Genomic DNA, 72,089 nt, shown 5'->3' on the forward strand with positions numbered 1-72,089 from the left:
TGTGGCAATCTTTTTATAGGATTAGGAGAAAAATAAATAAGAGAACAACAACACTTTACAGGGTAATACGGTAAATACCCAATTCAGGGCCGGCTCCAGGTTTTTGAGGGCCCCGGGCGAAAGAGTCTCCGTGGGCCCCCCTCTTAAACACATACCATGCTTCATGATGCTCAGATACAGCAGAGAAATATACCACAGCCCACGTAGCATATAACACAGCCCACGTAGCATATAATACAGCCCACGTAGCATATAGCACTGGCCACGTAGCATATAGCACAGGCAGCCCACGTAGCATATAGCACAGGCAGCCCACGTAGCATATAGCACAGGCAGCCCACGTAGTATATAGCACAGGCAGCCCACGTAGTATATAGCACAGGCAGCCCACGTAGTATATAGCACAGGCAGCCCAGCTCACCCACCACCACGCCATCGCCCCCGACCGTTGTGGATACAGGATCTGAGCACATGCACTGATGAATGCTGCTCGTCTTCTGCTGCTCGCTGCGCTGGAACTGGACCGGGTCCCAGACCATGTCGCGACGTGATCTGTGTGTCAGCAACAGCGCTGCTCTTCTTAGTGATGAGCTCCTCACTCTCACCCGGAAGTGACGACCACCGGCCCGGAAGTTACTCTTCTATCCCCATGGACGGTGATTGGTGAGTATTCCTGCTGCAGTGAGTCCCAGTCAGTGAGTCCCACCTCCTGTTGCTGGGAATCATATATCCGCTCCAGCTCCGCCTCCAAGTCCTGGCTGCAATCAGACACAGCCCACAGCACACTAACACAGGGAGGGAGAGTTGAACTCGGGAATGTAGTCCAGCTTCGGGGGCCCCCAGGAGCGCATGATGCGCTGCGCATCAGTGTCGGCAATACCGGCATAATAAGTGTCTTACTGTTATGGGCCCCCCAGTCTCGCCAGGGCCCCGGCATTTGCCCGGGTGCGCCAGGTGCTGACGCCGGCCCTGACCCAATTGGTTGCTCATTATATATGATAGGACTCGCAGATGATGAGGTTATGCTGGGAGCAGAACATCCATAAACTCTTAGGAAATGATACCTGGTGGTGGGTGGTCGCTGGACTCATCTCTGACCTCCCTGTTAGGTTGTGTGCACACGTTGCGGATTTTTTGTGTTTTTTCGCTATAAAAACGCACACATTATGCATCCCATCATTTAGAATGCATTCCGCAATTTTTGTGCACATGATGCGTTTGTTTTGGTTTTTTTCGCAAAAAAAAACGCATTGCGGTAAAAAACGCAGCATGTTCATTATTTTGCGGATTTCCCACTATATCATTGTATTGGGAAATCTTCGGAAAAAAAACGCCAAAAATCTGCATGCAGATTTCTTGCACAAAATGTCCGGTTTTGCTCAGGAAATTTCTGCAAGAAATCCTGAACGTGTGCACATAGCCTTAGGGTTTGCTAAACAGTGCTACAATGGCAATTAGAAAGCCAAGGAAGAAGGTGAATGGCACCTAATCCCATAAAGATTCTGAAATGTATTAGTGATTATATACTTACCGTATTTGGAGGTGCAGACAGACAACGCGCTTTGAGGCCAACTTCACACATTCATTTTTTAAGGACCGTAAACATGGACATACGCACACCCATTGTATTGAATGTTGGTGCGCACGTCAGATTTGTCACACGGACCCTGTGTCCGTGTGAAAAACTTGCAGACATCCTTTTTTTTTCAAGGCAGTACGGAGGAATTGCGTGCCGTACGTACAAGTGCACGCTAATGACATCTGTGTGACTGTCAAGCACAGTGTGGGAAGACTAAGTGCAACACGAAGGGATGAGGGGAAGGGGGATACCCAACACTAGGGAAGGGGAGACCCCTAGGCAGTTCAAAAGTCACCCTGTCTGCCCTAAACGTCCCTATATAGGTTCTGCACCTATATGATGACAATTGTAGTCAGCACCCTCCAAATGGGAATGTTGCTCACAACAACTGTCATCGTCCTCAGCTGGTCTCCGTGCAGTCAGCGATACCAGGTGGCGATGATGATAGTAGTAGTAGTCAGCACATTAAATATATAAAACACGGCAAGATAAAGCAGACAGCTACAGGCTTCTTTTACCAAGCTGGGACGGTCTATAGTTACCTAAGTAAATAGGGCAGCACACTGCAGCGCCAAAACATGCAAACTTGAAAACACGAAATTTGAACTGCATTACTGCACTAGAAATATGAAAAATGAGAGCTTTTAGCGCATAAAAATGGCCAATTTTATGTGTACCTCGTAGCCACTTTACGGCATCTCTCTTATACGAGGTCCTACGCTTGACCTACCTCATTGAGAATAAACGTCTCCATCTGAATGGGTACATGTGAAACCTCTTCTTGGACTCAAATTCTCTCTCTCTGTGGAGGGGTATTGGACCTACTATGATTAAAACACCTGAAGCTAGGAGGCGGGGAGTGCACGATTAGAAGGCTAGAGAATACATTTCAAAAACCTGACCTGCACATCCAAACATAGACACAGTGTGAACAGGTGCTGAACCCAGAGTCGCCAACTCGTATATAGTTAAGTAAATAGGGCAGCACACTGCAGCGCTACGAGGTACACATAAAATTGGCTATTTTTATGTGCTAAAAGCTCTCATTTTTCATATTTCTAGTGCAGTAATGCAGTTCAAATTTCGTGTTTTCAAGTTTGCATGTTTTGGCGCTGCAGTGTGCTGCCCTATTTACTTAACTATATACGAGTTGGCGACTCTGGGTTCAGCACCTGTTCATACTGTGTTTATGTTTGGATGTGCAGGTCAGGTTTTTGAAATGTATTCTCTAGCCTTCTGATCGTGCACTCCGCCTTCTAGCCACAGGTGTTTTAATTACAGCAGGTCCAATACCCCTCCATAGAGAGAGAGAATTTGAGTCCAAGAAGAGGTTTCACATGTACCCATTCAGATGGAGACGTTTATTCTCAATGAGGTAGGTCAAGCGTAGGACCTCGTATAAGAGAGATGCCGTAAAGTGGCTACGAGGTACACATAAAATTGGCCATATTTATGCGCTAAAAGCTCTCATTTTTCATATTTCTAGTGCAGTAATGCAGTTCAAATTTCGTGTTTTCAAGTTTGCATGTTTTGGCGCTGCAGTGTGCTGCCCTATTTACTTAACTATATACGAGTTGGCGACTCTGGGTTCAGCACCTGTTCACACTGTGTCTATGTTTGGATGTGCAGGTCAGGTTTTTGAAATGTATTCTCTAGCCTTCTGATCGTGCACTCCCCGCCTCCTAGCTTCAGGTGTTTTAATTATAGTAGGTCCAATACCCCTCCACAGAGAGAGAGAATTTGAGTCCAAGAAGAGGTTTCACATGTACCCATTCAGATGGAGACGTTTATTCTCAATGAGGTAGGTCAAGCGTAGGACCTCGTATAAGAGAGATGCCGTAAAGTGGCTACGAGGTACACATAAAATTGGCCATTTTTATGCGCTAAAAGCTCTCATTTTTCATATTTCTAGTGCAGTAATGCAGTTCAAATTTCGTGTTTTCAAGTTTGCATGTTTTGGCGCTGCAGTGTGCTGCCCTATTTACTTAACTATATACGAGTTGGCGACTCTGGGTTCAGCACCTGTTCACACTGTGTCTATGTTTGGATGTGCAGGTCAGGTTTTTGAAATGTATTCTCTAGCCTTCTGATCGTGCACTCCCCGCCTCCTAGCTTCAGGTGTTTTAATTATAGTAGGTCCAATACCCCTCCACAGAGAGAGAGAATTTGAGTCCAAGAAGAGGTTTCACATGTACCCATTCAGATGGAGACGTTTATTCTCAATGAGGTAGGTCAAGCGTAGGACCTCGTATAAGAGAGATGCCGTAAAGTGGCTACGAGGTACACATAAAATTGGCCATTTTTATGCGCTAAAAGCTCTCATTTTTCATATTTCTAGTGCAGTAATGCAGTTCAAATTTCGTGTTTTCAAGTTTGCATGTTTTGGCGCTGCAGTGTGCTGCCCTATTTACTTAACTATATACGAGTTGGCGACTCTGGGTTCAGCACCTGTTCACACTGTGTCTATGTTTGGATGTGCAGGTCAGGTTTTTGAAAGGTCTATAGTTACCGACCCACCCCGAGCCAAAAAAAATGGAAGCCTGCAGACCCAAAAATTGACACATCTATTAGATGCACCAATTCTGGCGCTTTATCCGGTGACTGGTCACATTACTAATGTCACCGCTCTTCACTGCCTCCAGATGAAGCAAAGACAGGGAATCGTCGTGGGACCTCCTTATTATGGATTTACAGCACACCCCTTTGGATAACTTTTTTTATCGTAATAAGTCGCTAAATTTAGGTGACTGTCGAGGAGTGATTTTTTACAATTAAAACACTTTTCTGTGTTTGTGTGTTAATTATTTTTGACTACGGTGTTAGTAATGGGAGTGTCTGATAAACGCTTCTTTATTACTAATCCCTGGACTTCATGTCAGCGGACATTACACAGCTGATATCAACCCCAAAACCATTACCCCGATTGCCACCGCACTAGGGCAATAGGGAAGAGCTGAGACTAGGAGCCAGGAAGGTCTCACTTAGTACAGTAGATGCACCATTTCTGGGGCGGCTAAGGATTGGCGTTAGTAGTCTGGGAGGGGGACAAAATCCATGGCCCCTTCCCAGCCTATTAAGATCAGCCCACTGCTGTCTGTTTAGCTTTTGCTGGTTTTTAAAAAGTAGGGTGAACTCCATGTCATTTTTTATTTAGGTCCCCCCTTTTTAATGACCAGTAAAAGCTACATAAATAGCAGTGAGCTGTTATTAATAGGCTGAAGACCTCCATGGATATTGGCCTTGTCCTAAAATAATAGCACCAGCTCCTAGCTGTCTGCTTTCCCTCAGGTGGTTATTAAAAAACGAGGAAACCACACCTTTTTTTCAATTGTTTATTTAATTATTAGCTTAATACAGGTACAAAAAGCTACACAAGCAAAGCACTAATTATATATCTCACAGACATATTTCTATCATCTATTTTCTATCTTTGCACATTTAACACCTAAAGATCTGTCGTTTGTATTCTTCATTATATTCCAGCACTCGCCATACTGATGGCACACGGATTGTACACACGGACATACATATGCCACATGGATGGTGTCACACGGACCTCACCAGTACTGGTTTCTCCAGTACCAGAATCACCAGTACGTGTGAAGGGGGCCTGAAAATGAATTGATTCCTTCCTAAAGGTAGTTAACACCAACAGAGAAATAAGACTTCACAAACTATTTCTTGGTGATTTGGAAATTGCTGTCTTATAAGTTCCAAGATTGGAAACAGGCGTTGCGGGATCATTTATCATAAAGAGGCTTGGTTGTTGGAAGACTATTCCCACAATATAGTACGATCAATAAATCACTAGAGAAAATGTAAATTAATAAGTAGATAATGCACCATAAGTAATACTACAGGATAATCAGCAGATGCTGTGCCACAAACAACGCTGCAGGATAATCAGCAGATACAGTGCCACAAACAACGCTGCAGGATAATCAGCACATGCTGGGCCACAAACAACGCTGCAGGATAATCGGCAGATGCTGTGCCATAAACAACACTACAGGATAATCAGCAGATGCAGTGCCATAAACAACGCTGCAGGATAATCAGCAGATACAGTGCCACAAACAACGCTGCAGGATAATCGGCAGATGCTGTGCCATAAACAACACTACAGGATAATCAGCAGATACAGTGCCACAAACAACACTACAGGATAATTAGCAGTTACAGTGCCACAAACAACTCTGCAGGACAATCAGCAGATGCTGTGACATAAACAACGCTGCAGGATAATCAGCAGATGGTGTGCCATTAACAACGCTGCAGGATAATCAGCACATGCTGGGCCACAAACAACGCTGCAGGATAATCAGCAGAGGCTGTGCTACACACAACGCTGCAGGATAATCAGCAGATGCAGTGCCATAAACAACGCTGCAGGATAATCAGCAGATACAGTGCCACAAACAACACTGCAGGATAATCGGCAGATGCTGTGCCATAAACAACACTACAGGATAATCAGCAGATACAGTGCCACAGACAACACTACAGGATAATCAGCAGATACAATGCCACAAACAACACTGCAGGATAATCAGCAGATGCAGTGCCACAAACAACTCTGCAGGACAATCAGCAGATGCTGTGACATAAACAACGCTGCAGGATAATCAGCAGATGGTGTGCCATTAACAACGCTGCAGGATTGTCAGCAGATGCAGTGCACCAAACAACGCTGCAGGATAATCAGCAGATGCTGTGCCACACACAACTGCAGGATAATCAGCAGATGCTGTGCCACAAACAACGCTGCAGGATAATCAGCAGAGGCTGTGCCATAAACAACGCTGCAGGATAATCAGCAGATGCAGTGCCATAAACAACACTGCAGGATAATCAGCAGATACAGTGCAACAAACAACGCTGCAGGATAATCAGCAGATGCTGTGCCACACACAACTCTGCAGGATAATCAGCAGATGCTGTGCCATAAACAACACTGCAGGATAATCAGGAGATGCAGTGTCACAAACAGCGCTGCAGGATAATCAGCAGATACAGTGCCATAAACAATGCTGCAGGATAATCAGCAGATGCTGTGCCATAAACAACGCTGCAGGATAATCAGCAGATGCAGTGCCACAAACAACACTGCAGGATAATCAGCAGATGCAGTGCGATAAACAACGCTGCAGGATAATCAGCGGATGCTGTGCCACAAACAACGCTGCAGGATATTTAGCAGATACAGTGTCACATTCATCGCTGCAGGATTATCAGCAGATGCAGTGCCACAAACAGCATGGCAGGTTAATCAGGTGATGCTGTGCCACAAACAACACTGCAGGATAATTAGCAGATGCTGTGCCATTAACAATGCTGCAGGATTGTCAGCAGATGCAGTGTCACAAACAGCGCTGCAGGATAATCAGCAGATACAGTGCGATAAACAACGCTGCATGATAATCATCAGGAAAGTAAAACAAACATACTAGAAGATAAAAAACAGGATCTTGAGACAGTAAAACCTTACATAAAATGTGAATAAATGTATCAGTATAATAAAAATGAAAAAAGTCACAGATGACTCCCACCTTGGTCATGTTTTTCCATCACCTACAAGGTAAAGTAGGGATTGTAGAACGAGAAACAAAAATGGACAAAGTGATTTCTTATTACTCGAACAAATAAGGGGAACAATGAAGGGTTGTTCTTTGTTCCCTAAAAATTAATTATTCTGGGATGGGGAAATGTGAGACGTCTCTCAATGGACCACCCATCCTAGAGCATGACTGTGCCTAAAAGTTCCATCCAGATGAGCAAAAGGTAGATATTCACATCTGTAAACCATCAACACTGCATCAATGATAAAAGAGTGATATTGGATCCAGTTGGATGAACACGTAGGTGCGCTGCTGCTGGAGTGAATTAATTCTTCAGAAATGATGAGGAGGAAAAGGCTTTTTATTCACAATGCGTTTCAACGCTGTGCCAGCGTCTTTTTCAAGTGAAAAAAAAAAACGGTAAAATTAAAATCCTAAATGGAAGTGAGGTGAATTGTTGTCTGTTATCCAGACTGCGACACAGAGGAATCGGAGGCGATTCACATGGATGGGAACAAGCTACTACACATCTTTGAGGTCAATGGTTACAAGATAATCACCTTCTAGGAGACAGAACAGCTCTGACTTAATCCATATGGAACTTCTTTTTCACAATGAATTGGTTGATAAAATGTAAATTGTTTTTTTCATTTGTTACAATGGTTTGGCACGAACAAAAAAGTTTGGAGTATACTCCCAAGGCTCTCTAGTCAAGGAGGACCTTTGTCTAAGATGTTCATACTGATGACATCTGGAATAGCCCCCTGCAGGAGAAGCTGCTTTGATGAAGACATCTTTAGGATTATGAAATATCTTTGAAGAGGAAGCTCTGAAAGCTCTATATGATAACCATCCTTTATGGAAGCTAGAATCCAAATGTCCTTGTAGATAGGTAGAGTAGGGAGTAGGGGGAAAAAAAAAGTGCACCCAGCACAGAAGGTAGCTACAAAGATTAGATAGAAGACTGCTGGGCAGAAAAACATAAATGCAGCAATAGCAGGAAGGAAAAAACACACAGGAGTCACCTATTCTACAGATGTAGGCAAATACCATTATACAAACAATGCGCCATCTTGAAATAATTTGTTTAACTTCCTGAGAAAGTTAAGAATAATTAAAATTGAAGAGCCACTGATCTCAGGTTCGGTGTTAGTGTCATGACTCTGTTGTTGGGTGTCTCAGGTCCAGGGGCTACTTCCCTGTCCCTAAAGCTAGGAGGTGCCCTAGTTCGCCCTGCTCCCCGGATTACTTCTGATGGTGAAGACGCTGGGGTCACGTAGGTTGCCTTAGCTCCTGAATCCGCCCTCAGTCTGTACCCTTCCCCCACCCAGGTAAGAGGGCAGTAGTAGTGTATGGTAATACACTAACCAGACGAACAAGGTAACACGAACAGGGGAAACGAAAAATACCAAACATACAAATATACACACATAACCAACATTGGTAAACCCCGGGGAGTGGAGGAAGTAAACCAAAGGAGGAGAAGAAGGGGAACTATCACACATTCAAAACCAAGCAACAATCACAGATAAATCCACCAAATGCCTTCTCCAATAATCACCAACAACAGCCTCCAAGCCATGCAGCATAAGTTCACTCTGACAATGTGTGTTAGCCAGAACCCAGATTATATAGGAGATGGGAGTGGCTAACACTGCACAGCTGAGAGCATTAATACAGTAAAGCCTCCAGGAGCTCTCAACTGAGCAGATAACCCCTGCACTGCCCAAAGAAATTTACACCGTTTAATATGAAGGTGAAGTGATTCTAACCAGGGCAGGAGTAGGAGAAATCAGATGCTTCGGTCTTCTGGATCCTCTCTGTCGTGGTAAACCCATGACAGTTAGATTACATTTTTCTACACCATGATATCCCAGTGCTGGGAAGTTATCTAAATTCTTTCGACCACGGCTACATCTAGTACATGCAAACCAACCAGCAGGAAAATATATATAGATTTTTTTTTCTTCCTATAACCACTGCTCCAGCAAAGCAGGCAGGCAGGACTTAACCCCTTTCTGACATCGGGCATAAAAGTACGCCGATGTCGTATTCCCTCCAGTTGATGTGGGCTCCAGCGGTGAGCCCTCATCTTTTCCGGCACATGTCAGCTGTTTTGAACAGCTGACATATGCCGCTAACAGCTGCGGGAGGAATCACGATCCACCTGGTGGTCGGTACTCATAGCAAGTGAGCAATTGTGATACATACAGGCAGCGATCTGATCATGGACTGTATGCAGCAGAGCCCATCAGGTTATGGCAGCTTCTAGTCTCCCATGGAGACTACTGAAGCATGCCAAAAGTAACAAAAAAAGTTTTAAAAATATTTAAAAAAAATTAAAAATATATAAAAGTTTAAATCACCCTTTTTGCCCTATTCAAAATAAAACAATAAAAAAATCAAATGTACACATATTTGGTATCGCCGTGTTCAGAATCCCCCGATCTATCAATATAAAAAAAGAATTAACCCGATCGTTAAATGGCGTAAACAAGAAAAAAAGTCAAAAGGTCAGAATGTTTTTTTTAGTCACCGCAACATTGCATTAAAATGCAAAAACTGGCGATCAAAAGATTGTATCTGCACCAAAATGATATCTTTAAAAGTGACAGCTTGAATAAAATTAATAAGCCCTCACCTACCCGAGATCACGAAAAATGGAGACGCTACAAGTATCAGAAAATGGTGCAATTTTATTTATTTTTAAACAAACTTTGGAATTTTTTTTTACCACTTAGATAAAAAAGAACCTAGACATGTTTGGTGTCGTTGAACTCGAAATGACCGGGAGAATCATAATAGCAGGTCAGTTTTAGCATTTAGCGAACATAGTAAAAAAGCAAAACAATTGTGGAATTGCACTTTTTTGCAATTTCACCGCACTTGGAATTTTTTTCCCGTTTTCCAATACACGATATGTTATGGTGTCATCAAAAGTACAACTTGTTCCGCAAAAAACAAGCCCTCACATGGTCATGTTGACCAAAAAATAAAAAAAACTTATGGCTCTGGGAAAAAGGGGGAGCGAAAAATGGAAATGCAAAAACGAAAATACCTCCAGTCATGAAGGGGTTAAACACTCTTTACTGGCAGATCATAACAATATTTGCAGTTGAGTAACAATTCCCATTAAAACAGTAGCCATTGGGAATGAACCAGATTATCTAGGGTAGTGCATTCCACAGAACAGACATAGGACGAGTAGAGTCTTAGAAACAGGTTTGGATTATTAAGGATGTTAGTCTTAAGGTACCTTCACACATAACGATTTCGTTAACGATATCGTTGCTTTTTGTGACGTAGCAACGATATCGTTAACGAAATCGTTATGCGTGACAGCGACCAACGATCAGGCCCCTGCTGGGAGATCGTTGGTCTCTGGGAAGGATCAGGACCTTTTTTTGTCGCTGATCACCAGCTGTCATCGCTGGATCGGCGTGTGTGACGCCGATCCAGCGATGTGTTCCCGTGTCAGCGCGGGCCGTCCGTAAAGCAGAGCATAGCGGTGACGTCACTGCTGTGCTCTGCTTTACGGCCGGCGCTGACACAGTGCAGGGAAGCTGACGCAGGGGGACAGACACCGGAATGTAAGTATGTAGTGTTTGTTTTTTTTTACTTTTACAATGGTAACCAGGGTAAACATCGGGTTACTAAGCGCGGCCCTGCGCTTAGTAACCTGATGTTTACCCTGGTTACCCGGGGACTTCGGCATCGTTGGTCGCTGGAGAGCTGTCTGTGTGACAGCTCTCCAGCGACCACACAACGACCTAAATAGCAACGCTGCAGTGATCGGCATCGTTGTCTATATCGCTGCAGCGTCGCTAAATGTGACGGTACCTTTAGATCATTAGTAGGATGGAGAGAATGGGTAGGGTGATAGACGGGAGATGAGATGTAGGGCTGTAGACGGAGATGAGGAGATGTTGGGCGGTGAAGAAACATGGAGAGGAGGGTACAGTGGAAACAGATGAAGAGAGGTAGGGTGATGCAGCAGTGTGAATAGGACATGTAGGATGGTAGACAGATTAAGGGTGATACAGCACTGTGAAGAGGATGAGTAGAGTGGTAGACAGAGATGGGGGTGATGCAGCACTGTGGAGAGAACAGGTAGTATGGGAAACAGAGATGAAGAAATGTGGCATGATGCATTAGTGTGGAGAGGACGGGCAAGTTGATAGACAGAGATGAGGAGGAGATGAAGGGCAGTAGAGTACTGCAGAAAGGACGTGTACTGTGGTAGACATAGATGTAGGGTGGTGCAGAACTGTGTGGAGGACAGGTAGTGTGGTGGACAGAGATTAGGAGATATAGGGTGATGAAGCAATGTGGTGAGGACAGATAGGATGGTAGACAAGGATGAGAAGTAAATGTGGGGCAGTGCAGCACTGTTTAGAGGACAAGTAGGGTGGTAGACAGACATTATGAGATGTAGGGTGATGAAACACTGTGGAGAGGACAGGTTGGGTAGTAGACCGAGATAAGGAGGAGATGTAGGGTGGTGCAGCACTGTGGAGAGGACAAATAGGGTGGTAGACAGAGGAGGGATGAGATGTAGGCCGCTGCAGCACTGTGGAGATGACGGGTAGGGTGATAGACTGAGATAAGGAGGAGACTAGGGCGCTGTAGCACTGTGGAGAAGACAAGTAGATGTATGATTATTATTATTATTATTTATTTATATAGCACAATTAATTCCATGGTGCTGTGCATGAGAAGAGGTTACATCAAAATACAAATATTACTTACAGTAAACAAACTAACAATGACAGACTGATACAGAGGGAAGAGGACCCTGCCCTTGTGGGCTTACATTCTACAGGATTATGGGGAAGGAGACAGTAGCTCGGGGGTTGCAGTAGCTCCGATGGTGTTGAGGTGGCCGTGTTGTCATTACTGGTTGTAAGCTTTCTTGAGGAGGTGGGTTTTCAGGTTTCTTTTGAAGGTTCCAAATGTGGTGGATAACCGGACGTGTTGGGGCACAGAATTCCAGAAGATGGGGGATATTCGGGAGAAGTCTTGGAGGAGATTGGGTAAGGAGTGAATAAGCGTGGAGGAGAGAAGGAGGTCTTGGGAGGACTGGAGATTACGTGAGGGAAGATATTGAGAGATTAGTTTGGAAATATACGGAGGAGAAAGGTTATGGATGGCTTTGTAGGTCAGTGTTAGTAGTTTAAACTGGATACGCTGGGAAATTGGGAGCCAGTGAAGGGATTTGCAAAGAGTGTAAGCAGGAGTGTAGCGAGGAGAGAGATTAATTAGTCGGGCAGCAGAGTTAAGGATGGACTGGAGGGGTGCGAGAGTGTTAGAAGGTAGGCCACAGAGGAGTATGTTGCACTAGTCGAGGCGGGAGATGATTAGGGCATGCACATGCATTTTGGTAGAGTGAGGGTTGAGGAAAGGACGGATTCTGGAAATATTTTTGAGCTGGAGGCGACAGGAGGTGGCGAGAGCTTGGATGTGCGGTTTGAAGGACAGGGCAGAGACAAGGGTTACTCCGAGGCAGCGGATTTTGGGGAAAGTGTGATTTCATTTCTTTTGATAGATCAGGTAGGGAAGATATGCGAGATGGAGGAAAGATAATTAGTTCAGATTTGTCCACGTTGAGCTTGAGGAAGCGAGAGGAGAAGAAGCAGGATGTGGCTGATAGACACTCTGGGATTCTGGAGAGCAGAGAGGCGACATCAGGGCCAGAGAGGTAGATCTGGGTGTCATCAGCATATAGATGGTAATGGAAGCCATAGGACTTTATGAGTTGTCCCAGGTCAAGTGTATAGATCGAGAAGAGTAAGGTTCCTAGGACAGAACCTTGAGGGACACCAACGGAGAGGGGGCGGGATGAAGAGGTAGTATTGGAGTAGGAAACGCTAAATGTGCGGTTGGTAAGGTATGAGGAGATCCAAGATAGGGCAAGGTCTTTGACACCAAACGAAGAGAGGATCTGTAGTAGGAGGCAATGGTCAACTGTGTCGAAGGCAGAGGACAGGTCTAGAAGGAGAAGTATAGAGAATTGTCTATTAGCTTTGGCTGTAAGTAAAGGTACCTTCACACTAAACTACTTAACAATGATATCGCTAGTGATCCGTGACGTAGCAGCGTCCTGGATAGCGATATTGTTGTGTTTGACACGCAGCAGCGATCTGGATCCTGCTGTGACATCGTTGGTCGGAGCAGAAAGGCCAGAACTTTATTTCGTCGCTGGATCTCCCGCAGACATCGCTGAATCGGCGTGTGTGACGCCGATTCAGCGATGTCTTCAGTGGTAACCAGGGTAAACATCGGGTTACTAAGCGCAGGGCCGCGCTTAGTAACCCGATGTTTACCCTGGTTACCATTGTCAATGTAAAAAAAAACAAACAGTACATACTTACATTCCGGTGTCTGTCCCCTCGCCGTCAGCTTCCCACACTGACTGTGAGCGCCGGCCGGCCGTAAAGCACTGCGGTGACGTCACCGCTCTGCTTTACGGCCGGCCGGCGCTGACACAGTGCAGGGAAGCTGAGGCCGGGGGACAGACACCGGAATGTAAGTATGTAGTGTTTGTTTTTTTTTACATTCACAATGGTAACCAAGGTAAACATCGGGTTACTAAGCGTGGCCCTGTGCTTAGTAACCCGATGTTTACCCTGGTTACCAGGGGACTTCGGCATCGTTGGTCGCTGGAGAGCTGTCTGTGTGACAGCTCTCCAGCGACCACACAGCGACGCTGCAGCGATCGGCATCGTTGCCTATATCGCTGCAGTGTCGCTTAATGTGACGGTACCTTTAGTCGTTAGTAATTTTGGTCAGGGCAGTCTCAGTGGAATGGTGGGGATGGAAGCCAGATTGTAGGTTGTCGAAGAGAGAGTTAGATGCAAAGTGAGAGGAAAATTCTGTATGGACATGCTGCTCAAGGAGTCTGGAAGCAGATAGGAGCAAAGATATGGGGCGATAGCTGGACATAGGATTCGGGTCAAGGGATTGCTTTTTGAGGATAGGTGTGATTGTGGCCTGTTTGAAAGCAGAGGGGATGATAGCAGAAGTTAGTGATAGGTTGAAGAGGTGGGTTAGGGATGGGATAAGTGTGGTGGTGAGGTTGCGGAGGAGGTGGGATGGGGTCAAGCCCACAAGTGGTGAGGTGTGATTTGGAGAGAAGATGCTCAAGATCCCCTTCAGTGATTTTGGAGATGGAAGTTATGGGGTTACGGCATTGGTCTGGTATACAAAGGAGTTGTGGTGGTTTGTCAACAAAGACTTGCCTTGTTTGGTCTATCTTACTTTTGTAGTGCTTGGCACAGTCCTTTGGAGAGATTAGGGAACTCGGAGGGGGCAGTGGTGGGCTGAGGAGGGAGTTAAAAGTGTTGAACTGTTTGGGATAAAGAAAATAGGAGGGATGTAAAATAGGCCTGTTTAGAAGAGGTGATAGCTGATTTGAATGCGAGTGTTTGTTTGAGTGCAGTGGAATCATCTTGCGAATGCGTTTTCTTCCAACGCCTTACTGCAATTTTGGATACTTGCCAAAGCTTTTTAGTGATGTTATTGTGCCAGGGTTGTCTATTGATTCGTCGCACTCTGATGCGAGAGTGGCATTGTAGAAACTAGTGGCAGTGTCTGTGCCGTGGAGTGAGGATATGGGTGCCAGTGGTAGGATAGAGTCAAAGAGCGTGTGGGTGTCAAGGTGTGCGAGGTTTCTGCGGGGGTGTGCATGTTGCTGGACATGGGTGGTCAGAGAGAGAGAGAGGGGGGAGGCTGTGAAGTTGGATAGGGAGCAGAGACGGGTGAAGACCAGGTATGTCCATCTGTGTGGGTGGCTGAGGAGGACTGTTGTGAATTCTGTGGCAGAGCTCCCTCCTGTGGCCACAAGTGGTATTTCGGCTGGTTCTCTCTGTGAGCTTCCGTTGGTGGAAGGAAGTGGTACTGCGGCTTCTGAGTCTCCTTCCTCAGGTGATGTGGTGATGTCGTTAGACGTTTCCTATTTAACTCCACCTAGTGCTGTGATCCTGGCCTCCTGTCAATGTTCTAGTGTGGGTCTAGCTTCCTCCTGGATCGTTCCTGTGGCCTGCTGCTCTGCATAAGCTAAGTTGTGCTTGTGTTATTTTTGGTTTGCTGTTTTTTCTGTCCAGCGTGCTCTTTTTGTTTTTGTTGCTAGCTGGAAGCTCTGGGACGCAAAGGGTGTACCTCCGTGCCGTTAGTTCGGTACGGAGGGTCTTTTTGCCCCCTCTGCGTGGTTGTTAGTAGGGTTTTGTGTTGACCGCAAAGTTACCTTTCCTATCTTCGGTCTATTCAGAAAGTCGGGCCTCACTTTGCTAAATCTGTTTCATCTCTACGTTTGTCTTTTCATCTCACTCACAGTCATTATATGTGGGGGCTGCCTTTTCCTTTGGGGAATTTCTTTGAGGAAAGTTAGGCTTGTTTTCCTCTTAGGCCTAGCTAGTTTCTCAGGCTGTGCCGAGTTGCATAGGTAGCGTTAGGCGCAATCCACGGCCGCCTTTAGTTGTGGTACGATAGTATAGGGATTGCGGTCAGCAGAGTTCCCACGTCTCAGAGCTCGTCCTATGTTTTTGGGTTATTGTCAGGTCACTATTTGTGCTCTGAACTTCAACATCCATTGTGGTTCTGAATTACCATTTCATGACAGTACAGGAGGCCAAAGTACTAATGATTCTCAATAGAGGGAAAAAAGAAGTTCTGACACCATTTTTTTTTCCTCTGCACTGTGTTCTGCCTTTTTTTTTTTTCCCCTAGACATTTGGGTGGTTCAGGACACAGGTGTTGCAATGGACATTAAAGGTCTGTCTTCATGTGTGGATAATCTCACTGCACGTATTCAAAAGATTCAAGACATTATTGATCAGAAATCTATGTTAGAACCGAGAATCCCTATTCCTGATTTGTTTTTTGGAGATAGAAATAAATTTCTGAGTTTCAAAAATAATTGTAAACTTTTTCTGGCTTTGAAACCTCGTTCTTCTGGTGATCCAGTTCAACAAGTTAGGATCGTTATTTCTTTTTTGCGTGGCGATCCTCAGGACTGGGCATTTTCCCTTGCGCCAGGGGATCCTGCATTAAGTAATATCGATGCATTTTTCCTGGCGCTCGGATTGCTGTACGATGAGCCTAATTCTGTGGATCAGGCAGAGAAGAATTTGCTGGCTCTGTGCCAGGGTCAGGATGAAATAGAAGTATATTGTCAGAAATTTAGAAAGTGGTCCGTACTCACTCAATGGAATGAAGGTGCGCTTGCAGCGATTTTCAGGAAGGGTCTCTCTGAAGCCCTTAAGGATGTCATGGTGGGATTTCCCATGCCTGCTGGTCTGAATGAGTCTATGTCTTTGGCTATTCAGATCGGTCGACGCTTGCGCGAGCGTAAATCTGTGCACCATTTGGCGGTATTACCTGAGCTTAAACCTGAGCCTATGCAGTGCGATAGGACTTTGACTAGAGTGGAACGGCAAGAACACAGACGTCAGAATGGGCTGTGTTTCTACTGTGGTGATTCCACTCATGCTATCTCTGATTGTCCTAAACGCACTAGGCGGTTCGCTAGGTCTGCCACCATTGGTATGGTACAGTCAAAATTTCTTCTGTCTGTTACCTTGATCTGCTCTTTGTCATCATATTCTGTCATGGCATTTGTGGACTCAGGCGCTGCCCTGAATTCGATGGACTTGGAGTATGCTAGGCGTTGTGGGTTTGTCTTGGAGCCCTTGCAGTGTCCTATTCCACTGAGAGGAATTGATGCTACGCCTTTGGCCAAGAATAAGCCTCAGTACTGGACCCAGCTGACCATGTGCATGGCTCCTGCACATCAGGAGGTTATTCGCTTTCTGGTGCTGCATAATCTGCATGATGTGGTCGTGTTGGGGTTGCCATGGCTACAAGTCCATAATCCAGTTTTGGATTGGAAATCCATGTCTGTGTCCAGCTGGGGTTGTCAGGGGATACATGGTGATGTCCCATTTCTGAATATTTCATCATCCACCCCTTCTGAGGTTCCTGAGTTCTTGTCTGATTACCGGGATGTATTTGAGGAGCCCAAGTCCGATGCCCTACCTCCGCATAGGGATTGTGATTGTGCTATCAATTTGATTCCTGGTAGTAAATTCCCAAAAGGTCGACTGTTTAATTTATCTGTGCCTGAGCACGCCGCTATGCGGAGTTATGTGAAGGAGTCTTTGGAGAAGGGGCATATTCGCCCGTCATCGTCGCCATTGGGAGCAGGGTTCTTTTTTGTAGCCAAGAAGGATGGTTCACTAAGACCTTGTATAGATTATCGCCTTCTTAATAACATCACGGTTAAATTTCAGTACCCCTTGCCATTGTTATCTGATTTATTTGCTCGGATTAAGGGGGCTAGTTGGTTTACCAAGATAGATCTCCGTGGTGCGTATTAAGCGAGGCGATGAATGGAAAACTGCATTTAATACGCCCGAGGGTCATTTTGAGTACCTAGTCATGCCATTCGGATTTGCCAATGCTCCATCAGTGTTTCAGTCCTTTATGCATGACATCTTCCGAGAGTACCTGGATAAATTCCTGATTGTATACTTGGATGATATTTTGGTCTTCTCGGATGATTGGGAGTCTCATGTGAAGCAGGTCAGAATGGTGTTCCAGGTCCTGCGTGCTAATTCTTTGTTTGTGAAGGGATCAAAGTGTCTCTTCGGTGTTCAGAAGGTTTCATTTTTGGGGTTCATTTTTTCCCCTTCTACTATCGAGATGGACCCTGTTAAAGTCCAGGCCATCCATGATTGGACTCAGCCGACATCTCTGAAGAGTCTGCAAAAGTTCCTGGGCTTTGCTAATTTTTATCGTCGCTTCATCTGCAACTTTTCTAGTATTGCTAAACCATTGACCGATTTGACCAAGAAGGGTGCTGATGTGGTCAATTGGCCTTCTGCTGCCGTGGAAGCTTTTCAAGAGTTGAAGCGTCGTTTTTCTTCTGCCCCTGTGTTGTGTCAGCCAGATGTCTCGCTTCCGTTCCAGGTCGAGGTTGATGCTTCTGAAATTGGAGCGGGGGCTGTTTTGTCGCAGAGAAGTTCTGATTGCTCGGTGATGAAACCATGCGCCTTCTTTTCCAGGAAGTTTTCGCCTGCTGAGCGAAATTATGATGTTGGCAATCGAGAGTTGCTGGCCATGAAGTGGGCATTCGAGGAGTGGCGTCATTGGCTTGAAGGAGCTAAGCATCGCGTGGTGGTCTTGACTGATCACAAGAATCTGACTTATCTCGAGTCTGCCAAACGATTGAATCCTAGACAGGCTCGTTGGTCGTTGTTTTTCTCTCGTTTTAACTTTGTGGTTTCTTACCTTCCGGGCTCTAAAAATGTGAAGGCGGATGCCCTGTCTAGGAGTTTTGTGCCCGACTCTCCGGGTTTATCTGAGCCGGAGGGTGTTCTCAAAGAGGGAGTAATTGTGTCTGCCGTCTCCCCTGATTTGCGGCGGGTGCTGCAAAAATTTCAGGCTAATAAACCTGATCGTTGCCCAGCGGAGAAACTGTTTGTCCCTGATAGGTGGACGAATAAAGTTATCTCTGAGGTTCATTGTTCGGTGTTGGCTGGTCATCCTGGAATCTTTGGTACCAGAGAGTTAGTGGCTAGATCCTTTTGGTGGCCATCGCTGTCGCGGGATGTGCGTTCTTTTGTGCAGTCCTGTGGGATTTGTGCTCGGGCTAAGCCCTGCTGTTCTCGTGCCAGTGGGTTGCTTTTGCCCTTGCCGGTTCCGAAGAGGCCCTGGACACATATCTCGATGGATTTTATTTCAGATCTTCCCGTCTCTCAAAAAATGTCAGTCATTTGGGTTGTATGTGATCGCTTCTCTAAGATGGTCCATTTGGTACCCTTGCCTAAGTTGCCTTCCTCCTCTGATTTGGTGCCATTGTTCTTCCAGCATGTGGTTCGTTTGCATGGCATTCCAGAGAATATCGTATCTGACAGAGGTTCCCAGTTTGTTTCGAGGTTTTGGAGAGCCTTTTGTGCTAGGATGGGCATTGACTTGTCTTTTTCCTCGGCTTTCCATCCTCAGACTAATGGCCAGACCGAACGAACCAATCAGACCTTGGAGACATATCTGAGATGCTTTGTTTCTGCTGATCAGGATGACTGGGTGTCTTTTTTGCCTTTGGCTGAGTTCGCCCTTAATAATCGGGCCAGTTCGGCTACCTTGGTTTCGCCGTTTTTCTGCAACTCTGGGTTCCATCCTCGGTTCTCGTCTGGGCAGGTTGAGTCTTCGGACTGTCCTGGTGTGGATACTGTGGTGGACAGGTTGCAGCAGATTTGGACTCATGTAGTGGACAATTTGACCTTGTCCCAGGAGAAGGCTCAACGTTTCGCTAATCGCAGACGCTGTGTGGGTCCCCGACTTCGTGTTGGGGATTTGGTTTGGTTGTCATCTCGTCATATTCCTATGAAGGTTTCCTCTCCTAAATTTAAGCCTCGTTTCATTGGTCCGTATAGGATTTCTGAGGTTCTTAATCCTGTGTCTTTTCGTTTGACCCTTCCTGAATATTTTTCCATCCATAACGTGTTCCATAGGTCATTGTTGCGGAGATACGTGGCACCTATGGTTCCATCTGTTGATCCTCCTGCCCCGGTTTTGGTGGAGGGGGAGTTGGAGTATATTGTGGAGAAGATTTTGGATTCTCGGGTTTCAAGGCGGAAACTCCAGTATCTGGTTAAGTGGAAGGGTTATGCTCAGGAAGATAATTCCTGGGTCTTTGCCTCTGATGTCCATGCTCCCGATCTGGTTCGTGCCTTTCATATGGCTCATCCTGGTCGTCCTGGGAGCTCTGGTGAGGGTTCGGTGACCCCTCCTCAAGGGGGGGTACTGTTGTGAATTCTGTGGCAGAGCTCCCTCCTGTGGCCACAAGTGGTATTTCGGCTGGTTCTCTCTGTGAGCTTCCGTTGGTGGAAGGAAGTGGTACTGCGGCTTCTGAGTCTCCTTCCTCAGGTGATGTGGTGATGTCGTTAGACGTTTCCTATTTAACTCCACCTAGTGCTGTGATCCTGGCCTCCTGTCAATGTTCTAGTGTGGGTCTAGCTTCCTCCTGGATCGTTCTTGTGGCCTGCTGCTCTGCATAAGCTAAGTTGTGCTTGTGTTATTTTTGGTTTGCTGTTTTTTCTGTCCAGCGTGCTCTTTTTGTTTTTGTTGCTTGCTGGAAGCTCTGGGACGCAGAGGGTGTACCTCCGTGCCGTTAGTTCGGTACGGAGGGTCTTTTTGCCCCCTCTGCGTGGTTGTTAGTAGGGTTTTGTGTTGACCGCAAAGTTACCTTTCCTATCTTCGGTCTATTCAGAAAGTTGGGCCTCACTTTGCTAAATCTGTTTCATCTCTACGTTTGTCTTTTCATCTCACTCACAGTCATTATATGTGGGGGCTGCCTTTTCCTTTGGGGAATTTCTTTGAGGCAAGTTAGGCTTGTTTTCCTCTTAGGCCTAGCTAGTTTCTCAGGCTGTGCCGAGTTGCATAGGTAGCGTTAGGCGCAATCCACGGCCGCCTTTAGTTGTGGTACGATAGTATAGGGATTGCGGTCAGCAGAGTTCCCACGTCTCAGAGCTCGTCCTATGTTTTTGGGTTATTGTCAGGTCACTATTTGCATTTGCACTACTAAAGCAGGATGGCACCATTGAAGCTCTAAAAAACTATAGGGAGAAAAATACTTTATCTAAAAAACTAATTAAAGCTGCCAAAAAGGAAACAGAGAAGCACATTGCTAAGGAGAGTAAAACTAATCCCAAACTGTTCTTCAACTATATCAATAGTAAAAGAATAAAAACTGAAAATGTAGGCCCCTTAAAAAATAGTGAGGAAAGAATGGTTGTAGATGACGAGGAAAAAGCTAACATATTAAACACCTTCTTCTCCACGGTATTCACGGTGGAAAATGAAATGCTAGGTGAAATCCCAAGAAACAATGAAAACCCTATATTAAGGGTCACCAATCTAACCCAAGAAGAGGTGCGAAACCGGCTAAATAAGATTAAAATAGATAAATCTCCGGGTCCGGATGGCATACACCCACGAGTACTAAGAGAACTAAGTAATGTAATAGATAAACCATTATTTCTTATTTTTAGTGACTCTATAGCGACAGGGTCTGTTCCGCAGGACTGGCGCATAGCAAATGTGGTGCCAATATTCAAAAAGGGCTCTAAAAGTGAACCTGGAAATTTTAGGCCAGTAAGTCTAACCTCTATTGTTGGTAAAATATTTGAAGGGTTTCTGAGGGATGTTATTCTGGATTATCTCAATGAGAATAACTGTTTAACTCCATATCAGCATGGGTTTATGAGAAATCGCTCCTGTCAAACCAATCTAATCAGTTTTTATGAAGAGGTAAGCTATAGGCTGGACCACGGTGAGTCATTGGACGTGGTATATCTCGATTTTTCCAAAGCGTTTGATACCGTGCCGCACAAGAGGTTGGTACACAAAATGAGAATGCTTGGTCTGGGGGAAAATGTGTGTAAATGGGTTAGTAACTGGCTTAGTGATAGAAAGCAGAGGGTGGTTATAAATGGTATAGTCTCTAACTGGGTCGCTGTGACCAGTGGGGTACCGCAGGGGTCAGTATTGGGACCTGTTCTCTTCAACATATTCATTAATGATCTGGTAGAAGGTTTACACAGTAAAATATCGATATTTGCAGATGATACAAAACTATGTAAAGCAGTTAATACAAGAGAAGATAGTATTCTGCTACAGATGGATCTGGATAAGTTGGAAACTTGGGCTGAAAGGTGGCAGATGAGGTTTAACAATGATAAATGTTAGGTTATACACATGGGAAGAGGGAATCAATATCACCATTACACACTGAACGGGAAACCACTGGGTAAATCTGACAGGGAGAAGGACTTGGGGATCCTAGTTAATGATAAACTTACCTGGAGCAGCCAGTGCCAGGCAGCAGCTGCCAAGGCAAACAGGATCATGGGGTGCATTAAAAGAGGTCTGGATACACATGATGAGAGCATTATACTGCCTCTGTACAAATCCCTAGTTAGACCGCACATGGAGTACTGTGTCCAGTTTTGGGCACCGGTGCTCAGGAAGGATATAATGGAACTAGAGAGAGTACAAAGGAGGGCAACAAAATTAATAAAGGGGATGGGAGAACTACAATACCCAGATAGATTAGCGAAATTAGGATTATTTAGTCTAGAAAAAAGACGACTGAGGGGCGATCTAATAACCACGTATAAGTATATAAGGGGACAATACAAATATCTCGCTGAGGATCTGTTTATACCAAGGAAGGTGACGGGCACAAGAGGGCATTCTTTGCGTCTGGAGGAGAGAAGGTTTTTCCACCAACATAGAAGAGGATTCTTTACTGTTAGGGCAGTGAGAATCTGGAATTGCTTGCCTGAGGAGGTGGTGATGGCGAACTCAGTCGAGGGGTTCAAGAGAGGCCTGGATGTCTTCCTGGAGCAGAACAATATTGTATCATACAATTATTAGGTTCTGTAGAAGGACGTAGATCTGGGTATTTATTATAATGGAATATAGGCTGAACTGGATGGACAAATGTCTTTTTTCGGCCTTACTAACTATGTTACTATGTTACTATGTTACTATTTGTGCTCTGAACTTCAACATCCATTGTGGTTCTGAATTACCATTTCATGACAGAGGACCACTGAGTAAGTCCAAACCATGAAGTAAGGGACATGAGTTTGGAGGCTGCTGACTGGTGGGTGTCAATGGGGATTCCCACCATGATGATGGTGGGAATGTCAGCAGACAGAAAATGAAGGAGCCAGGTGGAGAATTCGTCACTAAAGGGAGTGGTCGGGCCCGGAGGTCAGTATATGACGGCCATTTGGAGGTTGTAGGGGGAGTAGATGCAGACAGAGTGGACTTCAAAAGAGGGGAGATGTAGTGTAGATGTAGGGTAGTGCAGCACTGTTGAGAGGATGGTTAGGGTGGTAGACAGTGAAGAGGAGATGTAGGGCAGTACAGCACTGTGGAGATGACGTTAGGGTGATAGACAGATGATGAGATGTAGGATGGTGCAGCACTGTGGAGAGGACAGGTTGGGTGGTAGACAGATGAGGAAGAGATGTAGAGTGGAACAGCACTGTGGAGAGGACGGGTAAGGTGGTTTACAGTTGAGGGATGAGATACAGGGTGGTGCAGCACTGTCTAGAGGTCGAGTAGTGTGGTAGACAGAGATGAGGAGCTTTATCTTTCAATAATATATATTTTTAATATATAATACTCGCTATATAAGTGAGTTAAATAAAGAAAACAATAAATAAATAAAACTGGCAATTTGCAAGATTAATTTCCCATGACATGGCCTATAAGTCTCCCTATGTCAGTTTGGCACTCTACAAGGAGAGATGTTACCCCTTAGATATTATGTAGGATGACATGCATTATCCCTTTTGTAAAGGCCCCACCTCCGCCTCTTAGCACCTCAATAGCGTCTGGTCCAGAGACATCCTTCACAGTCTGAATAGAATTGAAGCTAGAAAGGATAAGTGTAATTTTGAAGCCAGAAAGGGAAATGCCTACAGGGCATCTTTTCAGAATTTGTGGAGTCCTATGCCCAAGAATGTTTAACGGCCTCTACCCCAATTAAAGACAATCACACAGACACTAGATTCCTCTACCATGTCTACATGCTCTACTGACAAAATTGACCTTACATTTTTTTTTTAATCCTGCTCATTTTTTTGTGCTTTTTTGTGTCAAACAATTCTCATTCAAAGACATTATAGACCTGATGTAGACACTTTCAAAGTGTGATTCCACCATAGCGTCTGCAACCCCTGCTGAGAGTGTTAGGACACACATCCAAAGTCACATCTTCTCCCTCATGTCAGCTTACAATCACATTCTCTGTTAAACTAACAAAAAGTTTTGAAAGTGTATTGAACCGATAAGTTTCATTACAAAAAGGATGTCATCATTGAAATCATCCACAGTAAGGCTGCCGTCACACTAGCAGTATTTGGTCAGTATTTTACATCAGTATTTGTAGCCAAAACCAGGAGTGGAACAATTAGAGGAAAAGTATAATAGAAACATCTGCACCATCTGCACGGGGGCCTAGCTATTCCCAATGCTTGGATTTATTATCATTGATGGGTTATACGTTTCCTCACTCTGACATGCAAGGCTTGGCTTGTCACTCTCCACAAGGAGAAACGTTACACCTTAGATCCCCACCTTAGATCCCAGTCCAGAGCCTCTCATCTAGCCAAATCAGATCTCACACTTTGCACTAATGAGAGGCAACAGTCAAAAACATCGTTCCTGTAAATTGGCTTTTATCCCAAGTGATATTGCAAGACTTTTAGGATTGCTGTTTCCTATAGGTGTCTCTAGATTTCTAGTCCTCTTCCTTTCTGAAGAGACAATTTGCATATTTAATTTCCCATAGGAGCATGCATGGCTTAGGGTACCGTCACACAGTGGCACTTTGATCGCTAGGACGGCACGATCCGTGACGTTCCAGCGATATCCTTACGATCTCGCTGTGTCTGACACGCTACTGCGATCAGGGACCCCGCTGAGAATCATACATCGTAGCAGATCGTTTGAAACTTTCTTTCGTCGCTGGATCTCCCGCTGTCATCTCTGAATCGGTGTGTGTGACGCCGATTCAGCGATGTCTTCACTGGTAACCAGGGTAAATATCGGGTTACTAAGCGCAGGGCCGCGCTTAGTAACCCGATGTTTACCCTGGTTACCAGCGTAAACGTAAAAAAAACAAACACTACATACTTACATTCCGTGTCTGTCCTCCGGCGCTGTGCTTCTCTGCACTGGCTGTGAGCACCAGCCAGCCGTGACGTCACCGCTCTGCTTTACGGCTGACCGGCGCTGACAGTGCAGAGGAAAGCAGAGCGCCGGAGGACAGACACGGAATGTAAGTATGTAGTGTTTGTTTTTTTTACGTTTACCCTGGTAACCAGGGTAAACATCGGGTTACTAAGCTCGGCCCTGCGCTTAGTAACCCGATGTTTACCCTGGTTACCAGGGGACCGGGATCGTTGGTCGCTGGAGAGCTGTCTGTGTGACAGCTCTCCAGCGACCAAACAGCGACGCTGCAGCGATCAACATCGTTGTCGTATCGCTACAGCGTCGTTTTAGTGTGACGGTACCCTTAATCTTAAGTGCATTAGATGTGCTTTACCAGATGTTATGTTTTATCGGCTGCTGCAAGATTGCAATAAAATGTAATAAAAGGCGATCAAAACATTGTATCTGCTCCAAAATGGTATCAGTAAAAAAGTCAGCTCAGAGCACACAAAAAAAAAAAGCCAGCACACAGCCCCATATCTTGAAAAATGAAAATGTTACATGTCTAGGAAAATAGCAACAAAAGCTTTAAAAAAAATCCAATTTCTGAATTTTTTTTTCACCATTTGAAAAAAACAAAAACAAAGACAAAGTATAAATGTTTGGTATCTGCGAGAATCATATTTCCAGGTCAGTTTTATCATATAGTGAACCTAGTAAATAAAAAAATTGTGGATGGTGTCATTCAAAACTACAACTTATCCCATTAAAAAACAAGCCCTGATACAGCCATGTGGATGCAAGAATAAAAAAGTTGTGGCTCTTGGAGGAAAGGGAGATGAAAAATTAAGATATTGTGCAAGCATCACTTTTCATGACCTCATCTAAACATTTAATATACCAGACTCTGAATTTTTCAACTTTTTGGAAGATCGGAAATATTAGTATAAAAATTTTAAGTTTCCCCTCACACTTCCTAAGTGTTGAATCTCGTAAACAACCCTTCTAACAATAATAAATGGAGGACAAGTGATCTTTATGCATCCTTTAATGAGGATATTAAATTCTTAAGGAAAGCACGTATCTTGCCTTGGGAAAAAAAATTTGACCAATCATTTTGAGACAGGTAGTTGGGTCATAGCATTTAAGATTAATTATTCCTGTCTTCTCCCGTGCTGCACCAATCCTCTGGAATGCTCTACCCCAAGTTATTAGGACCATCCATAATTTGCATAGTTTTAGGCGCTCGCTCAAAACACATTTGTTCAGAGCGGCCTATCACGTTCACTAATCAAAGTTATGTTATGTGTGTGTGTGTGTGTGTGTGTAGCCCATTCACTATCCCCATCTATTCCCCAACCCCTGAAGATGGCTGGACCATCATTGTAAATACATCATTGTAAATACACACCTGTACTTGTATCTCCCCCACCTCATTGTAGATTGTAAGCTCTCACGAGCAGGGTCGTCTTATTTTGCTTTAATTATTGTACTGTTAACGTTGTTACTTATGACTTTTGTGTTTGAAACTGTTAAACTGTAAAGCGCTGCGGAATATGTTGGCGCTATATAAATAAAGATTATTATTATTATTATTATTCCTGTACTTCTTGTGCCCTGCTATGTGCAACAAAAATGCTCATCAGCTATGAGTGCTGGCCGAGGGGCAATGACCACCACAGAGGGCAAATAACCCTCATTTTGCCCCATTCAAAATAAAACAAATTAAATTAGAAAATACACATATTTGGTATTGTCGCGTTCAGATCTATCAAAATATAAAATTAATTAATTTGATCGGTAAATGGTGTAACGAGAAGAAAAATCAAAACGCCAGAATTACTTTTTGGGGGGATCTGCGCAATATTGCATTAAAATGCAATAACAGGCGATCAAAACATTGTATCTACACAAAAATGGTATCAATGAAAATGTCACCTCGGCACACAAAAAATAAGCCATCGCCCAGCCCCAGGTCCCGAAAAATGGAGATGCTATGGGTCTCAGAAAATGGCGACTACAATGATGCCTGATGAACTGACCTATAGTGCACTCAGACGCCTGAAATGCGACTTTTTTTTTCAATTATCTATTAAAAAGGGATCAGCCATGGATCAATTTTTAGATCTTTCGGGATACCTTAACCTTGCTTAATAATGGAGACCTGAGAAAAGACAAAAGCTCAAGACTAGCCAACCCTGAGATATAGAGGAGACAAGAAATGATGGGAGTAGAGTAAGGGTACCGTCACACAGTGCCATTTCGATCGCTACGACGGTACGATTTGTGACGTTCCAGCGATATCGTTACGATATCGCTGTGTCTGACACGCAGCAGCGATCAGGGATCCTGCTGAGAATCGTACGTCATAGCAGATCGTATGGAACTTTCTTTCGTCGCTGGATCTCCCGCTGTCATCGCTAGATCGGTGTGTGTGACACCGATCTAGCGATGCGATCTAGCGATGCGTTCGCTTGTAACCAGGGTAAACATCGGGTTCCTAAGCGCAGGGCCATGCTTAGTAACCCAATGTTTACCCTGGTTACCAGCGTAAATGTAAAAAAAAAACAAACAGCACATACTTACATTCCGGTGTCCGTCAGGTCCCTTGCCGTCTGCTTCCCGCACTCACTGACTGCCGGCCGTAAAGTGAAAGCAGAGCACAGCGGTGACGTCACCGCTGTGCTGTGCTTTCACTTTACGTCCGGCAGTCACTGAGTGCGGGAAGCAGACGGCAAGGGACAGATACCGGAATGTAAGTATGTGCTGTTTGTTTTTTTTTACGCTGGTAACCAGGGTAAACATCGGGTTACTAAGCGCGGTCCTGCGCTTAGTAACCCGATGTTTACCCTGGTTACCCGGGGACCTCGGCATCCTTGGTCGCTGGAGAGCTGTCTGTGTGACAGCTCCCCAGCGACCACACTACGATTTACCTACGATCACGGCCAGGTCGTATCGCTGGTCGTGATCGTAGGTAAATCGTATAGTGTGATGGTACCCTTAGAGGTGAGGAAGTCTGGGAAATGCAAATTGATAAGAAAGCTCCAAGTCACTGACAAAAGGACTGATAACACGTAGTTCACACCTCGGCACCCAGCAGACTGACTCCAGAGCTCTGAACTCCTAAGGACCCCATGCACATTAGAATAAAGTCTCTTCCAACAGACAATGACAGGAAAAATAAGCTGCAGCCAGATGGACTTCATCCAAGGCTTCCCATAGAAAATACATGAACACTAAAGGACTATTTCAATGAGTCAATTTGGAAGTGGTTTCTGACTATTGGCGGCCCGTATAAACAGGCCAGCAAACATCTAAGGCTGCTTTCACACATCAGGTTTTTTTGTTTCAGGCGAATTCCGGCTCTTCCGCCAAAAAACAGAATTGAAAACCGGAGAATCCGGATCCGGCTTTTCCCCCGTTGAATATTATTGGCGCCGGATGGCCCAGCGTTCCTTCCGGTGTAATGCCGTATCCAGCGTCGAGTCGATTCCGGCGTCTGGAAAAAACGTCTACTGCTAACGTTTTTTGTCTCCAGCGAAAAAGCTGGAAAGGCCGGATCCCGCCTTTCTGGCTTTTTGCAACAATGCATGTCTATGGACACCGGAAAGCGCCGGATCCGGAAAAAGTCGGATTCGGCGGCCGTATCCGGCTTTTTACACTGAGCATGTTCAAAAACCTATGGCCAACCCCCTGGACTATATATAAAGCAGGGCCATGAGGCCTTCATCCATTTCCAGCCAAAAAGCAGAAGAGCCAACACCCTGCCACACCCTGCCAAGACGGAAGGAGCCAGAAACCTGCCAGAGAGCCGAGAGCCTGCCACAAAGCCGAGAGCCTGCCAGACAGCCGAGATCCTGCCACAGAGCCGAAAGCCTGCCAGAGAGCCGAGAGCCTGCTACAGAGCTGAGAGCCTGCCACAGAGCCGAGAGCCTGCCACAGAGCCGAGAGCCTGCCAGAGAGCCAAGAGCCTGCCAGAGAGCCTGAAGTCTGCAGCCATGTCTTCGTGGAGCCCTTCTCCTCGTCAACACACAGAGGTAAATATGAACATAAGTTCTCTTGCTCCATCGTTGTCGAGTGTGTGTGAGTTTGTGTGTGTGAGTGTATCTATAATGTATTTTTTTATCTTTCATCGTAGGAAGCTGATGAGGCTGACTCCCCAGTAGAAGAGGTGCTCCCCGAAGAAGAGGGAAGGGGTGGAGAAACACACGGAGAGGGCTCACAATTGGTATGTATCTGTCATGTATTGCGGAAACACACCCTACACTACACACAAAACATAACACGAGATACTTACAACAAAACACATAAAAACTGATACTTTCAAACCTCACACAACACATACAAAACATATATATCACATGGCACACAACACAGAATCACTGCCAACAAGCACATAATTTTTTTTATTTTTCTTCTAGAGTTCGGAATCTGGTGCCCAAGCAAGAGGTCCTTCCAGTGGCTCCCAGGGTCGTCGGCGTGATTCACGTGGCGGCCGTCGTCGTGTAGGTTTTTTTTTTATTTTTTGGGGGGAGGTTAGCAATGTTTCAAATTTGGTGTTACATTTTTTTTCCCCCTTTTCAAACAGGTTTCACAGCGTGCTCCAGATTCGGACGGTGAGGAGGTCGGCCTTGATAGTGACCTCCTCATCGATCTTGTCAGAGACAGGGAGCCGTTGTGGAATATGGCTGACCACCACCATGCTAATCTCTCAGTGACCCGTCGACTCTGGGAGCAAATCTGCTGTGAACTGATACCGAGGTGGGAGGACCTTGATGTTCAGGCCCAGATTCAAGAATGCAAGTATCCTTAGTTCAGTTTTGGTGATGCATTCTAAAATGCTGTTTCTAACCAAGATGTCTTTCTCCTTTTTTAACAGGTGAGCGGATTGTGAAAAGGTGGCGGTCGATCAGGGATCGCTTTTAGAATGAGTTCAACAAAGAGATGCGGGCCCCGAGTGGATCTGCAGGACGCAGGAGCTGGTACAAATATGCAAGGGCCCTGTCATTCCTCAGGTCAACGATGGTTACCCGAAGGTAAATATTACCCACCACATGCACTAATGTTTTACATGTCTAAACCTCTTTTGCTCTTTCAGCCAGGGCCATGCAATGACAGTATATTAATTGTTTGTTTTTCTCTTTTTCCACAGTACCGTCGGGAGCACTCTGGAGCCTGCAGCACAGTTGAACCCTTCTGGGGCGATCCCTCAGGAGGCCGCCACCAAGGGACACTTTGACAGTGAGGAACCCTCTGCACCTTCCCACTCTACTGATCCCTCTTTCCCATCCACGAGCGCTGGAGCATCCTGGCCGGTTCCATTGCATGTAGCTGCTGGTGAGGACATAGCGTTTCCTGTACCCCACACCTCTGCTGCAGCCACTTCTAGTGCACCTGTAGCATCGGGGTGGTTTCGGCACAGGGGTCAGGTACATAGTTATGCTCCCGAGTTCTTGCACCTGAACGCATCGTTCCAGAACTGTCTGAAAGTTTTGTCCGAGCAAATGGCTGCAGGCTTCAATTTCATAAATAAAAGTATGCTCGAGATGCATACACTTCTGGTAACGATGCGTTCAGAGGCAAGACAGTCACCGAACAACACTTTTTTTCAGTCGGTGCTTGAGCAAATGGAGACGCTATCTACTTCTCAGCAGATGCAAGTAATGGAATCCTGCCAGTCTACTCTAGTGTTCATTGCCTCTAGAGCAGATAGTCTTTCCAACCATCCTCCAACTGCCCCCCCTTCCTCCACTGTCCATCACTACAGCCAGTACCATCCTCCTGACCCGTACCGCCAAACTGACCGTGCCCCATCCCGCCCACCTCACCATCATCCACATCGTGCCCCGTCCCAACAGCCACAACACTTTCAGCGTTCCTGTGCCCCTTCCCACCAGCCACACTACCAGCCTCCCGCACGTGACCCTTCCCACCAGCCACACTACCAGCCTCCCGCCCGTGCCCCTTCCCACCCATATGATGATCCCGACCCATACAACTTCCCATCTACTTCATCCTCGCCTCCTCTCCCTGCCCACTTCCAACAGCCTCTATCACCTTCTTCCCAAACATCTTCTACACACATCATTCCTTCTGCCTCCCAATCCTCACAAAACATTACCTACACCCCTCCATCCTACCAAATTCCTAACCCCAATCCCACTTTCTTGTCCACCCGCTCAATAGCTTTCTCCACTCCTTCACCCCTAACTATAGAACATTCCTCACCACCACCACATTCCTCTCTCCACACTCCCACTGTCGAAGTGTCCCTATCCGACAGTCCCTCCGACAGTATCTCCACCCCGACGTATGAAAACCTTTTGTTACCTGTATGTTTTTTTGGTTGTTTAATAATGTTAATAAAACTTTTTGGTTGAAAACTCTCTTGTATTTATTCATTAGGGACAAATAACACTTTTGTTAAACAAGGTTTATTGGTAACAGCTAAAGTACCTTGGGTACAACCCAAACAGATGCACATCTTGGTTAAAAATTAAAATCAAACAGGTACACAACATGGGTAAAAGGTAAAAACCAAACTGGTACACAACATGGGTAAAGGTAAAAACAACAGGTACACAACATGGGTAAAGGTTACAGTTATTACTAGGTACATACAAAGTGTTTAAACTCTCTCATCCTGCCAGTGTATTCTTCCTTGGGGTGAAATAAAATATTCTACAAAGTGATCCCGTATTCTGGAAACTGTGGCAGAACTTCTGTATGTCTGGTTGCTATAATCCGTCAAGGTGGTTTCAGAAGAGTGGTCCTCAATGGAAAGCTGTTCCTTGGATATAACATAATTGTGTAGAACACACGCTTTCACCACCTCATCCACAGTGTCTGCCTTCAAGTTAATGGATGTCAGGAGAACTCTCCATTTGGCGGTTAGGATCCCAAACGCACACTCCACCATTCTCCTTGCACGTGTGAGTCTGTAGTTGAAAATTCTTTTAGTATTGGTTAAACCACGGCTGGAGTAGGGTTTCAAAAGATACTCGGAAAGCTGAAAAGCTTCATCCCCAACACATACAAATGGCATTGGTGGCTCAGAGGTTTGAGGCAGTGGTCTTGGGGGGGGATAATTGAAAGGTTTGTCCATATAAATGCCGCCCCATAGAAGACAGTTTGAAAACTTGCGAATCATTAGAACAGCCATACGCCCCAATGTCCACCGCTACAAATTTGTAATCCGCATCGGCGATGGCCATCAGCACGATGGAAAAGTACTTCTTGTAGTTGAAATACTGAGATCCAGAACCAGCCGGTTTCATGATACGGATGTGTTTCCCGTCCACCGCACCCAAGCAATTGGGAAACTGGCACACTTCCAGGAATCTGTCAGCTACTTCCAACCATGTCTGCATTGTGGGATGTGGAATGTATTCTTCATGCAGAGAGTCCCACAGTGCACGGCAAGTGTGCCTCACTATTCCAGATATGGTTGAAATTCCCAGTCTGAACTGAAAATGTAGTGAAGACAGGGATTCACCAGTTGCTAGGAATCTGTGGACAAAAGCAAGGCTGAAATTAGTGTAAATTCAAAATATCAAAGAAAGTGCCCTACAAGAGTTGATTAAAAAAGAATGCTTACCGAAGAGTGACCATCAGACGCTCAGCCGGGGTAATGGAGAATCGGCAATAGGTATCACTCCTTATCAGATGTTCAACCCGCTCCACCAATATATCAAACTTCTCCGCTTTCATCCGAACATAGCTGAAAAACTTGTCAGGGTCACCTCGAAGCTCCATATACAAAGTGGAAAAGACTCCCCGGGTCATTCTCTGTGCCGTGATGGGGTGGATCCACAAACGGCGTCGGCGCAGACGCATGACGCGCTGTCTCTCTTGCTCTTTCTCAATAACAATTGCTTTCAATCGATTCGCCTCTGTGATGAAATCCACGTTGTTCTGCAGAATCATTGCAATAATGCCATCCATCTTGCTCTGTATCTTGCTCCTCTCCAACCCGTCACAGATGCTATGAACACTGTATATATAGTTTTCAGCCGGCCAATCACCTTTTTAGCCTTTCAGGGGGCGTTTTTAAAAGCCGGATCCGTAAAACGGAAAGAAAACCAGATGAAACGGATGGCAACCGGATGAGACGGATCTGGTTTTTCGCCGGATCTGGACACCTGATCCGTCTGAAAAACTGATCCGTCTCATCTGGTTCCCATCCGGTTTCTTTTTTTAAAAAAACGGATCCAGTGATGCGGCGCGACGCCGGAACCGGCATCCGGCGAAAAACCTGATGTGTGAAAGCAGCCTTACATATGAGCAAAGCACTTGTTCATTAGCTGCTCTGATTTTTCAGCAGGCTTAAAAATCAAACAGGAGAAGAGCCGCCATTACGGACGATATTCACATTACAGACTGTTCTGGGTCTGAAGAACTTTCCTCGTCCGGTGTATATAGGTCCGTAAACTGCTGTTCCACTTATATATGGCGGACTGACGGTCCTTTATCATAGGATCAAGAGTTTTCTACCCGAAACGAGTAAGCATTATGGGTTTCCTTTTTTTTCTCAATATGTGCACATTCTCCCAACTTTTATATCCTATATGAGTAATGGATAAGTTTTAATTACTTTCATTTGGTGCTGGAGAACATCCCATTTTGGGCCAAGGAGAGCGCTAAAAAAGTGACAAGTGACACAAAAAAGTGCACAAGGATGCAGCCCTCAACAACCGGTTGAAAGGCCCCCATTAAACCAATCCTGACCCTCCAGACCAGAAGGCCACAACAAGAGTCAGGGATTAGTGGCCCCCCATAGCAGAAGCCATTCTTGCTGCCTTGCCAGTGGAAATAAGATCTGTTCACCTCCGACAGAGGAAAGCCTTGGGTTTGCAGGGGGGTGCGAACCCTGAATGCCGCACAGTCCCCCCTAGACTGACACAAGGACACACTGTAAAAGGGTGATACACAATTATAACAAAGTCCTTGTGTGGGACTAGCACTGTGGCACATTGTTCTCACAGCCCTGTCAAAAAAAAACTATCATATCAAACTAACACACAAGAATTTTTTTTCCCACTGATTTCAATTGAAAATTTTTTGGTTTTGCCTTATCTAAAGAATGATGCAATTGTAAAGACAACTCCTATAATACTACAGTTCCATCCCAGTGTGCATTGTCCAGGTAGGATACTGACCACACCTGAAGCGCAGGGTCCGACACTGCCCACAAGCAGCTGTTACTCGCCGTTTTCATTGCGCTTTATTCCAGTCACTTAGGGTACATTCCCACGGTCAGTAAACGCTGCTGGATGGACGCTGCATACATCAGCAGCATCCAGATGTTAAAGCATAATGGATGGGATTTCAAGAAATCCCATGTCCACTATGCGTCCAGAGACGCCAGCTGCTTCCCTGCGGAGACGGACATGTGGCACATCTTTCCAGACCGCAGCATGTTTATTTATCTTGCAGAGACGTGAGTCTCCACAAGATAAATGTCACTCGTACAATGTATTGGGATGAGGTGATTCTGCACGGTACAGTGAACACATGGAATAACCTGCGTTCAAAAGCCGGCAGCGCTTTGGATACAGCGGACACGTGCTGTGTCCAAAGTGCTGCTGATTACTGACCATGGGTACATACCCTTACGAGTTTTACCATTTCTCTACTAGTCATTTGTACAAGAAACCCACGATTTATTGCTTATAAAATCTGCAACTCATCATGAAACTTGTTCAAAGACTTAATTAATAAGAAAAGATTTTCAGTGTGGAAATAGGGAATAATATAAATCTTGGCCTTAAACACAACATGCCCTACCTGTCGCGGTTGTCACCAAGTTTGTCAGATAATTAGGACACGGTGCTATAAAACTGTAGCTTTTACTTGAGCTCCTATGATTGCATTGTTTCCTATACACCATATGGAGAAAAGTATTGGGCAGTTCATCTTAATCACTCAATTGTTTTCTCATTCAGTCCCATTGGTACAAGGGTTTAACACCCGGCCCCTCGCCATAGAGTCTAACGTGTGACATAACAAGTTGTTTACAACAAGCCCATGATACCAGCGCGGTCCTGTAATAGGAACCTCAAGTCCATCTATGGCATTTCTTCCCCCATCACCTGTAAGTGATATTATTGAGAAATGTAAGGAACCGCAAGAACTCACCACGAAGTGGAGACCCTGTAATGTTACAGAGAAGGGGCCTAGTGATGAGGAGCAGAAAAGTCACCAATGCTCTGCTGACCCCTTAACTACAGAGTCCACACCTCCTCTGGTATAACATCAGCACAAACACTGCACCCCCTCCGGAAGCTTCAAGGCCGAGCAGCTGAATGCAGCCATACATCCCCAAGGACAATGCCGAGCGTTGGATGGAGTGGTGTAAAGCCGCCACCACTGGGCTCTGGAGGAGACGTGTTCTGTGCAGTGACGGATCGCACTTCTCTATCTAATGACTGATGGAGGATTCTGGGTTTGGTGATTCCAGGAGAACGTTACCCCCGGACTGCATTGTGCCCCTGTGCAGATGGTGGAGGAGGATAATGCTATGGACTTGTCATCAGGGCTCGGCCCCTTAGTTTCAGTGAAGGGAATTCTTAATCTTCAGCGCAAGACATTGTGGACAATTGTATTTTCAGCTTTGTGGGAGCAGTTTGGGGAAGACCCTAATCTGTTCCTCATGACTGTACAAAAATACAGACATGGAGCGAAGAACACGGGCGGCCGCACAGAGCCCGGACCACAGCCCAAACCAGCACCTATAATGGAGATTGTGTGTCCGGCCGCCCCCATTATAAATAATGATAAATAATAAGTAACCATCGAATACAATACTCACACTTCCAGGGACCCCTTACTGACCTCAGTATCCTGGGCTACATTGATGTTGTTTCCACATGGATCTCCATCTCAGTTGGATGAAAAGGGGACTATGACTGTTTAGCATTTACAAATAGGCACTTTCTTGGTGAATACGCAGAGCGCGTTCACCCAACATAACGTGAGCACAACCATACATGTGTGTTCATCAACACTGGTTATGTATAGGGATAAGCGGACCTGAGGAAGTTCGGGTTCATCAGGTTGGACCAAAGTTTAGTCCTGAACTCTACCGGAACTTTTACCAGAACCCCATAGAAGTCAATGTGGACCCCAACTTTGATCCCTCTTTCCTCCTGAAATTCACCCGTAACTCCAAACACTAAAATGGACATCCGGGAGAAGTCTGTGTTCAGAGTGTAATCTTAAAGTTAAGGTTCACTCATCTTTAGTTATGTACACCAACCTCAGTCAAAAGCCCACTAGGGTGTGGTAAAATCATTAAAACACCTTTTTAGTCTTTCTGTGCAGTAAAGCCAAAAATATTTTCTAGTTAATAAAATCTCTCCGGGTTAGTGGTTAAGGGATTAAAATTATTGCACACATCGTTAGTTTCAGGCCGGCGAAACGGCAACTTTTTCAAGAGGAACAAATTTCAGGAGATGTTGTTCCTGACCTCTTTTGATCATTTTTCAGGCGTGTTTTTACATTTTTATTTTATTTTTTTTATTTGTAAAAAAACCTTAAACTCCAGACCACAATTAAAATACAACTAGCGTTTTTTCAAGCAAAAATGCTTCTCACTGACTTGTTTTGTAAGTATAGAGCTACATCTAAGCAGAAAACACCCGTACAATGGACTGGTCACATTTGTTTTTAAAGGGAACCCGTCACCCCCAAAATCGAAGGTGAGCTAAGCCCACCAGCATCAGGGGCTTATCTACAGCATTCTGTAATCACCCAGGGGCGGTCCCTGTTCTGTTCCGATGGGTGTCGCGGTCCGTTCCGGGGCCTCCCATCTTCTTATGATGACGTCCTCTTCTTGTCTGCACGCTGCGGCTCCGGTGCAGGCGTACTTATATGCCCTGTTGAGGGCAAAGTACTGCAGTGCGCAGGTGCGGGGCTTCTCTGACCTTTCCCGGCGCCTGCGCACTGCAGTACTTTGCTCTGCCCTCAACAGGACAGATAAAGTACGCCTGTGCTGGAGCGTGAAGACAAGAAGAGGACGTCATCCCATGAAGATGGGAGGCCCCGGACCGGACAGCGACGCACATCGGACCAGAACAGAACCGGGACCGCCCCTGGGTGAGTATAATCTAACCTCTTTTTCTCATCTTTCAGGATACATCGGGGGCTTATCTACAGCATTACAGAATACATTACAGAATGCTGCAGATAAGCCCCTGATGCCAGTGGGCTTAGATCATCTTAGATTTTGGGGGTGACAGGTTCCCTTTAAGTATTTTGCGTTTTTGAAAACCTGAACTTGAATGTGAAGGGTGAACAGCAAATTACTTTTACATAGCGATTCATATGTCCATAGCACTTTTTCAGGCAGGTTTTGGAGCGCCACCAGCTACAGTTGCGGCAAAGCGGATGGGATTTATAGAAATCTTGTCCCTTCTGTGTGTTTGTATTTTGCGTAATGGGGCAGGTAACGGCACCCACCAGAGGTAATTTCTGCTCCATCTTGATTTTCCGTGTAGCCCTCCATGCTTCTTTAAGAGAAAGTTTTTTCCACTAGGATTTGTTGGCCTTTTTTGGATGTATTATCCTGTGAAGTGTGTTAGTTCATTAATTTCTATGTACAACCTCTTAATAATATGTGGTGGGTTCCTGATGCCAAATTTTTGGGTACCCACTTTTTAATACCTTTGTCTTTTTGGTCCTTTTTTGTCAATAAAATATTGTATATTTTTATTATGATTGATTCTTGTGTACATTTTTTTTTCTGATTTTGTTATATTGTACTGAACCCTGTTTATGTACATTTTTGTTTGGCATTTTATTATTATTTCTTGTATTTTATGTTTTGATTTTAATGCCATAATTTTTTGACCCAACCCCTTTATAGCTCACTTTTATATGCAGATTTTCTCCATAAAATTGCATTAGATGCTGAAAATCTGCAAGTAAAGCTGTATGTGTGATTTTAGTCTGCTTCTGCAGCGGAAATGCATGTAATCAACACGACTATCAATAAAGTTATGTTAAAGCCAAACATCAAGGAGTATCAAACACAAAGCAGCTTTATTTAAAACATGACAAACCAACAAGATACAAAAGATCCGACATAATAAAATGTGATAAAAAGGCACTAAAAACGTAGTGAAGAATCACAAATAACTTAATATACACAGGCGATGCCAAAAAAAATCAGCAAAATCAAAATACTCATTATGGGAATGCAGCCTAAATGTACCCATTTTTGCTCCAACTTTAACTCATTGAGGACTGGGTCAATTTTGGACTTGTGAAGAAGAAAACCTTTCCCAATTTTTCCTCTTTGTAGTCTGGCAGTCATATATTCTAATTGGGGCTTTGTTTTTCACTGGCAAAGTGTATTTTACTTAAGTAACACGGTTTTGTACATATGCAATCCTCAACATAAAAATGGTAACAACAAGAAGGAAAAGTCATGGAATAAATGATGGAAATCACAGGATGGAGACGTTAGTGATTGGCGAGTTAAATAGATAAAAATGTAGATTATGCAGAAATCCCGACACCTCCAGTCTCCGATGCTATCAGGTTATTCATGTAGGTCTGAGGAAGGTTCTGCTAAAAGTCTATGACATTTCAGAAATCTCATGCACACGCCTTGCTTTTCCGATTTTTTTGTCAAAGAGCTTGATTTTTGCAAATTACAACATCTCACTTCTTCCAGCGTTTTTTGTATAAATCATTTTTATTGGTCACAGCAATAAAGAATAAAGGTAAATAATACAAACTGGTAAATCTGTGCAATGATAGGCAGTAGTTACAAGTTAAACAAGTGAAGCGTTGTTACAACATTTAAGTCTTATAATTTAACTTTCTAATTAATAATGCTGTTGGTTATCCCGAGATTATGAGGTGTTAACAATATAGAACAGCCGGGATAGTTGGTAACCATTGTTAAATTCCTTTGTAGTCATTTAAAAGTACAATATACAATCAAACTGGATATGAGGAAGACAAACATAGAAAGTAAAAAAGGGGAAAGAAAAGGGGTAGAAAGAAGAAGAGAGGAATGGATGAGGGTGTGGGGAATTCTGGGAAGGAGTGTGGCTGCCTCCGTACCCCAGCGGACAGAACGCATGCCGAGAAACGGCCCAGAAGTACACGAAAATAAGCTACATAATGCGTCGGGTTTTGGAAACCCAGAGATCTAGTTCAGGAGATTCCCTAAAAGCGATCCAGGGAGTTCATATGTTGTAGGTTTTTTCTACATTACCTGGTGACTGGTTTATCAGCTGCTCCATTCTATAAATGTTATTAAGTTCTGCCACAAATTCTGTACGGGAAGGAAATTTTTCTTGTTTCCAAAACCGAGGGATTAGATTTCTGACTGCGGTAAGAAAGTGTCTGAGGATTCCCCTCTTAAACCTAGATATCGACAAGTCACATAAAGACAGCAATACTAGACTTGCTGAAGGTTGGATCTGTGTGATAGACAACCTATTATGAAGTTCAAAGACGGCCAACCACAAATCCTTTATGGGGGGGCAGTCCCACCAGATATGCATGCAAGAGCCGATTTCCTTTAAACCTCTACAACAGGTGTCAGGAGTCGTGGGGAAAACCGCATGCACCATGGATGGGCATCTATACCATCTTGCTAGAATCTTATAGCTCCTCTCCTGTGATACCGCGCATAATGACGATCTGGACGAGAAGAGAAGAATTTTTCCCCTGTCTTCGGATGACAAGGGCCTTCCCAGATCGCCCTCCCATTTCGAGAAAAACATTGGCCAACCCTGCAGCTGAGCCCTTCCCTCTTGGAAGATTTTATATAGCAGCAAGACAGTATGATCCGGGGGGCTTGCTGATATGCAAAGCATCTCAAAGGGAGTTAGCGGCCTGCTGATATTGGTTTGTTTAGAGATTGAGTGGATATAACTTTTTAGTTGTTCATAGAAGAACCAATCAACAGAGTGTGTTTCCTCCTCTGGGAATAATTCCCAAAGGGACTTCATCCCAGTTTCTTTTAAATAGTCGTGGATGATGGGTTTGGATTCTTTTCTCTTGTTTAGATATATCTCTCTATTCAGTCCCACCGGAAAAGCAGAATTGTCATAGATTTGAATTAAGGGACCCGGGAGAGTTGTGATCTGAAGGTCTTTGTTTCGGTTTTTAATAAGAAGCAATATGTTTCGTGTGAGGAAGGGTATGTAGATGCCTGGCCCTACCCCCTTGCCTCCAGTCCAAAGAACAACTTGGGAGTCGCATCCATTAGGATCGTTTTCTAGGTTTACCCACTTTTTACTATATTTACGGTGATAAAGGTCCAGGATACATGTTCCCATTGATGCATAACTATAAATTGCGAGATCCGGGAGACCCAATCCGCCTGTCAGTTTAGATCTACTTAATGATGTATATGAAATACGTGCCTGACTATGAGACCAAACAAAACGAGTAATTATTTGTTTGAGGCGGGAAAAGAAGGAAGCTGGTAGGTATAGAGGAATTGTTTGAAAAAAATATAAGAGACGAGGCAGGAGGTCCATCTTGACTGCATTGATCGTACCCAGCCAAGACAATTGGAGCCTGTGCCATTTCTCTAAGTCTGAGTTTGTTTTCTGTAGAATTGGCGCAAAGTTGGTTTCAAACAGTTTAGACGTTTTGCTTGTTATTTTGATACCCAAACAAGTGAGGGTATCAAAGCGCTATTTAAATGGGAAGGTTGTCCTTAATTGATCAGCCAAGGGGAGCTGGAGGGAGATGTTTAGGATTTCGGATTTATGGGAATTCATTTTGAAGTTACTTAGGAGACCAAATTTATGTAGTTCCGAAATAATGTTTGGTAGGCTCGTAGAGGGGGACGTGATATATAGGAGAATGTCATCTGCAAAAAGTGCTAGCTTATGTTCTTCAGAATGTAGTTTTATACCATTAATTGAGGGGTTATTTCTCAAGGCCACAGCCAAATGCTCCATTGTTAGGATATATAAGAGGGGAGAAAGTGGGCACCCCTGCCTTGTACCATTTCTGATCGGGAACATATCCGATAATGCGCCGTTTACCTTGACCTGAGCACTAGGAGAAGAATACAAAGCGGAGATCCTACGCAGCATATTTTCTTTTAGGCCAATTTCCTCTAGGGTCTGAGAAATAAATTCTCACTGGACCCGGTCAAAGGCCTTTTCAGCATCGATTGACATGATACACAGGGGGGTCCCCCTCTCTACCCGCTCTGTCAATTAGAGAGATAGTTCGGATTGTGTTGTCTCTCGCCTCTCGCCCTGGAACGAAGCCCACCTGATCCTGGTTTATTAGTTTTGGTAAAAGGGGGCATAATCTATTTGCTAACATTTTTGCATATATTTTAATATCCAGATTTATCAGAGAGATCGGGCGGTAATTATCGCACGTAGAAGGGTCCTTGCCAGGCTTGGGGAGAACTGTTATGTGAGCGATGAGTGCCTGTGTAGGGAAAGAGCCCCCAAGAGAGACAAAATTACAAGCCTTCAGAAATATTGGACTAAGCAGTGTGTTGAATGACTTGTAAAAGCCTGCTGAGAACCCATCAGGGCCCGGGCTCTTGCCCTGTTTCAGGGCACTGATGGTTTCAGATATCTCCTCCACTCCTCCTTTTCAAGATCAAGTAGATCACCTTCTGGCAGTGTGGGTAGTTTATGTTCCTGTAAATCTGATTTGATTTTATGACGGAGAGAATGTAGTGGAGCCTCTTTATAGTGTCCCGCTATGTTATATAGAGATTTGTAGTATTCGCTGAAGTTGGAAAGAATATCTCTGGTATTAAACACTTTCTTCCCCTCTTTGTTTTTAATAAAAGGAATGTAGGTATTGGGATTGTGTTGATTAAGAGCTCTGGCCAAGAGTCTACCACTTTTATTGCCGAGCTGGTAGAAGCGGCTCTTGAGACTTTCTCTGAGGCATTTGGATTTTTGGTCTATGATAGTTAGCAGTTTTTGTCTGACCGAGGAGAGCTGAGCAAATGTGCTGGCCTCAAGGTCCCGTTTATGTTTGTTTTCTAATTGGTGGATTTGTTCTGTTAAGCTAAGTATTTCCGCCGCTCTTTCTTTTTTCAACCTAGCGCCATGAGAGATGAGGACGCCTCTTATTACACTTTTCAAAGCTTCCCATTTCACAGTGGGGGACGTGGTGTCTTCCTCGTGGTCAGTCAGGAAATCTGTGATTGTTTGATCAATCTTGGATTTACATATGGGATCCTGGAGCAGGTTTTCATTCAGACGCCAGGAGAAACCTGGTCTCGAGGCAGAATGAAGTGAGATTGTTAAGTAAATAGGAGCGTGATCTGACCACAATATCGACCCCACGTTCGCCTTTATCTGCATATCAAGCAGTTTGTGTGAAACGAAAAAATAGTCTATTCTACTGTAAGTGTTATATATTTTTGAGAAGAAGCTATTGTCCTTAGTTGTTGGATTAAGAACCCTCCAGACATCTACCAGTCTCAGGCTGCGCAGCTGGGATCTTATTTTGTTAATAGAAGATGTAGGATATGAAGACTTACCCAAAGAGACATCCACCGCAGGGTTCATAGGAATATTAAAGTCGCCCCCAAGTATCACAGGAGAGGAACCAGCAAACTCCTCGAGACGTCTTTTGCAATCAGCTCCAAACTTCTGCTGCCCTTGGTTTGGGAATTATACGTTAGCAATTACAAGTTTATGTGCTGCCCATGTGATAAGTAAGAAGATATATCTGCCATTTTTTGTCAATTTGTGAGTCCAAGATCTCAGGCATAAAGGATTTATGGAAGGCTATTGAGACACCTTTTGACTTTGAAAATGGATTTGGACTGTGATACCATTTAGGGTAGTTTTTCGTGATACAGTGCGGCACCACACCAGTTTTGAAATGTGTCTCTTGGAGCAGTAGCACAGAGACCTTTTGTTTGTGGCTATCAAATAGGACCTGCCGTCTTTTTTTCTGGGATATTTAGCCCCTTTACGTTAAAGGACCAAAATTTAATTTCATCCATTATTATTATTATTACTAGCTATTGAACCCGTTCTACGCCCGGGGTGGCGAGCATCTATATTGGTATATGGTCTCCATCCTGTCATGAGCTGCTCCATCCTGCGTCCCCATCCTGTCATGAGCTGCTCCATCCTGCATCCCCATCCTGTCATGAGCTGCTCCATCCTGCGTCCCCATCCTGTCATGAGCTGCTCCATCCTGCGTCCCCATCCTGTCATGTGCTGCTCCATCCTGCGTCCCCATCCTGTCATGTGCTGCACCCATCCTGCACCCCCATTCTGCCATGTGCTGCTCCCATCCTGCGCCCCCATTGTGACATGTGCTGCTCCCATCCTGCGCCCCCATTCTGACATGTGCTGCTCCCATCCTGCGCCTCCATTCTGACATGTTCTGCACCCATCCTGCGCCTCCATTCTGTCATTTGCTGCTCCCATCCTGTGCCCCATCCTGTCATGTGCTGCTCCAATCCTGCACCCCCATTCTGACATGTGCTGCACCCATCCTGCGCCCCCATCCTGCCATGTGTTGCACCCATCCTGTGCCCCCATCCTGCCATGTGCTGCACCCATCCTGCACCCCCATTTTGCCATGTGCTGCTCCCATCCTGCGCCCCCATTCTGACATGTGCTGCACCCATCCTGCACCTCCATTCTGACATGTTCTGCACCCATCCTGCGCCTCCATTCTGTTATTTGCTGCTCCGATCCTGTGCCCCCATCCTATCATGTGCTGCTCCAATCCTGCACCCCCATTCTGACATGTGCTGCTCCATCCTGTCATGTGCTGCACCCATCCTGCGCCCCCATCCTGCCATGTGTTGCACCCATCCTGTGCCCCCATCCTGCCATGTGTTGCACCCATCCTGCGCCCCCATCCTGCCATGTGCTGCACCCATCCTGCGCCCCCATCCTGTCATGTGCTGCACCCATCCTGCGCCCCCATCCTGCCATGTGTTGCACCCATCCTGCGCCCCCATCCTGCCATGTGTTGCACCCATCCTGCGCCCCCATCCTGTCATGTGCTGCTCCCATCCTGTGCCCATGTTCTGTCATGTGCTGCTCCCATCCTGCGCCCGTTCTGTCATGTGCTGCCCTATTCTGTCATGTGCTGCTCCCATTCTGCGCCCCCGTTCTGTCATGTGCTGCTCCCATCCTGCGCCACCATTCTTTAATTTGCTTCTCCCATCCATATGCCCCATAAGCTGCTCCATTATGGTTGATGGCCCCATAAAATGCTCCATAGTATATGCCCTGTACACTGCTCCATTATGGTTTATGGCCCCCATAAGTTGCTCCATAGTGTATGCCTCCTGTACACTGCTCCATAAAGGTTTATGGTCCCCATAAGATGCACCATAGTGTATGCCCCCCATACACTGCTCCATAAAGGTTGATGGCCCCCATTAGACGCTCCAGTGTGTATGCCCCCGTACACTGCTCCATAAAGGTTTATGGCCCCCATAAGATGCTCCATAATATATGCCCCCGTACACTGCTCCATTATGGTTGAAGGCCCCATAAGATGCTCCATTGTATTATATGCCCCCCATAAGATGCTCCATTGTATATGCCCCGTATGCTGCTGCCATATATATTAAAAAAAAACAAAAAACACCATACTCACCTATGGTCGCTGGGCGCCGAGTGCTGGGGGCCTGAGCAGGCGGTGACACCGGCACGCTGTGGGGGTCAGGTGCTGGTATCACCACTAGCTCAGGCCCCCAGCACTTGCTATACTCACATGTCTGTCCCGTTCCACCGCTGCGCGCCGCCATCTTCCGGCTCCTCTGGCTGTGACTGTTCAGTCAGAGGGCGGCGCCGGCGTGCATTAAGCGCGTCATCGCGCCCTCTGAACTGTGAACGTCACAGCAGAGGACCCAGGAGACGGAGCCGCATGCAGCGCTGGAACGGGGGACAGGTGAATATACTTACCCTCCTGGCGGTCCCTGACTCTCCGGTGGAGATCGCGGTGTGCGTTCAGTGTTTACGCATACCGCGATCTCCTGGGAGCGTCACTCTGTGGGGGCCAGACTGCGCCGGCGCTTGCGCAGTCTATAAAGGCTTCGGACAGAGTGACGCTTCCAGCGTTATATTATAGATTATTATTATTATTTATTTATATAGTGCCATTAATTCCATGGTGCTGTACATGAGAAAGGGGGTTACATATAGAGTTATAGATATCATTTACAGTAAACAAATTTACAGTGACAGACTAGTACAGAGGGGAGAGGACCCTGTCCTTGCGGACTTACATTCTTTATCAAATACCTCTACGCCATCCCGCGACATCATGCGCCCCATCCGCCAGAACACGTGACAGCCAAGGGTGGTAGGGAGAAAACAATAGGAGGGAAGGGAAAAAGGCAGGGTAGAGAAGAAATAATAGAACATGGAAAACATAAGAGAAGGTGCGTTAGGATTGACGCACCAAATCAGACTATGCATCTATGTAGCTAGGGCAAAAGAATGGAGAAGGAGAAGTCTCCTCCCCTCCCCTCACCCGTGCACCTTAGGTGGATAAGGGAAGCCGAGGGAAACACTGAACCCCCCAACCCCCCGAACTTGGTAGGTCCCATGAACGAGAACTTGCAAACATGTAAAGTCTAGTTAAACAGAATAATAACCCTTGCACAAGCGAGATGTCCCGCATGCCATCAGAGAACAAAAAAAAATAAAAATATATATATATATATATATAATGGGGGGGGGGGAAGACAAAATTCACCGATGACAGGCAAGACACCACGCGCTCGAGTGCTCAAAGATTAGGGTCAAACCTCCATAGTAGATAGTCCGCCCCACCAGGAGATTGGGCCAATTAACAATAAGTATCCATGAGACCACTCAACTGCAGCAGAGTATTTGAGTATGTTGCAGCAATGAGTAGAAACTGATTGAAACTAAAAAGAAAAGTGAACTAAAGATGAAAGAAGAACTTCATGGAGGATCTGAGGAGCCTTCGTTGGTATGTCGATTCTTGGAACGGGGAACCTTGAGCCACCTAGCAGGGGCATCTGGAAGTGTCGGAGCCAGAGGCCAATCCGGAAGATCTATTAGTGGAACTTCAAACATGCCTAGGAAGTTAGCCAGGTCTCCAATCCGACGGAAGTATGCGCTTTTGCCACCTTTGAATGCTGTTAGTTGAAATAGGAACCCCACCTGTAGGGGATATCTCTTTCCTTGAGAACCGCCAACAAGGGCTTCAGAGCTTTGCGCAAGAATAGAGTGCGCCTGGATAGATCTGACAGGAGTAGGATTGGTTGACCTTCAAACTGGAGGGATCCCTTTTTCCTAGAGGCTATCATGATGGCCTCCTTAATTCTGAAGTAATGCACCCTGCAGATGACGTCTCTAGGGCGCGATTCAGACGTGGGTTTAGGACCAAGGGATCTATGAATCCTGTCGAACTCAATGGTGTTGTCCTCATGGTCGCCGAGAATGTCCAGAAATATTCTCTGAACTGTACGGTCTAGGTCCTGAGGACTGACAGATTCTGGGAGGCCACGTATACAGATATTGTTACGCCTATTGCGATTTTCCAAGTCCTCAAGACCAGATGACATTTCCTCCAGTTTCATGGTGTGGTCCATTAAGATTTCTCTGTGTGCCTGAAGTTCCTGTGAGATATCTGTTATGATCTGGTGGTTTAGGAACAACATGAGACAAGCTCTGAAGGAGGTGGTATCTGTACTGACCGCAAACCCTGAACCTAGCAGCGCAACTAACAATAGCCGTGGGGGGTACCTGACGCTCACTAGACCCCTCGGCACAGCCTAAGATCTAACTTCCCCTAAAGATGGAAACAGGAAACCTATCTTGCCTCAGAGAAAATCCCCAAAGGAAAGATGGCCCCCCACAAATATTGACGGTGAGAGGAGGGGAAAATAACATACGCAGAAATGAAATCAGATTTTAGCATAGGAGGCCAGTCTAGCTTGATAGATAGGACAGGAAAGGATACTGTGCGGTCAGTATTAAAACTACAAAACAATCCACACAGAGTTTACAAAAATATCCACACCTGACTAAAGTTTGTGGAGGGTAAATCTGCTTCCCAGAGCTTCCAGCTAACAGAAATAATCCATTCTGACAAGCTGAACAAATATAGAATGCACAGAACAATAAGTCCACAACATATGGACTGAAATTAGCAAAGCCAGAACTTATCTTTGCTGAACTGGTCAGGAAAACAGGAAAATCCAAGCAGAGATGTGAATCCAGCCAGGAAACATTGACAAGTGGCATTGGCTGAAGGAAAGAGCCAGGCATAAATAGCCGAGCAGAAAGACAGTTAGTGGAAGCAGCTGCAGACTGCTAAATCCAAGGAGCAGCCATTCCACTTACAACCACCGGAGGGAGCCCAAGAGCGGAATTCACAACAGATATCCTCTTGTGTCTTTTCCACATCCTCTAAACGCGATGTAAATTCTATCTGTAAATTATGTATCTCCTTTTTGTATGAGCTCTCAAGCCTGCACGCAAAACTTTCCAGGTCCGTTTTGGTTGGAAGAGCTTTAACCCCTTCACCCCCAAGGGTGGTTTGCACGTTATGGACCGGGCCAATTTTTACAATTCTGACCACTGTCCCTTTATGAGGTTATAACTCTGGAACGCTTCAACAGATCCCGGTGATTCTGACATTGTTTTCTTGTGACATATTGTACTTCATGATAGTGGTAAAATTTCTTTGATATTACCTGCGTCTATTTGTGAAAAAAAAACAGAAATTTGGCGAAAATTTTGAAAATTTTGCAATTTTCCAACTTTGAATTTTTATGCAATTAAATCACAGAGATATGTCACACAAAATACTTAATAAGTAACATTTCCCACATGTCTACTTTACATCAGCACAATTTTGGAACCAAAATTTTTTTTTGTTAGGGCGTTATAAGGGTTAAAAAGTTGACCAGCAATTTCTCATTTTTCCAACACCATTTATTTTAGGGACCACATCTCATTTGAAGTCATTTTGAGGGGTCTATATGATACAAAATACCCAAGTGTGACACCATTCTAAAAACTGCACCCCTCAAGGTGCTCAAAACCACATTCAAGAAGTTTATTAACCCTTCAGGTGCTTCACAGGAATTTTTGGAATGTTTAAATAAAAATGAACATTTAACTTTTTTCACAAAAAATTTACTTCAGCTCCAATTTGTTTTATTTTACCAAGGGTAACAGGAGAAAATGGACCGCAATCATTGTTGTACAATTTGTCCTGAGTATGCCGATACCCCACATGTGGGGGTAAACCACTGTTTGGACGCATGACAAAGCTCGGAAGCGAAGGAGCGCCATTTGACTTTTCAATGTAAAATTGTCAGGAATTGAGATGGGACGCCATGTTGCGTTTGGAGAGCCACTGATGTGCCTAAACATTGAAACCCCCCACAAGTGACACCATTTTGGAAAGTAGACCCCCTAAGGAACATATCTAGATGTGTTTTGAGCGCTTTGACCCACCAAGGGCTTCACAGAAGTTTATAATGCAGAGCCGTAAAAATAAAACATTTTTTTCCCACAAAAATTATTTTTTTAGCCCCCAGTTTTGTATTTTCCCGAAGGTAACAGAAGAAATTGGACACGAAAAGTTGTTATCCAAATTGTCCTGAGTGCGCTGATACCCCATATGTGGGGGGAAACCACCGTTTGGACGCATGGGAGGGCTCGGAAGGGAAGGAGCACCATTTGGAATGCAGACTTAGATGGAATAGTCTGCAGGCATCACATTGCGTTTGCAGAGCCCCTAATGTACCTAAACATTGAAACCCCCCACAAGTGACACCATTTTGGAAACTAGACCCCCTAAGGAACTCATCTAGATGTGATGTGAGAGCTTTGAACCCCCAAGTGTTTCACTACAGTTTATAACACAGAGCCGCGCAAATAAAAAATATTTTTTTTCCACAAAAATTATTTTTTAGCCCCCAGTTTTGTATTTTTCCAAGGGTAACAGGAGAAAGTGGACCCCAAAAGTTGTTGTCCAATTTGTCCTGAGTACGCTGATACCCCATATGTTGGGGTAAACCCCTGTTTGGGCACACGGGAGAGCTCGGAAGGGAAGGAGCAGTGTTTTACTTTTTGAACGCAGAATTGGCTGGAATTGAGATCGGACGCCATGTCGCGTTTGGAGAGCCCCTGATGTGCCTGAACAGTGGAAACTCCCCAATTGTACCTGAAACCCTAATCCAAACACACCCCTAACCCTAATCCCAATGGTAACCCTAACCACACCCCTAACCCTGACACACCCCTAACTCTAATCCAAACCCTAATCCCAACCATAAATGTAATCCAAACCCTAACTTTAGCCCCAACCCTAACTGTAGCCTTTACCCTAGCCCCAACCCTAACCCTAGCCCCAACCCTAACTCTAGCGGGAAAATGGAAATAAATACATTTTTTAAATTTTTTAATTTTTCCCTAACTGAGGGGGTGATGAAGGGGTGTTTGATTTACTTTTATAGCGGGTTTTTTAGCGGATTTTTATGATTGGCAACCGTCACACACTAAAAGACGCAATATTTTTTGCGTTACCACATTTTGAGAGCTATAATTTTTCCATATTTTGGTCCACAGAGTCATGTGAGATCTTGTTTTTTTGCGGGACGAGTTGACGATTTTATTGGTAACATTTTCGGGCACGTGACATTTTTTGATCGCTTTTTATTCCGATTTTTGTGAGGCAGAATGACCAAAAACCAGCTATTCATGAATTTCTTTTGGGGAAGGCGTTTATACCGTTCCGCGTTTGGTAAAATTGATAAAGCAGTTTTATTCTTCGGGTCAGTACGATTACAGCGATACCTCATTTATGTCTTTTTTTATGTTTTGGCGCTTTTATACGATAAAAACTATTTTATAGAAAAAATAATTATTTTTGCATCGCTTTATTCTGAGGACTATAACTTTTTTTTTTTTTGCTGATGATGGTGTATGGCAGCTCGTTTTTTGCAGGACAAGATGACGCTTTCAGCGGTACCATGGTTATTTATATCCGTCTTTTTGATCGCGTGTTATTCCACTTTTTGTTCGGCGGTATAATAATAAAGCGTTGTTTTTTGCCTCGTTTTTTTTTTTTTCCTTACGGTGTTTACTGAAGGGGATAACTAGTGGGACAGTTTTATAGGTCAGGCCGTTACGGACGTGGCGATACTAAATATGTGTACTTTTATTGTTTTGTTTTTTTTATTTAGATAAAGAAATGAATTTATTTGAATAATATATATATATTTTTTTCATTATTTGGGAATATTTTTTTTAATTTCTTTTTACACATGTGGAAATTTTTTTTTTTTTTTACTTTTTTACTTTGTCCCGGTGGGACATCACAGATCGATGATCTGACAGTTTGCACAGCACTCTGTCAGATCACCGATCTGAGAGCAGTGCAGGCTGCTTCACAGTGCCTGCTCTGAGCAGGCTCTGTGAAGCCACCTCCCTCCCTGCAGGACCCGGATGCCGCGGCCATCTTGGATCCGGGCCTGCAGCGAGGAAGGAGAGGTAAGAGACCCTCGCAGCAACGCGATCACCAGTGGTTCTCAGCCTGAACGGTCGCATTTTGGCACCGTCCAGATTGAAAACGATTTCTCTCACAGACATGGATTACGGCGTTGGACAGAACGACGGAGAGGTGAGGGATATTGTTGTTTTTTATTTTAGTTTTATTACAGGAGAACGAGGGCTTCAGTGGAAAAGGCATTTGGTGAATATAACTGTGTTTGTTATTTTTAAATACAAAAGGAAAACTCTGTTTTGTTTTATTTCTAACAAAGGACTTTATTCTGGCTGTGTCTTTATTTACCATGGAACTATAGGATTAGTAATGGATAGGTGTCTTATAGACGCCTCTCCATTACTAAGCCGTGGGCTTGATGTCACCTGATAATATAAAGGTGACATCAACCCCATAAATATTAACCCCACTTGCCACCACTACAAGGCAAGTGGGAAGAGCTGGGCAAAGATCCAGAATTGGCGGACCTTAAAAATGTGCCTTTTCTGGAAAGCTGCGGGCTGCTATTTTTAGGCTGGGGCAATATCCATGGCCCCTTACCAGCCTGAGAATACCAGTCCCCAGCTGTCTGCTTCAGCAAGGCTGGTTGTCAAAAATGGGGTGCACTCTACGGCATTTTTTAAAAAAAAATTATTTATTTAAATAATTAAGAAATACATCGTGGGGACCACTCTATTCTTGATTATCAGCCTTGCTGAAGCTGACAGTTGCAGCCCCCAGCTGTGAGTTTTGCCTGGATGGTTAACAAAAATACAGGGGAACCCACTCCGGGTTTTTTTTTTTAAATTATTTATTTACAGCGCAGGAGCTGGCTAATGAATACTCCCATCCGCCGCTCCTGCTCACCCTGTTATTAGCAGCAGCAGGTGTCAGATGATGGTTGCAGCTGATCAGAAACACTGGATGTTCGGGCCCCCATTCAAGTGAATGGGGACCGGGATCGGGTTTGGGTACTGTTCTGGTACCCAAACTTTTTGTAACTGTTCGGTCGAACCCAAACATCCAGGTGTCCGCCCATCACTTTTTATCATTTGTTGTCATCTGATGTAATTCAATAAACTATTACTTTTTTTCACCACACATTATATATGGACGTTATTGTCGGTTTCTCCATCTTCCTCTCTCTCCATATACGGTACATGAATAAAGTATACACTTATAGAAGACTATATGGTCAGGTGGCCCTGAAGTCATTTAATTAGAGTGGGCTGCAGCAGTGTGGACTTCGTCTTTATCTTTATTTTAGCCTTCTCACTATCTAGCAGTCAGGCTGAAGATTTACCATGGCAGACATACAGCAGCCAGTGGTGCCCTGTGATCTGTGTTTGCCACCTATTCACTCCTTGCCTACAGAGATAAATGGCAGCTTTTATTTAAGGTACATTTACACTATACGATTTACCAACGATCACGACCAGCGATACGACCTGGCCGTGATCGTTGGTAAGTCGTTGTGTGGTCGCTGGAGAGCTGTCACACAGACAGCTCTCCAGCGACCAACGATGTCGAGGTCCCCAGGTAACCAGGGTAAACATCGGGTTACTAAGCGCAGGGCCGCGCTTAGTAACCCGATGTTTACCCTGGTTACAAGCGAACGCATCACTGGATCGGTGTCACACATACACCGATCCAGCGGGAGATCCAGCGGCAAAAGAAAGTTCCAAACGATCTGCTACGACGTACGATTCTCAGCAGTGTCCCTGATCGCTGCTGCGTGTCAGACACAGTGATATCGTATGGATATCGCTGGAACGTCACGGATCGTACCGTCAGAGCGACAAAAGTGCCACTGTGAGACGGTACCCTTACACACAGGTAATCTAATTAGGGTGAGGAAGCTTGTTTAAAGGTACCTTCACACTAAACGACGCTGCAGCGATCCAGACAACGATCCGGATCGCTGCAGCATCGCTGTTTGGTCGCTGGAGAGCTGTCACACAGACCGCTCTCCAGCGACCAGCGATGCCGGTAACCAGGGTAAACATCGGGTTACTAAGCGCAGGGCCGCGCTTAGTAACCCGATGTTTCCCCTTTTTACCATCCTAAAAGTAAAAAAAACAAACGCTACATACTTACCTACCGCTGTCTGTCCCCGACACTTTGCTTCTCTGCTCTGGCTGTGAGCGTCGGGCAGCCAGAAAGCAGAGCGGTGACGTCACCGCTCTGCTTTCCGGCCGCTGTGCTCACAGCCAGGGCAGAGAAGCAAAGCGCCGGGGACAGACAGCGGTAGGTAAGTATGTAGCGTTTGTTTTTTTACTTTTAGGATGGTAACCAGGGTAAACATCGGGTTACTAAGCGCGGCCCTGCGCTTAGTAACCCGATGTTTACCCTGGTTACCAGCGAAGACATCGCTGAATCGGTGTCACAAACGCCGATTCAGCGATGTCAGCGGGAGAGCCAGCGACCAAAGAAAGGTCTAGCCCTCTAGCCCCGACCAACGACATCACAGCAGGATTCTGATCGCTGCTGCGTATCAAACTAAACGATATCGCTAGCGAGGACGCTGCAACGTCACGGATTGCTAGCGATATCGTTTAGTGTGAAGGTACCTTTACTCCTTAAAGGCCTAGGGCAATGATCCTTTTTTTCTTCCCCCAGCATTGCATTTCAAAAGCCTTAAAGGTGCTTGTAATATTGATCAGTCCTTCAGCTTTGGTCATTGATATAAGCAGAACTTAATTCTATGCATGTGAACAGCGCCAACGCCTTTGATGGAATCCTGTTCTTTTGTCTTCACAATCCATAACTTCCCACCAGTCTTCTCTTTAGGCCGGGGACACACACAACGTATAAAAAAACGGTCCGTATATTACGGCCGTAATACGCTGAAAAGTCCCGTAGCTCCTCCGTAGGCAGGGTGTTTCAGCATTTTTTGCGCATGGCATCCTCCGTATGTAATCCGTATGTCATCCGTACTGCGTGTTTTTATCGCAGGCTTGCAAAACCGACATACGGCTATACAAGGGATCCATGTGTAAAAAAAAACAAAAAAACATATATACTGTATATATATATATATATATATATATATATATATATATATATATATATATTGTAGCATGGCTAAAGGGTGTGTAGTCGATGGGAGGTATGTGCCACATAAGTGCCTTGTTGCTGTAATGTAGCCCGGAATATTGCGTTGTTTTATATAACCATATGTTTGTGTTTCAGGACCTGTGGTGATGTCAGACCACATGGCTAATCATGTGATAGATTACTGGGTGTGGTTAGTCCTATATAAGACTGGCTAATCCTTTACACAGGAGATATGTGTGGAGGTGAAACCCTCCTGAATGTGTTCGGCTTCAGGACTGAGCCGGATGAACTGGACACTTGTTTTCCTTTGCCTGAACCAAAGGCTATTTTGATTTCTGTTGTTTTGCCACATGGTTTATGAAGCAATAAACCCAGTGAACTTTAAAGGAACACGTCTCCTGAGTGTCAGCCGTCGCAGCTGAGTGAGTGAAATCGCTACAATATATATATATATACAGTTAGGGCCAGAAATATTTGGACAGTGACACAATTTTCGCGAGTTGGGCTCTGCATGCCACCACATTGGATTTGAAATGAAACCTCTACAACAGAATTCAAGTGCAGATTGTAACGTTTAATTTGAAGGGTTGAACAAAAATATCTGATAGAAAATGTAGGAATTGTACACATTTCTTTACAAACACTCCACATTTTAGGAGGTCAAAAGTAATTGGACAAATAAACATAACCCAAACAAAATATTTTTATTTTCAATATTTTGTTGCAAATCCTTTGGAGGCAATCACTGCCTTAAGTCTGGAACCCATGGACATCACCAAACGCTGGGTTTCCTCCTTCTTAATGCTTTGCCAGGCCTTTACAGCCGCAGCCTTCAGGTCTTGCTTGTTTGTGGGTCTTTCCGTCTTAAGTCTGGATTTGAGCAAGTGAAATGCATGCTCAATTGGGTTTAGATCTGGAGATTGGCTTGGCCATTGCAGAATGTTCCACTTTTTGGCACTCATGAACTCCTGGGTAGCTTTGGATGTATGCTTGGGGTCATTGTCCATCTGTACTATGAAGCGCCGTCCAATCAACTTTGCAGCATTTGGCTGAATCTGGGCTGAAAGTATATCCCGGTACACTTCAGAATTCATCCGGCTACTCTTGTCTGCTCTTATGTCATCAATAAACACAAGTGACCCAGTGCCATTGAAAGCCATGCATGCCCATGCCATCACGTTGCCTCCACCATGTTTTACAGAGGATGTGGTGTGCCTTGGATCATGTGCCGTTCCCTTTCTTCTCCAAACTTTTTTCTTCCCATCATTCTGGTACAGGTTGATCTTTGTCTCATCTGTCCATAGAATACTTTTCCAGAACTGAGCTGGCTTCTTGAGGTGTTTTTTCTGCAAATTTAACTCTGGCCTGTCTATTTTTGGTATTGATGAATGGTTTGCATCTAGATGTGAACCCTTTGTATTTACTGTCATGGAGTCTTCTCTTTACTGTTGACTTAGAGACAGATACACCTACTTCACTGAGAGTGTTCTGGACTTCAGTTGATGTTGTGAACAGGTTCTTCTTCACCAAATTAAGTATGCGGCGATCATCCACCACTGTTGTCATCCATGGACGCCCAGGCCTTTTTGAGTTCCCAAGCTCACCAGTCAATTCCTTTTTTCTCAGAATGTACCCAACTGTTGATTTTGCTACTCCAAGCATGTCTGCTATCTCTCTGATGGATTTTTTCTTTTTTTTCAGCCTCAGGATGTTCTGCTTCACCTCAATTGAGAGTTCCTTTGACCGCATGTTGTCTGCTCACAGCAACAGCTTCCAAATGCAAAACCACACACCTGGAATCCACCCCTGACCTTTTAACTACTTCATTGATTACAGGTTAACGAGGGAGACGCCTTCAGAGTTAATTGCAGCCCTTAGAGTCCATTGTCCAATTACTTTTGGTCCCTTGAAAAAGAGGACGCTATGCATTACAGAGCTATGATTCCTAAACCCTTTCTCCGATTTGGATGTGGAAACTATCATATTGCAGCTGGGAGTGTGCACTTTCAGCCCATATTATATATATAATTGTATTTCTGAACATGTTTTTGTAAACAGCTAAAATAACAAAACTTGTGTCACTGTCCAAATATTTCTGGCCCTAACTGTATATGTCAGTAGACACATATATGTATATATATTAATATTTCATCAATTACCGGCTTTTGCTTTCTCCTTCCCAAACCCGACATGATATGAGACATGGTTTACATACAGTAAACCATCTCATATCACCATTTTTTTGCATATTCCACACTACTAATGTTAGTAGTGTGTCTATGCAAAATTTGGCCGTTCTAGCTAGTAAATTAAGGGGTTAAATGGCGGAAAAAATTGGCGTGCGCTCCTGCACAATTTTCTCCGCCAGAGTAGTAAAGCCAGTGACTGAGGGCAGATATTAATAGCCTGGAGAGGGTCCATGGTTATTGCCCCCTGGCTAAAAACATCTGCCCCCAGCCACCCCAGAAAAGGCACATCTGGAAGATGCGCCTATTCTGGCACTTGGCCACTCTCTTCCCATTCCCGTGTAGCGGTGGGATATGGGGTAATGAAGGGTTAATGCCATCTTGCTATTGTAAGGTGACATTAAGCCAGATTAATGGAGAGGTGTAAATTATGACACCTATCCATTATTAATCCAATACTAGTAAAGGGTTAAGAAAAATACACAAACACATTATTAAAAATTATTTTAATTAAATAAAATCAAAGGTTGTTGTAATATTTTATTTAACGCCCAATCCAATCACTGAAGACCCTCGTTCTGTAACCAAAAAAACATAATAAACCAACAATATCCTTACCTTCCGCAGATCTGTAAAGTCCAACGATGTAAATCCTTCTGAAGGGGTTAAAATATTTTGCAGACACGAGCTTTGCTAATGCAACGTTGCTCATGTCTGCAAAACTCCGGAGAATGAAGGTAAAGTAGGTCAATGACCTATATTTAGCTTCATTTGCGGTGAGGCGCCCTCTGCTGGCTGTTCCTAGATCGTGGGAACTTTCCTAGAAAGCTCCCTGGCTCGAGTTCATATGAGGACAACCAGCAGAGGGCGCCCTCTTATGATCTCGAGCCAGGGAGCTTTCTAGGAAGGTTCCCACGATCTAGGAACAGCCAGCAGAGGGCGCCTCACCGCAAATGCAGGTAAATATAGGTCATTGACCTACTTTACCTACATTCTCCGGGGTTTTGCAGACATGAGCAACGTTGCATTAGCAAAGCTCATGTCTGCAAAATATTTTAACCCCTTCAGAAGGATTTACATCGTTGGACTTTACAGATCTGCGGAAGGTAAGGATATTGTTGGTTTATTATGTTTTTTTTGGTTACAGAACGAGGGTCTTCAGTGATTGGATTGGGCGTCAAATAAAATATTACAACAACCTTTGTTTTTATTTCATTAAAATAATTTTTAATAATGTGCTTGTGTATTTTTTTAACCCTTTACTAGTATTGGATTAATAATGGATAGGTGTCATAATTGACACCTCTCCATTATTAATCTGGCTTAATGTCACCTTACAATAGCAAGGTGGCATTAACCCTTCATTACCCCATATCCCACCGCTACACCGGAATGGGAAGAGAGTGGCCAAGTGCCAGAATAGGCGCATCTTCCAGATGTGCCTTTTCTGGGGTGGCTGGGGGCAAGTGTTTTTAGCCAGGGGGGGGGCCAATAACCATGGACCCTCTCCAGGCTATTAATATCTGCCCTCAGTCACTGGCTTTACTACTCTGGCGGAGAAAATTGTGCGGGAGCCCACGCCAATTTTTTCCGCCATTTAACCCCTTAATTTACTAGCTAAATGCCCAAATTTTGCATAGACACACTACTAACATTAGTAGTGTGGAATATGCAAAAAAAATGGGGATATGAGATGGTTTACTGTATGTAACTATGTCTCATATCATGTCGGGTTTTAGGAAGGAGAAAGCAAAAGCCGGTAATTGAATTACCGGCTTTAAAGCTGTCTAGCGCTGGAAGAAATATTAATATATATATATGTGTCTCACTGACATATATATATATATATATATCTACCTATTCTATGTGTACACATTTATTCTACCTATTCTACTGGAAGAGTGTCAGTGTGATTTTACTGTACACCGCAATGAATTACCGGCTTTTCTGTCTAACAGCGCTGCGTATTTCTCGCAAGTCACACTGATAGTCCGTGTGCTGTGCTATTTTTTCTCATCGCATGCTGCGATTTCACTCGGATCCTGAATACGGCCGAGAAAATATCGGATGATAATAATAATAATAATAATAATAATAATTTTTATTTATATAGCGCCAACATATTCCGCAGCGCTTTACAAATTATAGAGGGGACTTGTACATACAATAGACACTACAGCATAACAGAAATACAGTTCAAAACAGATACCAAGAGGAGTGAGGGCCCTGCTCGTAAGCTTACAAACTATGAGGAAAAGGGGAGACACGAGAGGTGGATGGTAACAATTGCTATAGTTATTCGGACCAGCCATAGTGTAAGGCTTGGGTGTTCATGTAAAGCTGCATGAACCAGTTAATTAATTTTTTTTTTTTTTTTTTTTTTTAATATAGGCCACACAGGGATCGTTAGGTTAATGCATTGAGGCGGTAGGCCAGTCTGAACAAATGAGTTTTTAGGGCACGCTTAAAACTGTGGGGATTGGGGATTAATCGTATTATCCTAGGTAGTGCATTCCAAAGAATCGGCGCAGCACGTGTAAAGTCTTGGAGACGGGAGTGGGAGGTTCTGATTATTGAGGATGCTAACCTGAGGTCATCAGCGGAGCGGAGGGCACGGGTAGGGTGGTAGACTGAGACCAGAGAGGAGATGTAGGGTGGTGCTGAGCCATGGAGTGCTTTGTGGATGAGGGTAGTAGTTTTGTACTGGATTCTTGAGTGGATGGGTAACCAGTGTAATGACTGGCACAAGGTAGAGGCATCAGTGTAACGGTTGGTGAGGAATATGATCCTGGCAGCAGCATTCAGGACAGATTGGAGCGGGGAGAGTTTGGTAAGAGGGAGGCCGATTAGTAGAGAGTTACAATAGTCCAGACGAGAATGAATAAGTGAAACAGTAAGAGTTTTTGCAGAGTCGAAAGTAAGAAAAGGGCGAATTCTAGAAATGTTTTTGAGATGCAGGATGATGGGAGCTGCCCCATAGATTAACATTGGGACGAGTGCTATGCGATTTTTTAGCGCATTGCACTCGTCCGTATTACGGTCTAGTGTGACCCCGGCCTTAGACAACTTTCACATGTTCAGCCAAAATCAGGAGATTTTCCCCCAATGTCTGAATGCGCCCTTAAGTCTAGACTTGAGTGAGTGACTTGTATCCATGACGCTGATTAAAAACAGACATGTTTCTATTTTTTATTGTAGATTTTGTGTCCATATAGAAAAAAAAAAAAATCAAACATGGATGTGTAAATAGCAGCAAGTACTGCAATATGAAGATGGTCCAACAGTAAAAACCACAGAGAGAGAAAAATGGAATGATCCCTTGCAGCTCTGGGCTTTGGCTTCTCCTCGCCTCTGGACATTTTTTTGTGAGGATCTGCAATTTTCTGCAGCTGTGTTAGGCTACATTCCCACAATAAGCTTTTGTGTTGCAGATTTTCTGGGCCATTTCTGCACCTATTTAGTAAAATAGGCTACTTGCATTTTTTTTTTTTTTTAAATACGCAGCGCTAAAAAACATTGTGGGAACGCAGCCTAAGATTGCGGTTCCAGTACAGCCATTGTCTCACTTGTAGTACATGACCCTACTCAGCCCCTATGCACAGTACAACGCTTCTCTCAGCCCAGGGGGCAGAGGGTGCTGTTGCCCCGGGCCCGGTGCTCAGAGGGGCCCACCCAGAGCTAAGCTACCCTTAACTATATTAGCCTGCTGTGCACGCCAATATACTGAAGTTAAGCTCTGCGGTAGAGCAGAGGGACAATCTCCCAGCACTGCCGCGGTCTGTTCTGTAGAGGAGCATGTGCCGGGGGACGCTGGGTGCCGGCACTGTACCTGCTGCCTCCAGCACACTGCAGACAGCACACATTGCCGGCTCTCTGGTGTCTGCTGAAGAGACTTCAGGACTAGGGTTGAGCGACCTTTACTTTTATAGGATCGGGTCGGGTTTCACGAAACCCGAGTTTTTCAAAAGTCGGGTCGAGTGAAATCGGCCGATCCTATAAAAAAGTCGGGGTCGGGGTCGGCCGAAACTCGAAACCCAATGCAGTGCATTGGGTTTCCAATGGTTCCCAGGGTCTGAAGGAGCGGAAACTCTCCTTCAGGCCTTGGGATCCATATTTAAGTGTAAAATAAAGAATTAAAATAAAAAATATCGCCATACTTACCCTCTGACGCGCCCTGGTACTAACCGGGAACCTTCCTTCCTTAGAATCAGCCTTCCAGTACCTTGCGGTGACGTCGCGGCTTGTGATTGGTCGCGCGAGCGGTCACATGGGCGGCCGCGCGACCAATCACAAGCCGCGACATCACCGCGACGTCACCGCAAGGTCCTGGAAGGCTGATTCTAAGGAAGGAAGGTTCCCGGTTAGTACCAGGGCGCGTCAGAGGGTAAGTATGGCGATATTTTTTATTTTAATTCTTTATTTTACACTTAAATCTGAATTCCGATACCAATTCCCGATATCTTAAACATATCGGGAATCGGTATCGGAATTCCGATTCCAGATTCAGAAGATCGCCGACTTCATGGCCGACCCCACACAGGGGTCGGGTCGGGTTTCATGAAACCCGACTTTGCCAAAAGTCGGCGACTTCTGAAAATTGCCAACCCGTTTCGCTCAACCCTATTCAGGACGCAGCTTCTTCCCTGAGCCCTGCATAGATGAGCAGGACAGGAGACAGGGCGTAGTAGGAGCTCAGGCTGCAGGTGGCTGTATCCGGGCTGGGGGTGACTGCACTGTGCAGTGAGGGGGAGGCAGGACACTGTGCCCTTCCTGACAAATCCTAGGATTCTTGTATCCGTTTTGCTCTCAGGCCTCATACCCATTTGCAAGAAAAAACACTGTCCGATTTCCGGACCAAAAAAATGGATTTAAAACATGCGATTGTCATGTGATTTTTTTTTTTATCGCAACATCCGTATGACATCTGTATTACATCCGTATGCAATCCGTGTTCAATGCGATTTTAACATGAGCTTTTACATACAGCAGTTCTCTGACATTTACACATCGTTTTACAACGAAAAATTCTTCAAAAGACACACACATTATATATATATATATACAGTACAGACCAAAAGTTTGGACACACCTCATTTAAAGATTTTTCTGTATTTTCATGACTATGAAAATTGTAAATTCACACTGAAGGCATCAGAACTATGAATTAACACATGTGGAATTATATATTTAACAAAAAAGTGTGAAACAACTGAAAATATGTCTTATATTCTAGGTTCTTCAAAGTAGCCATCTTTTGCTTTGATGACTGATTTGCACACTCTTGGCATTCTCTTGATGAGCTTCAAGAGGTAGTCATCGGGAATGGTTTTCACTTCACAGGTGTGCCCTGTCAGGTTGAATAAGTGGGATTTCTTGCCTTATAAATGGGGTTGGGACCATCAGTTGTGTTGTGCAGAAGTCTGGTGGATACGCAGCTGATAGTCCTACTGAATAGACTGTTAGAATTTGTATTATGGCAAGAAAAAAGCAGCTTAGTAAAGAAAAACGAGTGGCCATCATTACTTTAAGAAATGAAGGGCAGTCAGTCCAAAAAATTGGGAAAACTTTGAAAGTGTCCCCAAGTGCAGTTGCAAAAACCATTAAGCGCTACAAAGAAACTGGCTCACCCCCCCAGGAAAGGAAGACCAAGAGTCACCTCTGCTCCTGAGGATAAGTTTATCCAAGTCACCAGCCTCAGAAATCGCAGGTTAACAGCAGCTCAGATTAGAGACCAGGTCAATGCCACACAGAATTCTAGCAGCAGACACATCTCTACAACAACTGTTAAGAGGAGACTTTGTGCAGCAGGCCTTCATGGTAAAATAGCTGCTAGGAAACCACTGCTAAGGACAGGCAACAAGCAGAAGAGACATGTTTGGGCCAAAGAACACAAGGAATGGACATTAGACCAGTCGAAATCTGTGCTTTGGTCTGATGAGTCCAAATTTGAGATCTTTGGTTCCAACCACCGTGTCTTTGTGCGACGCATAAAAGGTGAACGGATGGACTCTACATGCCTGGTTCCCACCGTGAAGCATGGAGGAGGAGGTGTGATGGTGTGGGGGTGCTTTGCTGGTGACACTCTTGGGGATTTAATCAAAATTGAAGGCATTCTGAACCAGCATGGCTACCACAGCATCTTGCAGCGGAATGCTATTCCATCCGGTTTGCGTTTAGTTGGACCATCATTTATTTTTCAACAGGACAATGACCCCAAACACACCTCCAGGATGTGTAAGGGCTATTTGACCAAGAAGGAGAGTGATGGGATGCTACACCAGATGACCTGGCCTCCACAGTCACCAGACCTGAACCCAATCGAGATGGTTTGGGGTGAGCTGGACCGCAGAGTGAAGGCAAAAGGGCCAACAAGTGCTAAGCATCTCTGGGAACTCCTTCAAGATTGTCGGAAGACCATTTCCAGTGACTACCTCTTGAAGCTCATCAAGAGAATGCCAAGAGTGTGCAAAGCAATCATCAAAGCAAAAGGTGGCTACTTTGAAGAACCTGGAATATAAGTATTTTCAATAGTTTCACACCTTTTTGTTAAGTATTCATCCACCTCTCGTGTCTCCCCTTTTCCTCATAGTTTGTAAGCTTGCGAGCAGGGCTCTCATTCCTCCTGGTATCTGTTTTGAACTGTATTTCTGTTATGCTGTAATGTCTATTGTCTGTACAAGTCCCCTCTATAATTTGTAAAGCGCTGAGGAATATGTTGGCGCTATATAAATAAAAATTATTATTATTATTATTATTATTAAGTATATAATTCCACATGTGTTAATTCATAGTTTTGATGCCTTCAGTGTGAATGTACAATTTTCATAGTCATGAAAATACAGAAAAATCTTTAAATGAGAAGGTGTGTTCAAACTTTTTGTCTGTATTGTATATATATTTCATACAGAGCTAGATAGCATAAAGGTACCGTCACATTTAGCGACGCTGCAGCGATATAGACAACGATGCCGATCGCTGCAGCGTCACTGTTTAGGTCGTCGTGTGGTCGCTGGAGAGCTGTCACACAGACAGCTCTCCAGCGACCAACGATGCCGAAGTCCCCGGGTAACCAGGGTAAACATCGGGTTACTAAGAGCAGGGCCGCGCTTAGTAACCCGATGTTTACCCTGGTTACCATTGTAAAAGTAAAAAAAAACAAACAGTACATACTTACATTCCGGTGTCTGTCCCGCGCCGTCAGCTTCCCTGCCCTGTGTCAGCGCCGGCCGGCCGTAAAGCAGAGCACAGCGGTGATGTCACCGCTGTGCTCTGCTTTACGGCCGGCGCTGACAGTGCAGGGAAGCTGATGCCAGGGGACAGACACCGGAATGTAAGTATTGTAGCGTTTCACCCGCTACGGGTCTTGGGGATACTCGCTTGGCAGCAGGATAAACACTTCAGGCACGATATCTCACACATATCAGTCCATATGGTTTATTCAAACTCTGTATAAACCAGACAGGGTACAGTCCATGAAACATTAGACAGTTCACGTAGCAGATAGGCTTCTCTGCTGTATATTATAATCCTGTTGTCCGGGGTTACTGCTCAAAAGTTCCACTCCTTACACTGACTTCAGGTCAGTCCCAGGTCCTCAACACAGACCGTCCAGGACTACGGTCCCCAGGTGCTTCCAGGACGACTCCACTCCCAAGAGACTCCAACACCGACCGTCTGTGCTATGTCCAGCATGCAGGCTCTCCAGCCTGGAATGGCCACTGTGTGCTTCCAGGACATCGTCCCCACCTGGAACCGTCCAACACACAGGCCACTCTGCAGTGTCTAGCCTGACAGACACTCACACTCTCACCATGTGCTACACACACCTCCTTTACATAGGTGTAACTACGCCCAGGTACCTGTCACATGGCTAGTCAGGTGAGCGTGACATCACCACAGGTCCTTACACACAAAACCATCTTACGTGTTTAGACACGCCTCTTTGGATGGATTTGTAGGTGACTGAACCCACCCATCTCTCCAATCACCTGGAAGCCTTCCCAATGTAAACAAACCCCTCAGCAGTAGATCTACTTGAGCAAAACATACCCAGGCTTCCATCACAGGGCCACCTACCTCTGCGATACATACCATCCATCATTCACATGACCAGTCGCTATGCTACATACCTCCCCCCTCTGCCTAAAGCCGTGGGGCTTTGGCACTTTCTATTACCCGACCAGAGACCCTTCTCTGTCGTCCCTGACAGTCAAACCATCTGTCAACCATTTCCGTCACATGATTTGATAAGGACGACCCCTTGTCATTTCTTCTGCTACAGGATCTCCCGCTTAGGTCACTGAGCCCTGAGCTAAGTGAGGAGTCACTGCCTCTAACTCTTCCATCTGGCGTCAACATCTGAATGGCAGTCACCACCACCCAATCGGTCATCCTGTAACCTGCAGTCGCCCCTCACACAGGTCACAATTTCTGTTATGGCTACCTCTGCCATCCTGACTTTTCCTTGGGGAGCACTATCCTTCCCCTGTGTCAGTGCCTCCGTCCGCACAACCTCGTACTCAGCTCTAGTGGTTGCTACTGGTAATGACACGTCACAGTCACCCCCTCCCCCCGGAGTTTGTGTCATACCCCACAGTACGGTGAACCCTCAAGTTCCTTTCTAACAGGGTGTCAGCTTCACAGGTTCTATTTACCAGATCACTGTCAGTCATTTTGGTGTACACATTTGGTGACATCATGTCGATAAGTTGGGCAGACGAACCCTTCACACTGGTCACCCCGATGTGTCTGACCCGTCAATTTTGGGACCCATTACTGACTTAACGTATGCCCCTGCAACAGTAATGAGACTTCCATCCTCCAGCTGTAGAGGAACCCCCTCCTCCCACAAGTCTGAGGATAACTTACAGTCCGGCCTACTATCCAATGATGCATTCACCACCGCCTCTTTTCCGCCATCCCAATTCGGGTTAACGCCCCTTTTTGGGACTCCGCCCCCTTTTGGGCAACTACGCTCTTTTGGGTTACCGCCCCTTTTGGAACTCCGCCCCCTTTTTAAGAAACCATCATTTGGCAGAACTCCACCCCTTTCTTGGAAACCACCATTTGGCGGAACTCCACCCCTTTTCTTGTAAACCACCATTTGGCAGAACTCCACCCCTTTTAGGGACACCACCCCTTCCCTCGGGTACACTCTGTGGACTTCCCACAGTACTCTCAGGCCCCAGTTCGCACAGCACACCAATGTGACTCTGGCCCTTTAAGAGTATGCTCACTCTTAGGCCGGCTTCACACTTGCGAGTTTTACGGACGTAAGAGCGCAGAAACTACGTCCGTAAAACTCGCAAAACATACGGCACAATTATTCTCTATGCCCCTGCTCCTATCTGCCGTATTAAACTGATCAGTATTATACGGCTTTGTCACCGTATTGCGCAAATAAAACGTCAATGAAAGTCTATGGAGGCCCCAAAAATACGGATTACACACGGACCAGCAGTGTGACTTGCGAGAAATACGCAGCGGTGTTAGCGAGAAAAGCCGGTAATTCACTGCGGTGTACAGTAAAATCACACTGACAGCTTCCAGTAGAATAAATGTGTACACATAGAATAGGTATATATATATATATATATATATATATATATATATATATGTATATATATATATATGTATATATATATATATATATATATATGTCAGTGAGACACATATGTATATATATTAATATTTCTTCCAGCGCTAGAGAGCTTTAAAGCCGGTAAATCAATTACCGGCTTTTGCTTTCTCCTTCCTAAACCCAACATGATATGAGACATGGTTTACATACAGTAAACCATCTCATATCACCATTTTTTTTGCATATTCCACACTAATGTTAGTAGTGTGTCTATGCAAAATTTGGCCGTTCTAGCTAGTAAATTAAGGGGTTAAATGGCGGAAAAAATTGGCGTGGGCTCCCGCACAATTTTCTCCGCCAGAGTAGTAAAGCCAGTGACTGAGGGGCAGATATTAATAGCCTGGAGAGGGTCCACGGTTATTAGCCCCCCCCTGGCTAAAAATATCTGCCCCCAGCCACCCCAGAACAGGCACATCTGGAAGATGCGCCTATTCTGGCACTTGGCCACTCTCTTCCCATTCCCGTGTAGCGGTGGGATATGGGGTAATGAAGGGTTAATGCCACCTTGCTATTGTAAGGTGACATTAAGCCAAATTAATAATGGAGAGGCGTCAATTATGACACCTATCCATTATTAATCCAATACTAGTAAAGGGTTAAAAAAAATACACAAACACATTATTAAAAATTATTTTAATGAAATAAAAACAAAGGTTGTTGTAATATTTTATTTAACGCCCAATCCAATCACTGAAGACCCTCGTTCTGTAACAAAAAAAACATAATAAACCAACAATATCCTTACCTTCCGCAGATCTGAAAAGTCCAACGATGTAAATCCATCTGAAGGGGTTAAAATATTTTGAAGCCACGAGCTTTGCTAATGCAACGTTGCTCATGTCTGCAAAACTCCGGAGAATGTAGGTAAAGTAGGTCAATTACCTATATTTACCTGCATTTGCGGTGAGGCGCCCTCCGCTGGCTGTTCCTAGATCGTGGGAACTTTCATAGAAAGCTCCCTGGCTCGAGATCATAAGAGGGCGCCCTCTGCTGGTTGTCCTCATATGAAATCGAGTGTTGTGAATTCTGTGGCAGAGCTCCCTCCTGTGGTCACAAGTGGTACTTCGGCTGATTCTGTCTGTGAGCTTCCGTTGGTGGCGGAGACTGGTACTGCGGCTTCTGAGTTTCCTTCCTCAGGTGATGTGGTGAAGTCGTTAGGTGCTGCTCTATTTAACTCCACCTGGTGCTTTGATCCTGGCCTCCAGTCAATGTTCTAGTATTGGACTTGCTTCCTCCTGGATCGTTCCTGTGGCCTGCTGCTCTGCATAGCTAAGTTTCATGAATGGAAAGCGATGAATGGAAAACTGCATTTAATACGCCCGAGGGCCATTTTGAATACCTAGTTATGCCATTCGGACTTGCCAATGCTCCATCAGTTTTTCAGTCCTTTATGCATGACATCTTCCGAGAGTACCTGGATAAATTCCTGATTGTATACTTGGATGATATTTTGGTCTTCTCGGATGATTGGGAGTCTCATGTGAAGCAGGTCAGAATGGTGTTCCAGGTCCTGCGTGCTAATTCTTTGTTTGTGAAGGGATCAAAGTGTCTCTTTGGTGTTCAAAAGGTTTCATTTTTGGGGTTCATTTTTTCCCCTTCTACTATCGAGATGGATCCTGTTAAGGTCCAGGCCATCCATGATTGGACTCAGCCGACATCTCTGAAGAGTTTGCAAAAGTTCCTGGGCTTTGCTAATTTTTATCGTCGCTTCATCTGCAATTTTTCTCGTATTGCTAAACCATTGACCGATTTGACCAAGAAGGGTGCTGATGTGGTCAATTGGTCTTCTGCTGCTGTGGAAGCTTTTCAAGAGTTGAAGCGTCGTTTTTCTTCTGCCCCTGTGTTGTGTCAGCCAGATGTTTCGCTTCCGTTCCAGGTCGAGGTTGATGCTTCTGAAATTGGAGCGGGGGCTGTTTTGTCGCAGAGAAGTTCTGATTGCTCGGTGATGAAACCATGCGCCTTCTTTTCCAGGAAGTTTTCGCCTGCTGAGCGAAATTATGATGTTGGCAATCGAGAATTGCTGGCCATGAAGTGGGCATTCGAGGAGTGGCGTCATTGGCTTGAAGGAGCTAAGCATCGCGTGGTGGTCTTGACTGATCATAAGAACTTGACTTATCTCGAGTCTGCCAAACGGTTGAATCCTAGACAGGCTCGCTGGTCGCTGTTTTTCTCCCGTTTTGTCTTTGTGGTTTCGTATCTTCCGGGCTCTAAAAATGTGAAGGCGGATGCCCTGTCTAGGAGTTTTGTGCCCGACTCTCCGGGTTTATCCGAGCCGGCGGGTATTCTCAAAGAGGGAGTAATTGTGTCTGCCATCTCCCCTGATTTGCGGCGGGTGCTGCAAAAATTTCAGGCTAATAAACCTGATCGTTGCCCAGCGGAGAAACTGTTTGTCCCTGATAGGTGGACGAATAGAGTTATCTCTGAGGTTCATTGTTCGGTGTTGGCTGGTCATCCTGGAATCTTTGGTACCAGAGAGTTAGTGGCTAGATCCTTTTGGTGGCCATCTCTGTCACGGGATGTGTGTTCTTTTGTGCAGTCCTGTGGGATTTGTGCTCGGGCTAAGCCCTGCTGTTCTCGTGCCAGTGGGTTGCTTTTGCCCTTGCCGGTCCCAAAGAGGCCTTGGACACATATCTCTATGGATTTTATTTCAGATCTTCCCGTCTCTCAAAAAATGTCAGTCATTTGGGTGGTTTGTGATCGCTTCTCTAAGATGGTCCATTTGGTACCCTTGTCTAAAATACCTTCCTCCTCTGATTTGGTGCCATTGTTCTTCCAGCATGTGGTTCGTTTACATGGCATTCCGGAGAATATCGTTTCTGACAGAGGTTCCCAGTTTGTTTCGAGGTTTTGGCGAGCCTTTTGTGCTAGGATGGGCATTGACTTGTCTTTTTCCTCGGCTTTCCATCCTCAGACTAATGGCCAGACCGAACGAACCAATAAGACCTTGGAAACATATCTGAGATGCTTTGTTTCTGCTGATCAGGATGACTGGGTGTCCTTTTTGCCTTTGGCTGAGTTCGCCCTTAATAATCGGGCCAGCTCGGCTACCTTGGTTTCGCCGTTTTTCTGCAACTTTGGGTTCAATCCTCGTTTCTCTTCAGGGCAGGTTGAGTCTTCGGACTGTCCTGGTGTGGATACTGTGGTGGACAGGTTGCAGCAGATCTGGACTCATGTAGTGGACAATTTGACCTTGTCCCAGGAGAAGGCTCAACGTTTTGCTAATTGCAGATGCTGTGTGGGTCCCCGACTTCGTGTTGGGGATTTGGTTTGGTTGTCATCTCGTCATATTCCTATGAAGGTTTCCTCTCCTAAATTTAAGCCTCGTTTCATTGGTCCATATAGGATTTCTGAGGTTCTTAATCCTGTGTCTTTTCGTTTGACCCTTCCAGATTCTTTTTCCATCCATAACGTATTCCATAGGTCATTGTTGCGGAGATACGTGGCACCTATGGTTCCATCTGTTGATCCTCCTGCCCCGGTTTTGGTGGAGGGGGAGTTGGAGTATATTGTGGAGAAGATTTTGGATTCTCGTGTTTCGAGACGGAAACTCCAGTATCTGCTTAAGTGGAAGGGTTATGCTCAGGAAGATAATTCCTGGGTCTTTGCCTCTGATGTCCATGCTCCCGATCTTGTTCGTGCCTTTCATATGGCTCATCCTGGTCATCCTGGGGGCTCTGGTGAGGGTTCGGTGACCCCTCCTCAAGGGGGGGGGTACTGTTGTGAATTCTGTGGCAGAGCTCCCTCCTGTGGTCACAAGTGGTACTTCGGCTGATTCTGTCTGTGAGCTTCCGTTGGTGGAGGAGAGTGGTACTGCAGCTTCTGAGTTTCCTTCCTCAGGTGATGTGGTGAAGTCGTTAGGTGCTGCTCTATTTAACTCCACCTGGTGCTTTGATCCTGGCCTCCAGTCAATGTTCTAGCATTGTGAAGTATATCGTGGCACTACTGTGTCGGTGCTCAAGAGAGGTTTCCCACACCAGTATATATAGTAAATAAATAACTTGGCACTCAACTAAGTGGGTAGTGAAAATTAAACAGAAAAATATTTTATTACTTGAAATAGCAGCCCAGCATAAACGTTTCGGTTTTACATTTAAACCTTCTTCAGTAAACCGACTGCTAGCATAATGGTGAATATGGAGGACTGTTGTAGGTAGAGAGGGTCCTATGATGTAGTAATTTGTTGGACCTCAATGTTATAGGTAGGTATCCAGATAAACGAGATACATATGTATATGTTCGTCCAGAATGGGCTGTTAGAGTAACTAGTATGAAATAATTAGACCTATAAAAGGTGCTAGAATGATACCGGAACTCAAGATAAAGAATGGTGTCCAAATAAATCGCCTGGAATAAAGTATACTGGCCGAAGTAGAGATATACAGTGGGGCAAAAAAGTATTTAGTCAGTCAGCAATAGTGCAAGTTCCACCACTTAAAAAGATGAGAGGCGTCTGTAATTTACATTATAGGTAGACCTCAACTATGGGAGACAAACTGAGAAAAAAAAATCCAGAAAATCACATTGTCTGTTTTTTTAACATTTTATTTGCATATTATGGTGGAAAATAAGTATTTGGTCAGAAACAAAATTTCATCTCAATACTTTGTAATATATCCTTTGTTGGCAATGACAGAGGTCAAACGTTTTCTGTAAGTCTTCACAAGGTTGCCACACACTGTTGTTGGTATGTTGGCCCATTCCGCCATGCAGATCTCCTCTAGAGCAGTGATGTTTTTGGCTTTTCGCTTGGCAACACGGACTTTCAACTCCCTCCAAAGGTTTTCTATAGGGTTGAGATCTGGAGACTGGCTAGGCCACTCCAGGACCTTGAAATGCTTCTTACGAAGCCACTCCTTCGTTGCCCTGGCGGTGTGCTTTGGATCATTGTCATGTTGAAAGACCCAGCCACGTTTCATCTTCAATGCCCTTGCTGATGGAAGGAGGTTTGCACTCAAAATCTCACGATACATGGCCCCATTCATTCTTTCATGTACCCGGATCAGTCGTCCTGGCCCCTTTGCAGAGAAACAGCCCCAAAGCATGATGTTTCCACCACCATGCTTTACAGTAGGTATGGTGTTTGATGGATGCAACTCAGTATTCTTTTTCCTCCAAACACGACAAGTTGTGTTTCTACCAAACAGTTCCAGTTTGGTTTCATCAGACCATAGGACATTCTCCCAAAACTCCTCTGGATCATCCAAATGCTCTCTAGCAAACTTCAGATGGGCCCGGACATGTACTGGCTTAAGCAGTGGGACACGTCTGGCACTGCAGGATCTGAGTCCATGGTGGCGTAGTGTGTTACTTATGGTAGGCCTTGTTACATTGGTCCCAGCTCTCTGCAGTTCATTCACTAGGTCCCCCCGCGTGCTTCTGGGATTTTTGCTCACCGTTCTTGTGATCATTCTGACCCCACGGGGTGGGATTTTGCGTGGAGCCCCAGATCGAGGGAGATTATCAGTGGTCTTGTATGTCTTCCATTTTCTAATTATTGCTCCCACTGTTGATTTCTTCACTCCAAGCTGGTTGGCTATTGCAGATTCAGTCTTCCCAGCCTGGTGTAGGGCTACAATTTTGTTTCTGGTGTCCTTTGACAGCTCTTTGGTCTTCACCATAGTGGAGTTTGGAGTCAGACTGTTTGAGTGTGTGCATAGGTGTCTTTTTATACTGATAACAAGTTTAAACAGGTGCCATTACTACAGGTAATGAGTGGAGGAAAGAGGAGACTCTTAAAGAAGAAGTTACAGGTCTGTGAGAGCCAGAAATCTTGATTGTTTGTTTCTGACCAAATACTTATTTTCCACCATAATATGCAAATAAATTATTAAAAAAACAGACAATGTGATTTTCTGGATTTTTTTTTCTCAGTTTGTCTCCCATAGTTGAGGTCTACCTATGATGTAAATTACAGACGCCTCTCATCTTTTTAAGTGGTGGAACTTGCACTATTGCTGACTGACTAAATACTTTTTTGCCCCACTGTATAACACCGGAGGAGCGGTTAATGATCTAATGCAAGAAATTTTTTTTATATTATTAGAGAAGATTCTCCAGTGGAGGTGTGAAGCAGGTCTACTCCGGTGTAATAAGAGAAGATTCAACCAGCGGCGGACACCGCGTTGATGCACACCTCTTGCTCTTATTACACCGGAGTAGACCTGCTTCACACCTCCACTGGAGAATCTTCTCTAATGTTCTAGTATTGGACTTGCTTCCTCCTGGATCGTTCCTGTGGCCTGCTGCTCTGCATAGCTAAGTTTCACTTGTGTTATTTTTGTTTTCTGTTTTTTCTGTCAAGCTTGCTTATTTGGTTTTTTCTTGCTTGCTGGAAGCTCTGGGACGCAGAGGGTGTACCTCCGTGCCGTTAGTCGGAGGGTCTTTTGCCCCCTTTGCGTGGTTGTTTGTAGGGTTTTGTGTTGACCGCAAAGTTACCTTTCCTATCCTCGCTCTGTTCAGAAAGTCGGGCCTCACTTTGCTAAATCTATTTCATCTCTACGTTTGTCTTTTCATCTTAACTCATAGTCATTATATGTGGGGGGCTGCCTTTTCCTTTGGGGTATTTCTCTGAGGCAAGGTAGGCTTATTTTCTATCTTCAGGCTAGCTAGTTTCTCAGGCTGTGCCGAGTTGCATAGGGAGCGTTAGGCGCAATCCACGGCTGCCTCTAGAGTGGTTGGAGAGGATTAGGGATTGCGGTCAGCAGAGTTCCCACGTCTCAGAGCTCGTTCTATGTTTTTGGGTTATTGTCAGGTCACTGTATGTACTCTGACTTCTATGTCCATTGTGGTACTGAATTACCTAATCATAACACTCGAGCCAGGGAGCTTTCTAGGAAAGTTCCCACGATCTAGGAACAGCCAGCAGAGGGCGCCTCACC

The sequence above is a fragment of the Ranitomeya imitator genome, unplaced genomic scaffold (assembly GCF_032444005.1).
Source record: "Ranitomeya imitator isolate aRanImi1 unplaced genomic scaffold, aRanImi1.pri SCAFFOLD_222, whole genome shotgun sequence".
NCBI classification, from domain to species: Eukaryota; Metazoa; Chordata; class Amphibia; order Anura; family Dendrobatidae; genus Ranitomeya; species Ranitomeya imitator.